This window comes from Solanum dulcamara, chromosome 9 (assembly GCF_947179165.1).
Source record: "Solanum dulcamara chromosome 9, daSolDulc1.2, whole genome shotgun sequence".
NCBI classification, from domain to species: domain Eukaryota; kingdom Viridiplantae; phylum Streptophyta; class Magnoliopsida; order Solanales; family Solanaceae; genus Solanum; species Solanum dulcamara.
This window is the reverse complement of record NC_077245.1, coordinates 9,043,816-9,105,133: the sequence shown is the minus strand read 5'-3', so window position 1 is coordinate 9,105,133 and position 61,318 is coordinate 9,043,816. Positions and strand designations below refer to the sequence as shown.

The 61,318-nt window shown below is 30.8% G+C and overlaps 4 protein-coding genes across 6 annotated transcripts; 1 reads left to right on the top strand and 3 right to left on the bottom strand.

Annotated features, from left to right (window-relative positions):
• The first annotated feature begins 5,121 nt into the window (after positions 1 to 5,121).
• On the top strand, positions 5,122 to 9,788 carry LOC129902549 (uncharacterized). 2 transcript variants are annotated; one of them, XM_055977857.1, is made up of 4 exons: positions 5,122 to 5,980; positions 8,415 to 8,507; positions 9,158 to 9,225; positions 9,440 to 9,788. In XM_055977857.1, exons 1-4 carry the CDS (start codon positions 5,354 to 5,356, stop codon positions 9,582 to 9,584), a joined length of 933 nt encoding a protein of 310 aa, XP_055833832.1. In that variant the 5' UTR covers positions 5,122 to 5,353; the 3' UTR covers positions 9,585 to 9,788. The 2 variants fall into 2 exon arrangements, with proteins under 2 accessions (XP_055833832.1, XP_055833831.1); XM_055977856.1 differs by having other exon boundaries at positions 9,158 to 9,243.
• Positions 9,789 to 10,082: 294 nt separating this feature from the next.
• LOC129902552 (14-3-3 protein 7) lies at positions 10,083 to 14,462 on the bottom strand. The gene is made up of 7 exons (XM_055977858.1): positions 14,321 to 14,462; positions 12,468 to 12,771; positions 12,198 to 12,285; positions 11,920 to 12,029; positions 10,933 to 11,078; positions 10,597 to 10,631; positions 10,083 to 10,241 (listed from the first exon to the last, which is right to left on the bottom strand). The coding sequence occupies exons 1-7, from the start codon at positions 14,385 to 14,387 to the stop codon at positions 10,236 to 10,238; spliced, it is 756 nt and encodes a 251-aa protein (XP_055833833.1). The 5' UTR covers positions 14,388 to 14,462; the 3' UTR covers positions 10,083 to 10,235.
• A 17,004-nt stretch (positions 14,463 to 31,466) lies between these two features.
• LOC129902548 (5'-adenylylsulfate reductase-like 4) lies at positions 31,467 to 35,444 on the bottom strand. The gene is made up of 4 exons (XM_055977855.1): positions 34,972 to 35,444; positions 33,109 to 33,296; positions 32,909 to 33,033; positions 31,467 to 32,147 (listed from the first exon to the last, which is right to left on the bottom strand). Exons 1-4 carry the CDS (start codon positions 35,173 to 35,175, stop codon positions 31,693 to 31,695), a joined length of 972 nt encoding a protein of 323 aa, XP_055833830.1. The 5' UTR covers positions 35,176 to 35,444; the 3' UTR covers positions 31,467 to 31,692.
• Positions 35,445 to 40,755: 5,311 nt separating this feature from the next.
• On the bottom strand, positions 40,756 to 50,153 carry LOC129902545 (uncharacterized). 2 transcript variants are annotated; one of them, XM_055977851.1, is made up of 5 exons: positions 49,076 to 50,153; positions 44,358 to 44,499; positions 43,686 to 44,265; positions 41,989 to 43,553; positions 40,756 to 41,597 (listed from the first exon to the last, which is right to left on the bottom strand). In XM_055977851.1, the coding sequence occupies exons 1-5, from the start codon at positions 49,996 to 49,998 to the stop codon at positions 41,229 to 41,231; spliced, it is 3,579 nt and encodes a 1,192-aa protein (XP_055833826.1). In that variant the 5' UTR covers positions 49,999 to 50,153; the 3' UTR covers positions 40,756 to 41,228. The 2 variants fall into 2 exon arrangements, with proteins under 2 accessions (XP_055833826.1, XP_055833827.1); XM_055977852.1 differs by having other exon boundaries at positions 44,364 to 44,499.
• Between the last annotated feature and the right edge of the window lie 11,165 nt (positions 50,154 to 61,318).

Below are 61,318 nucleotides of genomic sequence, written 5' to 3'. Positions count from 1 at the left end.
TCTGGACACTTCTTTAGAAGTTATACATTTTATCATTTTGAATATAATAAATACGATATTAAATTATATCTTGATTTTATAAATTAAATAAATATTATTGGATATTTATTTTATTATAGTAGATAAATAAAAATAAATAGAGAATATTGTTTTTGGAGTTAATGAAATATTTATTATAAAAATTATGGAAGTACACGTGCTAATGTGTCTATTTTACTGCTTACTTGGGCTTTGATTTTTTTATCACATGAATATATAATGTTTTGAAACTAAATTAAAGAAAAAAGAAATATTTTTTTAAAATTAAAAATTGTAAAACTACACGTGTTAATGTGGAAAATTTTCCATAAAAATAAAGTTTCACTAAATTATAGCTCAAAAGATTGTAATGTGTGGAACTTTCATATTGATAAATATCTAAAATAATACAACTATTACAATGACAAATATCAATTAAACCTTAAATGAAAAACACCAATTACCCTAAGCAGCACAGCACTATACTAATTGATTTAACCCTTCTTACTGCTAAAGTACTAAGGTAGGGTTGTTAGTAAGAGCGGTTGTTAACGAAATATTTGCACAATATGCCTTTTTTGAAGCCCTATGTAAAATATTGTTCCCATTTAGTTTACAAAACAACATGTTAGATTAAATTTACTAGTTAAGTTTAAAAATCAAGTAAAATAAAATGGGTTTGAGTACTCAACAAATTAACAAACCATACATAAAAGGAATATTCTGGTATCGAGTTTTTGACTAATGTGGAACTATTTGTCTCGTGAATTGAAATATGCACATACCCTCCGTTCTTTTTTACCACCTTCGTCTCATTTTAGTCGTAGTGGTTTTCTTTTTAAGAATTAAATTATATAAATTTTGATTAATATTTTAAGATATTTATTTTTATTATATTGATATGAAAAAAATTGTAATTTATGTTGTACTTTTTGAATAGTTTTTGAATATCTAAATTTTTACTTTATAATATTAAATTAAAGTAATATAATTTAACTTTGAAAATCAATCAAATTGACTTTCAAAAAGCATATTATGATAATTAAAATGGAACAGATGGAATACTTGTTAAATTTTGATTTGGAATATTTAATGAGTTTAACATTTCACTCCTATTACCATTTTACCATTTTAGAGTAGAAGTCTAGTAGGGATAGAATGGTGTTTTGACTTGTGTCGGTGTAGAATTGGTCGTAGATCTAGACGTACCATTATAGTTGTGTTGTTATTGTTTTTGATTATCACATTACTTTACTTTAGTTATTGTTCTTGTCTTATAAAATTTGCATTGCTTGCTTTTTTTTATATATATTTTTTTTTCTTACTTGGGGCTGTGATTTTTGAGCCGAGGTTTTTTTGAAAACAGTCTCTCTATCTCTGTGAGGTAGTTGTAAGGTTTGTGTACGTCCTTCCTTCTCCTGTTGTTGTTATTGTTGTTATATTTTTCAAAGACATTAACTAAATATTAATAAATTGAGGGTATAATAAAAGAAAAAAAATTATTCTTTCTTCATCAGTCAAAATTAACAATTAAAAATAAAAATACAACAACAACAATGACCCAGTGAAATCTCATAACGTGGGTTTGGGGAGAGTAAAGTGTACGCAGACCTGACTTCTACCAAGGTAGGATGCCTTTTTCCGAAAAACTCTCGGCTCAGTAAAATCAGATAAGAAAGAAGTCAGATAAGAATTAAAAATAAAATTAAAAAATATTTGACAAGTAAATAGAGACGGAGAGAGTCGTTAATTACTCAATAAATTTTCAAAAGGAGAAAGCATGGAGCTCCACGAGGAGACGATTCACATTAAAGCAAGCATGGAGCCATCTTTAATGTTTATAAGAAATTAAGTGAAATACAATATATAGATCACGTACAATAAAACCTCGATAAAGTAATATTCGATAAAGTAATAATTTTGTTAAATAGATATTTTTCTTCAGATCCAATTTAGGTAAGTTATATTAAAGTAATATTCTCTTCCTTGTGGTCTGATTTATATTATTATCTATTACTTTCTGTACTTCGATTGCTTTATTTTATCTAAGTTGCTTTCGTTATTCGCTTTGTCATATCGCTTTGAACTTCTTATCCTTATTTGACTTTTTTTTATGATTTTACTAAGCCGAGGGTCTTTTGAAAACAGTCGTCCTACCTTGATAATAGTCTGCGTACACTTTATCCTCCCAGATCCACGTCGTGGGATTTCACTGGTTGTTGTTGTTGTTGTATATTAAAGCAATATTCTCAAATAATTAAAAATAAAGTATTAAAGGCCGAGAAAAAATATAAAGTAATAATTATTAGAATACATCAAGAATTTAAAACATAAAATCTCTTCATATTCTATATATATGAGTACAATTAGAAACATTAAACTTCACTAAATTCGTTTAGCTTTCCTAAATTTAAATAATAAATATGCAAAGACTACACATTTTCGTTTCGTATATTTAAACTTTTGACATTTTTAATTCAAATATTTTTTTTTCTTTCTTATGGCACATACTATAAAATACTCTCTAAAATAATAAATATTTATTTATCGATAAATAAATATTTTTTTTCGATCCCAAGCATATGCATTTATAGAGATTTTATTGTATTACTTGTCTTTGTTATTAAAAATATTTATTTCAAATTACTTGTCAATTTATGATTCAAGATAAAATTAATCAAATTTTTTTCTTTTCGATTTTAAAATTATTTTTTTGAATGTATAAATGTTATAAAGTTTTTACATTATTAATTTTGACATTGATAAATAAAATATATAAATAGAATTAAAAAGAGTCAAAAAGGTAAATTAATAAAAATATGTTTTTAAATTTTTTTGTATAGAATATATAAAAAGAAAAAATAGACAAATAATATGAAATCGAGGGAGTAAGTAATTGTAGTTTTGTTCAACAATTCTTCTTCTCCTTTAATGACAACCACTCACTGAACCCATCCAAATCCCTTGTCCTTTCTTTTTATTTTCTTCCGTTTTTTCTTGCAGAAAATTTTGTACAACAATTATGTTGACATGATGACATCAAACTATTCTTTTATTTCAAAGTTTGGCACAACTGATAAAGCTTTGTTGGAGTAATTAACCAAACATTCAAAGATGAAAATTATGCGGTTGTCGAACCGATGCTTTTAATGTTTGCGAAAATCATATCTGTTTCTATCCACACATTATTAGAATCAAATAATATTATGGCAAATTAATTGTTGTAAAAAATTAATTTTTTATATTATCATAATAAAAAGAACTTATAAGATTGTTCATCAACTTTAATGACCAAATTACTCCATGTCACTATTTGATTTGACATAACTATTCATAAAATAATTATTTATAGATATTTTACCATTTAATCTCTATTAATTGATGTGCATTATTATGTCTTCGAAAATGATTTGGAGAATAATATTTAATGCTAATGATAAAACATTAAAAAAATATGACTAAAATGACAAATAAAAATGGTAATTTATTTTAAAAATAAATGACAAATAAAAGTGAACAATCGGAGTAAATATCAAAAGGAAAATTCCAGATTGCTATCATAAATCATTTTGCAGGGAAAAACAAGAAATTTATTAGAGTTTTTTATATATTTCTCAATAGGATTAGTAAGGCCTAACCCCCTCTGTTTGTATTTTTTTTTCTTTTATTATATAAATTTTAAAAAAAAAACAAAAACTAGTTCTTGCCTAGTGATTTTTTTTTATAAAAAAAAATGGGAAAAGGAAGATATAAAAGAAGCCGACGAAAAGAATTGAAAACACAAGAATATTCTTGTGAAGACGTTAGATTACCATTGGAAATTGGAGAATTTTTTTTACGAAATGAGTCGTTCTTGTAATTTCCCCATTAAAGTTAGAGCATTAATCATTTTATATTTTTATTGACATGTCTGGTCTTCAAAAAGTTTCGGATGCTAAATGACTTTATCCTCATGCTTTTGGAAAGCCAAAATAGCTCAACAACGTTGAATTATATTATTTATATAGTAATAATCCAATAAGATATAAAACGTGTAAAAAATAACATTTTAAAATTTATTTTATGCCCAATAATCATTTCGAAGTCAATTGGATAGCTTTGGTCATTCTATTTCTATCTTTGAAAAGATCATCAAAGAATTGCTAATTAAGGATCTAGATTCCTCTCTCTCTTCTTTTTTTTTAAAAATCAAATATTATTATTTGAAATTTATGGAGTTGAAGTTGAAGTTGAAGATTGAAGTTGTTTGGTTATATTTTTTGCAAGAAAAATATTTAGAATATTTTGTGTACTTGAAAGTACTTAAATACATTTTGAAAAGTGAATTGAAAAACAAGTTATAAGTTATTTTTTAAATTTGAAATACAATTTCAAGTTTAATTTGATATATTTATGATATAACACAAATTTTCAAATAAAATAATTTTTTTTTTTTTTAAAATAAGTGAATGTTTTTTATGATCAAATTGGACAATAAGTATCACGTGAATTACACAAACCAATTTGCGTACTGTTTGTTTGGACGCTCTTATATAGAAATAGCTTTTCAATCTTCTTTTCTTATTACAATATTTTTAAAGTATATGTTAAAAAATTGAGTAAAAAGACAATTTCCTGAGATAACAACGTCGTACCAAATTATTTGTCATAAAAATTTGTAGAACACTTATTTAGAAATGTTTCCGAAAAGCTGTCTTAAGACTCTACGGTTTTACCAAATAAAAAAACATTAGCATGAAGAATCAATAGCTGAAATAAAGAAATTACTTCAAATATTATGTATACTAATTTGTTTGGTCAAACTGAAATGCCAAATGTTTTTATTTTAAAAAATAATTACTTATTTTACAGAATGAAGTGTTTGGTCAAGTTTATTTTAAAGAAAAAAAATGTTTTTTCAATTATAGCATAAATCGTTTTTCAACTTTTAAGCAAAAACTGAAAAAGAAATTTCAAAAAATAATTATTTTTATTATTTAGAACAAAATTATATAAAAAATATTCATACTGTATTTCAAATATAAATTGCTTCTTTATCCAAACACATTTTCAAAAAAATACTTTTGATAAAAATATTCATGCTTAAGACATGAAGAGGAGCCTACAACAATAGACATTTCCTAATTCAATATTCAAAAAAAAAAACACTCATCTATTATATTTTTTGACCATTCCTTTTGACCTCTGCAAAATAATTCATAAATATAGAAATTTCCACTTTCAACTTTACATTTTCTCCCTCTTTTCTTCACTACAATTCCCTCATAAACCTCTAATTTTCTTCTCAAACTCTGAAAACACACACACAAACTGTGTGTAATTTGCATTTTCAGTGATGCCAAAGTGCTTTAGCTTCACCGCAACAAAAAACCGGTGCCTCAAATCCAGTTTCAGCAGCCGAGGCCTCCGATCTACTTTCACTGACCTCAAAGATGGTACCGTAATGCATTGCTGGGTTCCCAAATCCAGAAAACCGACCCGACCTGATTTGGTCCTAATCCACGGATTCGGAGCCAATTCCATGTGGCAATGGAGCGAAACAGTCCGGATCCTTTCCCGACACTTCAACGTCTACGTCCCGGACTTAGTCTTCTTCGGCGACTCGTACACGACTCGGCCGGACCGGACCGAATCGTTCCAGGCTCAGTGTGTGAAACGAGTCATGGAAGCGAACTCGGTGACGAAGATGAACGTAGTAGGGCTGAGCTACGGCGGATTTGTGGCGTATAATATGGCGGTGCAATTCGGGGATTGTGTGGAGAAAGTGGTGATTTGCTGCGCCGGAGTTTGTTTGGAGGAGAAGGATTTGAAAGAAGGGTTGTTTGCGGTGAGTAGTGTGGAGGATGCGGCGAATATTTTGCTGCCGCAGACGGCGGAGCAAATGAGAGAGCTCATGGGTTATACCTTTGTTAAAGCTCCGGCCAAAGTATTGCCGTCTTGCTTGCTTACTGACTTCATTGATGTAAGTCTCATCTTTTATTCAATTTATTTACTTTCCGTGAATTAAGCCCTAACCCAGCTACTGATTGGTAAGCCTTATCTTCATCCGTCCATTTCAAAAAAATATACGAGATTAAAACATATTTTAATCAGATAAATAAATTAAAATGATAAAAATAATAATTGTTGATAGTGTATACAAGTTATTTTTACTTAGTTTGACGAATTTACTAACTAGTGTTAAGTATGATTTAGCACCACTTGGAACTTAAAATTTTAATTTTTATTTAAAGTCTATTTTTCAATTTACCTCATGGTTGAGATAAATGTTGTCTAAATTGATCGGTATCACTCCACCAATTAACGATTTTTTTTAATTAGACTATTTTATATAATTTTAAAATATATAAATTTTACGGTAATTTTTTTAAAAAAGTTTATGCTATAGTTTACGCAAAGAAATTGAATGCGTTTTGACGAGCAATTTGAAGAAATAGATATACCAATTTAATGATTCAATAATTATTTGATCTATTAAAATAAAAGAATTCTTAATCTACATAATAGATAACATCTTAGAATAAGAAAAGGATTATTCAACGTCCGGAATTATAAAGCATGTTATGCTAGCGTAATATAAAGTATGGAATAAAAACTTATTTTCCATGAGATAAACCGCATAAGGATCTTCTTCACTTATAACAATATATAATTGTGGAATCTAAAAAAATATCATTCTTTAAAGACATATTATTACTCTGGCCCATTTGAGAACATTAGTTAGTTGCATGTGAAGAAATTGAATATGAAAGATGATTTAGGGTTGTACCTTTTTGAAAATAAATAAATTAAAGTACTAAATGAAACAATCTCTAAGAATTGGATAGGACTACCAATTGAATAAATACACTGATATATGTAAATTATAGTTTAATAATACACAACATTAATTTATAACTTAATTATAGTAAATTAGAGTCTGCTTGAATTTGCTTATTTTAGGTGTTTTTAAGCATTTTAAAAATATTTGGGTAAGATAAAAAATAATTTTTAAACAATTATTTTTAAGATAAGATAACAAAAATAAATTAAAAACATTATAGTTATAAATCAATTCAAATAAATTTTTAATATAATTAATGTAAATATCGAGCTTAAGTAATTTTTTTATGGAACGGAACTAATTGTTTTAGTGGTTGTTTGAGTTGAACTTAGTGGTAGATAAAGAAAAATCCTAGATTCTTCTAGCATTTACCAAAAAGTATCTTGGAAATAAAAGTGAATCAGCCACTTGTGCAAAATGCCAAATCCCCACTTAATTAGGTTCTTTAATTTTATTTTTATGCCCTCAAGATCCTACCATGCGTCCATTGTTGAAATAATCTATTATGCCCACTAGTAATTTTAGACAATTCATCTGTCTTATATATTTTTCATGTGTTATTTACCATCTTTTATGAAATACGTCATATAACTAAAATAATATTTGATTTTTTAAATGATTACAAAATTAAATCTCTCACGTCAATTTATGGTCGCTACCCCCAACCCTCCTTTTTTTCTTGGCGCTGGCCGACTCGTTGCCCCCAATGGAACGTTTCATGTGTTGTTTACCTAAACCAATTTTTGTTAGATCATTGTTGAAATTTATTTATATAAAAAATGGTCATGAACAAGGTCTGAGTTAATTGAACGGGGAAACCAATTGAGGTTAAAGACTTTATCCTTTATTAAAAAAAAAATATCTATTAACCTCGAAGATGAAATTAATATATAATCTTAATCATAGAATATTTAGCTAAATAATATGTTAATTAATACTCCACTAATTCAAGCGGTAATAACAAACACTCAAACTTGGGTTCATCTGACAAGTAAATACTCTAATTTTGAGTATGCATATCAGACATTTTAACTTGTCTCCATTGTCTCATTTGAATATTCAAACTTACAAAAATGATCATTTAGGCACCTCCAAAAATTTATGTGTCACGTCAGGTGTCCACAAAACACAGTGAGGATGAGTTGGAGTGTTTAGTTGTTAGTTGAGATCAAGTTGAATTGTTTGAATGTGCGCTATCAAAATTGAAATGATTACTTGCCGGTTGAGATCAAGTTTAAATATTTTTTCATGCAAAAGATGTTAAAACAAATTCAGAGTGTCAAAACGATAAATATTTGTAACCGGAAGGAGTGCTACAACCTTCCTTCCCCCCCCCCCCCCCCCAAAAAAAAAGAAAAATAAAGCAAATTTTGATATATATATAAAAGAACTCTCTTGTTTGTTGGGGTGTGGAAAAATTGTACCGATCAATAAATCGAATCGAAAAAAATGTTATTGTGTTATTGCTATTGGGTTAACGGATTTTTAATGATTTTATAAAAATCATTAAAAATTCTACTCCCATATTGTAATGGAATAGTAAATGAGTATTTTGGGTATTGTATATGAGCAGGAAATGTTTACACAATATGTAGAGGAGAAGAAAGAATTGCTTCTTGCAATTGTCAAAGACAGAAAGCTTTCTGATCTACCTAAGATCACTCAGGTTATTTTTCCCTTTTCCTTCTCTTCATTTGCATTTTAGTCGGTATATTGTGCCAATCTTTAATTTTTGCCCTTCAAGACAAATAATTTATTCACGGGGCATAAATTTATATTATCGTTTTATAATAGGAAAAATTACTTGATTGAGTGCTTTTTAAAAATTAATTATTGATTTTAGCAATATTTTTTATTTATTACCATTTATAGCAATATTATGATAAATCTACACTTGTATTAAAAGTGAATTATGCATACAATATAAATGTATTATAAGTGTTTTAAAATATATATTATGTTTGTGTAGTAAGAAACTAACATAATGTATTATAAGTCTATTAAAATATGTGATAAATGTATTATCCATCTATAAAACTTGTATTATATATGTTTTATAAATAGTTCTCTGCAATATGTATTAAAACTGTATTATAAATGTATTATAAGTGTTTAGTGAAATTATTTTTTTATTACTATAAATGGTAAATATTTTCTTAATATTGTATATTTATATAAGTTTCCCTTTATAATATCTCCCAAGTTATAGCCCATACTCTTAAAAAAAACTTTCGATTTCAAAGGGCAAACCGTGCAACAATAATTTAGTACAACATTGATGAATAATTATTCCTAATATTGCTCTTTATTTTGCAGCCAACGTTAATAGTGTGGGGAGATCAAGACAAAATATTTCCTTTAGAACTAGGCCACAGATTGAAAAGGTTCATTTCCCCAACTGGGTTAGTTGAAAATTTTGATTCTTCACTACTTGCTTATTGAATTATTATTTTTTATCAACATATTAAAATAGGCCTTTCTACACATTTGGCCACTCGGAGAAAAATATTTAATTACAGCCCCTAGCCCGATAGACGTAAATTATATGCTAATTATACATGACGTAAATACAGTGACTTTGTGAATATTTTTGGGCAGGCATTTAGGGGAGAATGCTGAGATGGTAGTCATTAAGAATGCAGGCCATGCTTTTCTTTATGAGAAACCTAAAGATTTCCATAAGCCTTTGAAAGCATTTCTCTTGGGTTCCACAAAATCTCCTCCTCCTCAGGACCAAACATGATTCACTTGCTGCTTCCCATAATGTAAATTGGGATAATTATCTATTTATTATAATCTATCATCTCAATTTTTTGCTATTTAAAATTCTTGTATTGCTCATTGAGAGCCACCATCCTTAGAAAAGTTTTAGTAACTATCATAAAAGAAGTTTTAACTACAAGTAACTATCCCATTTAGTCACAATCTAGCTATGCTTTCACTTGAATCATCTTGACAAAGCACTATTGTGTGATGTATCCACGTTAAAATCACAAATCTAATGATATGTGTAGTTACTATCCCATTGTAACGTTCAATAATTTTTGTCTGAATATCAATCATTTCTGCAAATGAACTTTCAATTACCTGCTGGATTGCTCTGTTTCGACTTGATTAAATTTGGACTCAACTTGTCCATTTTCCACCTCTAAATTTAGCTATATTCCTAATAGTACATTCACATCATAGTACATTCACATCATGCAACAATAGCAGCAATTTATCACTGAAAATGGAAAAGTACTCTGGGAATGTTTCTGTATGGAGGAAGAAAATACAAGCCAATAGGCATGAATCCCTGAACATTATATGAAAAACAAAGACTTTCCACAAGCTAACATGTCTCCAAAGGAGCCAGCATCACAATGATTCGCTGCCTCCTCTTAAACTTCAACTAGTTCTGCAAACACACAAAAAGAAACGCGATTAACGTGACATGGAAGGCTTCAATTGTCCAAGCTATACTTAGTTGTATATGGAGGCATTTCAACAAGAATAGCAAAATATTTTCCAGAGACGCATAATCTATATATTCAAGACTACTGATTTGGTCGGTTGTGTCTTGTACTTTATGCCTAGAATACCTATACAAATATAGGCAATAAGATGAAAATACATTATACAGTTGCGAGTTATTTTCATGACCTGATAGTTAATCTATACACTAGAGTAGCAAACATCTCCGCAATGGAAAGCTTCAAAAAAAAACAAAATAAAACAGTGATATTAAGTGAACCAACGGTTCGAAATCATACCTCTCCCTGACGCTCATCACCCTTAGAATGCTCACCTGAGATAATGATCACATATCAACATCCTTTTAAATTGGTCATTTTGTCTTTATGTTTAATTTCTATAGATCCTACTCGTTGATAAATATTCTAAATCAACCCTTAGTCTTCTCTTGTCAACAGAAATTAATTTCATGGATCTATGCAGCATAAAAAAACCTAAATTTAATTGCAAAAGCAACAGCTTTTCCCCTATTTACCAAATGTAGCAGGCCTTTAAACCTAGCTCATAATCATTGGCGACCATAAGGAAGTGAGTCAACTTAGAAAATATTGAACCATCCCATAAGACATACATACCTCCCTCTTCGAGATCTGATGTCCACAAAGTGAGATTATCCCTTAGGAGCTGCATGATAAGGGTGCTGTCCTTGTAGGATTCTTCACTTAGGCTATCGAGTTCCGCGATTGCTTCATCAAATGCTTGCTTGGCCAGGTGGCATGCCCTGGTAAGATGTGGGTTAAACAAATGAGGGAAACGAAATAAGATACGGAAGTATCCACAATAAAAGCAGATCACAAGTAAAATTACCTTCCCAAGGCAGGATCACATGTGCAAAGATAAAGAAGAAATGTCAAATACTCATGCAACAACATACCCAGTGTAGTCCCACAAGTGGGGTGAATGTACGTAGACCTTACCCCTACTTTTGTGAGGTAGAGAGGCTATTTCTAATAAACCCTCGGATCAGCAGAAAAATTTCCGAAGGAGGAGGACAAAAATGTCAAATACTTATAGATTACCAAAAGTATACGTTGACACTCTTCACACTAGATTAATTCCTCACTGCTCTTAAACTCTTACTTATAGATAACCAAAAGTATCCGTTGACACTCTTCACACTAGATTAATTCCTCATTGCTCTTAAACTCTTACTTATAGATTACCAAAAGTATCCGTGACACTCTCCACACTAGATTAATTCCTCATTGCTCTTAAACTGTGTAATTTTATTTGAAAAGACAACAGCTCAATATCATCAAATGATTCACAGTTTCACAGTTCAATGAGAAAACCATTTTCAAAAGTTTCCCGGTTAATATCTCCAAGCTCATTTCATTATGAAACGGGGAACAAGAAACAAGGGGTATACTTGATGGACAATGGTAAGTAACACTTTTGTCTAGTCATGACATATTTAGCTTCTGTCATTTCATTATGAGCTTGGAGATATACTTGAAATGGGGAACATGAAACAAGGGGTATACTTGAAGGACATTGGTAAGTTAACAGCTTTTGTCTAGTCATAACATATTTAGCTTCTGTCCATACGGTTGTTATCTAACCTTTCAGGTGAATTCAGAATCTCATAGTAGAAAACTGAGAAGTTCAACGCAAGTCCAAGTCTGATTGGATGAGTAGGAGCAAGATCTGAACTAGCGGTGGCAGTAGCAGCCTACAAAAATAGAGCAATAATCTCAATTAAGAATAAGATAAAACCAAATAAAATATAAAAACAATGTGCAATCATGAACAACAAATATAAGAAACAAATGCTGCAGATCTTTTATATAGACATAGAAGAACATTTGAGCCAAATTTGAAAGTGTTGAACAAAAGAAACCTCATAAGCTTTAAGTGACTGATCAGACGCCTCTTTACGATCATCCCCTGCTTTGAACTCTGCTAAGTAGCGATAGTAATCTCCCTTCCTGGAGGTGATGTAAAAGGAGGTAAATTTGTAAGTTCATCAACCGATTTTGGGGGATGAAAGGAAGAAACGACAACTAACTTAAAATAAATTAAAACGGGGTCACACGGGAAGCAAATATGTATTCATCTCCATCACAAATAATGAACCACACCAAAACAGTAAAAAAATTCAGCAACTCACATCTTATAGTAGAAGACAGTAGATTCTCCAGTAGTAGACGATGGAACGAGGTGTTCATCTATCACTGACAAAATGTCGCTGCATATTTTTGTAAGCTCGTCTTCAACCCTCTGTCTGTAAGTCTTTATTCTCTTAACATTCTGCTCATGACCCTTACTCTCCTTTTGTTCAATTGAAGACAATATCCGCCATGAAGCCCTTCTTGCTCCAATTACATTTTTATACCCAACTGACACCAGATTCCTCTCCTCAACAGTCAGTTCGACATCCATCTTAGCAATTGCCTTCATTGCTTCAACCATTTCTGGGACAAAAAATAGAGAGTGCACAATCATATATTTATCAAAAAATTTAAACAAACCGAAAAGTAGTAGTAAATAAAAGATTGCACAGACTTATTAATTATGAAAAGGAAAGCTTCAAGTCTACTCTCATTTGTATTGCCTGCCTGTACACACAACATCACTTTTGTAATATGAATTTGAAAGTTCCAAGCTTTCTCTGATTCACATTTTTTCGCTCTACGCACAATAGTTCTTTCGCCTCTAAATGAAAGATTAGATGAGATAGACCAAGACCAAGAGGATCTAGCCAAATTACCGTTTTTATGCTCAAATGATGCTTCGTCCACACTTCACTTCACATTATAATGTTCATCCTAGAGCATAATAATAATGGCTTTCATCTTTTAACACGACATCACGTACCTTAAAACTTTACCTTCTGTTGCATTATTACCTACCATATATCAATCATACGATGTGTTTCTAAATCATGTAATATTACACCATTTTTAGGTAAAATGATGGTCCATTCGCATAGCTTCCACAGTATTTTCCACTGCAGTACTATATACAACCTAACAAATACATGTCCTGCTATGTAAATTATAAAGGAGAATATTTTTTCTCCAAGTTCATTTTAGTTGACATCTAATAAAGTTGGTAAAGTTGGAGTAACTGTTAAAGTTGCTGTCATGTGACCAGGAGGCCACGAGTTAAGCCTTGTAAACATCATCTGACAGAAATGTGACTGCCTACAATAGACCTTTAGACCCTTGTGGACCCTTGTGGTCAAACCCTTCCCAAGCCCTGGGGATAGCGGGAGCTTTAATGCACCGGACTGTCCTTTTTTTTTCATTTTAGTTGACATCTGCACGCATACATCATCTCAAATAAAATCCAAATCATTCATCACTAGTTTTCCTGTTCACTACACCTTGGTAAAAACTCCCTCAATTGATCTCAATTAAGTAACCACTACTCTTACAGAAAATCATTCTCGTCGAAAGGGCTTTTAAATTCAGTCATCAAGATAAAATCCATATCTAGTGTAGACAAAAACACTAGGTGATTTCTTCCTATATGTTCAAACTTTATGGATAGAATTACTCGGTATCAGTGCCGGTGGTAACATATAAAGTACCCCATTTAATTAGTCGAGAGCCCACAAACTGACTAGACACCAATCACCATGGATATTAAGAAAGAAATCATCTTTAATAGAACATCAAGAACTGTTCAAGACAATTTCCAGTCTAATTTATTAAAGAAGACAGTCTGGCATAACAATTGGCAAATGTATGCTAAAGGGGCACCCCAGAAGAGAGAAACAAAGCAAATGAACAGAAAAAGATCACAACTTAATGAAATCCCAAAAGAACAAAAATCTAGAAACAAAAACAAGAACTTCTCTGAAAATTTTTGCAACTAAAAATTTAAATAAACCCCAAAAGAACAAAATCAAGAGACAAAACCAAAGAACACCCAGTATTTCTCTCAAGAATTTGCAACCCCACTCCACCAAAAAAAAACACCCTTTTGAAATCAGAGAACAAAAATGAAAATGCATACCATCATATCTCTCAGCTTGCTCAGCCAGCCTAGCCAAGTAAACCTGTTTCTGTCTTTCCTTCTCCATTTCTGCTCTCTCTCTCTCTTCTCTCTTCTCTCTCTTTGGGTGTTCTCTTGTAGAATTATATAACTATGATTCTATATGTGAACACTTTTACACTTTTGTTTTTTTCTTTATTTGTCCAACAAGAAAAATGATTAAATTAAGGCATAATACATGATCAAGCTTGTCATTGTCATGATATTCATTTAAATACTTAAATTAAATTATATTCAAATTAAAATATTTCACTTTTACTAGAGTGTTTTAGTTAGATTTTTTATTTTTATTTTTTTAAAATTATTCATCTATTAAATAATTATATTATTCACATAAAATATATTATTTTATTTTATTTTCATGCATCAACCTCAACCTCAGATAAAAAATATCTGAAATTTATTACTTATTAAAATAAATGTGTATAATTATAAAACAATTACATAATATATAGATAATTAACTCAATTATAATTTGATGAATGACAATACACATGATATTTTGAAAATTAAGTGCGTAATTCAAACTTCTTTTGGATACATTTTCGATCCGTCATATAATATAACAAATGGTTTTAAACTTTTTTAGTAGCATAAGATTCTTAATAAAATGTTGAGTTACGTGTTAAAAATACTTTTAAACTTGGTTAGAATTTAGGAGCGAAATTACAAGTATAATTAAGCTTGATTAGTTAAGTTAAAAGAGTGTTTCTGAGACTAATAATTTACAAGTTTAAATGTGTTTTTAATAAACAGTATAAGTATATAATGGGAACCTTTTCCCTTTTTTATGTTTTTCTTTTACATTATTATGCGGCGGCATTTGGTAACTGCTTTGAAAGGGGATGTACTTGATACTGGTTTAGTGGGAACAGTGGGCGGTTAAAACTGCCTTGGATTTCCCGAATCGCCGTCGATGAAATATGGACCGTAGATCATGAGACTAGAGAGAATATTAGCCGTTGGATTGAGCGTGCAGAGGATGATGTTAACAGGAAGCTGTCGGTCACATGGGTGTCGGATTGTTGACTAAGATTTTACTGTAACTGCTTTGAACATTATCGGATGATATAATATAAAAAATTTAAAAACTTACTCCATATAAAATATTTTCACTTTTAAAAATTAAATTATAGTTTTATGAAATTTAACTAAAACATTTTATAAAAAGATTATAAATACAAGTAGTCTTTTATTGGAGTATAACTTTATAAGTAATGTAGTTTAACTCCTACAAAATTACAAAACTTTATTAATGGAAAGAATAAACACGAAAAAAAAATTGAACAGTTCTTTTGAACTTTGAACAATAATTTTTTTTTAAAAAATTCAGTTAATATAGAATAAAGAGAGCATTAATTAAATTAAAAATTAATATATTTAAAAATTGATAAATTAAATTATTAAATGCAAATATTTAATTGAACCACCTAACATGCACCCTAAGATATATTATTATCTTTTGCTTTTAAAATTACCTTTGATCAATAAAAAATAATAATTTAAATATACGTCTTGCATAAATGGTGAAAGTCACATCGGAAAATATTTAAACGTTACATTGGATATTTTCAATTGCTCAAGACGATATTATTACATTGTATTAACTTTGTCATACAACTTAAGTATTGGTAAAAATCAAAAGGTACTTGCTACAAATTTGATGCTAGCATGTCATATTTCTATAAAATAGAATCATCTCTAATAAAATTGAAGCGATAAGATTTAAAATGTATTCAAATATTTAGCATAAGAATACTTATATTTCAAATGAATACAAGCATTTATATAGCTAATGTATTATTATATCAAAGTATACATGTAGCCCTTAATATATTATTATATCAAAACAAGATAAAAGTATAGCATATTTCTCTATAAAAAATAAATGAAAAACAGGAGATAATGAAAGTGAATACTTTTTACTTGTAAAAAAATTGGGAATCGTGCATGGGTATCTTGGATAATGTCTAATAATTGATTAGTAGTGTATTTATTATTTTTGGATATTAAATATTTGTTTAATTGTGTATAAAATTAAAAAAATATATTTATGTATAACTAACTTTGCTATTCAATATTTAATTATATTTATATAATATAATAAAGATAACTGTAGCTATTTATATTAAATAAATATTGATGTTTGCTATATTAGGTAGATTTTCCTAAATCATATAGTATATGCATTTAATCTAGAATGACTTTTGTCCTAATTATATGCATATACGTCATAATTAATTTGACCTAAGCGTGATAAAAAAAAATAGTGAAGTGAGTGATATATAAGAACAGTATAATTAGGAAGATGGCAACGTCCAAATTTAGCTGAAATCTTGTGGAATGGTTCAATTTGCTTTTTGTTACTTGTTGGGTCAACTATAATATTGTTATTATAAAATTATTGGTGAATATATCATAAATTACAGTTGAAAAATAAAATAAATAAAAATATATTTAAGTTGAAAAGTGAATATCCCGTTCCCTTTAAGAAGATGATTCAATTGCGATATAATTTTCTCCGGTTCAATCCCCTTCCATTGCGACATAGTGTTTGGCCAAACAATTTGCTATTATATGGCAAATATCTTTGGCAAATAATTCAAATTTCCAAATACAAGAAGAAAAAAAACTAGTATTTGTTCCATATTCTATTATTTGAGTATTTTTAAAAATTTAAAAATTATTCCAAATTTTTATATTTTGTAAAAGGACTCATCATTTATTAATCTCAACTCTTGACGAGTTTGAATATGCAATTAATGTATTACTCTTGCCCCATGTTAGTATTTTTATTATTATTAATTGTCATCAACTATGTTATATGGAGATTTTTTAATGGATCATCCTCACTATATTTGTTTGATTGTTTCAATCGTCCATTGTTTAGTATTTTATATTTACATCTGATTAATTAGTTAAACATAAGCCCAAAGATGATCTTAGTGTAATTTACATAAATTTTATAGTCAAAATAATCAAATTAATAAGTAATGAATCCAAAATTTAAAATTCGTAAATTCTGTTATTTAAATATATTAACCTTTTTCTCCAAATATATATAATCCGAGATAAATGTAATTGATTTTTTGTCAAACCCTGTTGTACCAACTCTAAGGACCTGTTTGGCCATAAATACTGCCAAACAATTTTTTAGAAAGTTTTTTGGCAAAATCTATTTGGCCATAGAATTTGCTTAATTAGTTTTTGAAAATTCTTTTGGCAAGAAACCTAAAATCTACAATAAAAAGAAACTTATTTTTCGACCAAAATATTATTGTTGAATACTTTTAAAATTTTGAAATTTATCCCAAAATTTTATATATTATATTTTATTTTTTAAAAAAAAGCAGCTCATTTATTTATGACTTTAATTAGTTCTATCTATCATTTTCCCTCGTTAAACGCAATCCTAAAATTGATATTTACTTCGAGTCACTTATAACTACCTTGTTACAATTTGTCTTGAAAAAGGATTATTTAGCCAACAAAAGTTTTTCATCGATGATGGCTTATTTGCTTAATTAACCCCAACTTTCGTAAATTCGTTCATATGACTAAAAAGATAAATCAAGTTCAACAATTTATCGACTTACAGAAAGTTTGAGCTAATCGTTATTTTCATTTGGTTATGTTATACTCTAACGTGTGAAACATTGAAACTAATTATTTCAGTTTATGTACTTTAATGTGATTAGTCATAATTTTTAAAAGACATAAATATAAATGTGTCATTTAATTTAGCTTCAGCTTGCATTTAAGTTCTCAAACTTTGGATGTGCACGACATTAAAACTTGTATAAAGTTGAACAAGTAAGAACGTGTGTTTTATGTGATATAATGCGAATCAGTTCGAGTGTATCTTACGTAAATAGTCACATAGGATGCGTGTGTGTAGTTGTTCAATTCTATACAAATTTAAACGTTTATTTATGCACACCCAAAATTTGAGAATATAAATATTAGCTGAGACTAATTTAAAGATTACATTTATGTATTATGCCTTTTTTAAAACTACGATTACTAAACACATATTGAAGCTTTAATCCAACCCAAAAATATTTGGTAACTATAGTGAAAAATTAGCTATGATGTATCACTGCTTGTAGATTCCAAAAGCAAAAACAGGAAAACAAACAAGTTTGATAGCCAAAAATTGAATGATGAGGAACAAGTAGACTACCCTACATGAATTGTAATGTAGTGGTGAAACTGTTTCACCTTTAATCAGAGATTTTGAATTTGATTCATGAATATGACAAAAAAATTGATGGAAGCGTCATCACCGAATAAACCTTGCCATATATGATCAAAAATTAATTGAAATTTTATGGTCTCTAAACACCGAATAAAAAAAAAAAGGAACAAGTTGATTGAATTGAAGCATAAGCATGATGGTCCCAACTACCATTCAATGATGGACTTGACCATTTCTCTCAAATTAACTAAAACCAACGTGGGAGGTTGGCCCAGTCAAGTCATCGATTAGTATATGTATGGTTGCCACCCAATAAGTCTTTTTTGCCTCCACTACACCAATCTCTGCTTCGTCAACGTCAACTTTTCCTTATTAAGCATCTTTCAATTCTTCAATTAAGCACCCTGGACTTTAAGTCGTTTGGTACATGACACAAGAATAGTAATTTTGAGATAAAATTTAAAATTAATTATTTCATATAAAGTTATTAATCTCATGAAATATCTTATCATTGTATCTCAGTTCATCTCATTTTTCTTATTTTTTTAATAATAATTTGATGCAAATAGAGAAAAGTAAGTGTTGAATTACCTTTTATAATCGTTTCATTCAAAAATTTAAATTGCTAGAGATATGATATTCTTAATTTATATAAAGCTTGCAATGTTTCTCCTTACTCTTAAGGATTTTAGTCTGAGTAAAGTCAAATTTCTTTGTAACAGCATGATTTAATTTTTAATAGTTTTTGACTATTATTAGAAAATGTAATATATCAAATGTACCATAAAGATTGCTTCCAAAAAAATTTGAATATTAGTGAAATATTCTTATAAAGAGGTCTGATCAAATATTTTTTTAAAAAACTTGATAATCCATATGGGAATGCGGACTACCAAATCATGCCCTCTTGCCACACCTATAGATATATAATTATTGGAATACACCTTAATGATCTATAATTAACAATGGTTGTGATGAGTGATTTTGCTAGAATAGGTAACAATGAGATTACTGTTTTAGTAAATGCTACAGAGAAGTGTGTAGTGAATGATGCGGAGAGCTCAATAAATTTTTGAAATAGCAAAAGCTAATGTAAAAAAATTGAAGAAGACAAACAATTAAGGTAAATCTACATTTCGAATGAATTAAAACACAGTTTTGTGTTACATTAACTACTATAAGCGGTTAAAATTTTACTTATTGAGCTGATTAAATTTTCTTTAATGTTCGGTACACGTCCTAATCAAAACTATAGTAACTCTTATAATAATTGTTTTGAGTGGATAAATCTTCGTTTTTCTTAATTTTTGTACTAGTATATTTTTTTCCACAGATGGAAATTCATGTACTTCTGCCTCAATTCAAGAAATATAGGCCAAGTTTTGACAATTTTATTCATCTGATAGAGAAGTTTTTAAAATAGTAATTTGAAAGTTAAAGGAATTAGAATTGGTTAGATATCAAATCAAGAAGGTGATAATAATAATAATAATAATAATAATAATTAAAAAAAGTTAGAGAAGTTTTTAAAATAATAATTTGAAAGTTAAAGGAATTGGAAAAGGTTAGATATCAAATCAAGAAGGTGGCAATAATAATAATAATAACAACAATAACAATAACAGTAACACCAACAATAGTAATAATAATAATAGTAACAGTAATAATAATAATAATAATAATAATAATAATAATAATAATAATAACAACAACAATAATAATAAAAATATTAGTAGGTAGTACATAATAGACCAACAACAACAGAAACAACAATAATAACAATAATAATAAAATAAAAAAAACAAGAAGAAGAAGAAGAGGAGGAGGAGATAAGTATTGAAAACACTCCTGAACTTGATGTGAATTATCAGTTTCATCCATGAACTATTGACAGCCTTAAAAACACTCTTTTATTTGGTTAACTGAACTTAAATACACCCCGATCTTGCAACATGAGTGAAATACATCCCTAAATTCTCGCCAAGTTTGAGGATATTTCCAACACTTCTCTTGATTTTTTTATTAAAAGTCTCATGTTCCTTTAAGAGTTTGAGACTACTTGCTATTTCATATGACAAATTAAAGATGTATCTAATTTTAGTTAGTCAAATAAAAAGGTGCATTTAAAACTATCAATAATTCAAAAACAAAATTAATAATTTACGTCAAGTTTATAGATATTTTCAATAATAATACAAACTTGTGTCTTTTCATTAACTTGAATGCTGAAGGAGAATTTTCCACATAAGATAAAAGGTGAACCTTCTAGAAGACCAAAATGAGAAGTGGGTCAATTTTACTAACTGATGAAGAGAGTTCTTATTCTAACAGACTAAGACTTTCTTTTTCCACTGATAAATCTAATTTAATATTATGTAATTTTCAAGAATTAAAAACTACTATATTAGACTAATCAAATTAAAGCTGCGATCTAAATTTTTCAGCACACCAGTTTTCATACTATTATTTCATATCAGTTTTTCGTCACATGCATCGTACGTTTATATCGAAACATATAGTATAAATTATATAAAATAAAGTGTTAGTAATTAATATAAGTGTGAAGTAGAAATTTCTATGAATGATTAATTTTGGATCACCGTATCACGTATGATTAGGAGTCAAGCTACTTGAAAGAAATAAACAATGACATACCCCACATGCAATATCAGATAAAGTTAATAAAACCTATACATGACATGCCAAATATAACTATTGTTATATAGATCAAATAATTTTTTTGCATTTGCATAACCAACAATCCCTTGACAATATTGATTAGAAATAATAATTGCATATCAATATTTGATTTCACTAAAATATTTCAACATAAAAATAAAATTATATCCTTACTGCACATGAACAAAAAATATTATCTCATGTATAATAATAACAAAATTTGTAAGTGCAACAATTGTACTAATACATGATATTTTCTAATTATTTTCATGACAACATGCTTTATTATTGTTATTAGTATTATGATTGAATCTACCTAAGAAGAAAATGAGCAGGTTCACTTCGTATTGTATAACAAATAAAAATTTACAGATAATGTACTTTTGTATGCCCCTTAGTTTAGTTTTTCCATCCGTGCCTTTTGGTGTTGGTAAATTACAAGTTAGAAAAATTACTTACTATCATCATAATATGTATAGTTAGTAAACTAATAAAAATTGATCATATCCTTTTGAGTATTGTTTGTTCAATTCACCAGATTTATTTGTATTGTCTAATACCATAAAGTGTGCATTGAGATATAAAAATTACAAAATAGTGATAAAGGATGATGAGAATTTTAGTATGGCTAAATTCGATCAAACAAAATAAAAATAGCTCAATCTGTAAAGATTGAGTACAAAGTAAGAGAATTCAATACTCTCTACAATCTAAAATATCAAAATCTTATACTAATATTTTAATGTCATTGAGTAGCCATGAGATTATGAAAAATATTCACAAAAAAAACATATGCAATTAAAACTGACATATTAAGATGCAGTATGTTGAGCATTGTTCTTTGAGGTCAAATATTTAATACGCCATAAAATCTAGCGAAACATGGCTACAAGAATATAATAAAACATTATTTAGTTACATAAAAAAATCATGTACTTATTGTCATACTATAAACCAAGCTAGCACTTTGATCAAACACGTTCATCAAAAATCACATTATAAAGAACTTATTTCATCAGAAATATTTTGACCTTGAAAGCAAGCAAGTAGAATAACCATAAATATATAAGTTCTGTCCATTGGAAAAAGTCACTGGCAAAGTCATTTAGAGCCCGTTTGGATTGACTTTAAGTTGGTCAAAACCAACTTGACCAACTTAAAGCCCCTTTTCAGCTTTTGGACGTGTTTGCCTAATGCTAACTTTAAGCCAGAAAGTTCTTAAAGTCAGTCAAAAATGAGAAGTTAGAATTCCTAACTTTTTTTTTAAGTGCTTAAAGTCATTTTCTTTGACCATGAAAATTACTTTTATATCCCTTATATTTTAACTAAATTCCCAAACTACCTTTTTTATTCTTTTAACCCTAAAATTCACATAATTTTTCTCATTTAAACACTTTTATCCAAACACTCAACTGCTTATTTATAAAAATAACTTTCAGCACTTTAAAGTTCTAAAAACACTTTATACATAAAAGTTACTTTTTTAAGCTCATCCAAACGGGCTCTTAATCTTATTTTATTAAAATTTTAAAACAACTATTAAAATCAGCATAACAAAAATTATAAAATCTACAACTAATATTTTAAATGATAATTCCACTTTAAACTTCAGTGGCACTCAGAAATGAATTCAAGGCTAGTAAATCCACAAATTATATTTAGTTTTTTTTTTTTTCATTTAAGAGTCATCTTTGTTGGAATTAGACTAATTGAATACTTGTCCATGAAGCAAGACACTTAAAAAGACATACATAATTAAATCTAAAATATTGACATATCACTTATATATGTATATCATTTTCTCATTCATCTATAGTTCTATACCACTACTTAAATAGTATACTTGTTCAAGTTTTTCAAGGTGATGCATAGAATAAAATAGTCACATAATACTTAAAATGGAAAAGAGTTTTCTTACTTTTTAAACAACCTCAACTGAAAAAGGATATTGAAACTTCTAAAAACTCCTAATATGCATTTGCTTGTCCATTCTAAGTCTCTCTATTATATAACAAAGCTACATACCCCTTTGCCATACTGTTGGAAGTATTGTTTCTTCTTTTTTAATCCTTTTTTCCCCTTTTTGGTAATAGTGTGTATCAACATTTTGCAGTAAAATATTTTTCTACACACTTTAATTTCAGTTCTTGTAATAAGTGTTGCATATTAATATATCCCATTACAATTTAGTACTTTTTTTAATAGTTGCAAGAAAAATAGTTACTTCATACTCACTCCATTCCATATTAAGTGAATTTGTGAGGCAATGCACACGTATTAAGAAAAGCATTCAAGAACATAATTTGAACCATACGTTTCACTATTGTACTTTGAAAAATCATAAATATAACTTTGCAAATAGTGTAATTTATCTCCTAGAAAATATAAAACTTCAATAAATGAAAGGGCAAATATGAAAAAAGTTTCAAACAATATGTATCTTGAACTTTGAATAATTCAATTATTTTGAACAATGAAAAATCCCTCAAAAATTCACTTAATATGGAATGGAGGGAGTATTTTATTCTGGTAAAGACTCTTCTTCACCGACAAAATCTTTACAATTTGGCCCTAGATAGAATATCAGAGTTAGTGGCGGATCTAGAATTTTCACTAGGGGTTTTCAAAATATGAAGTAAACACATGAAGAAGTCAAATGAAGTTCAACATCTACTATGTATTTATAAAAAATAATTTTAATCATATACAAACGATGTAATTTTCTACCGAAAGAGTTCATTCGAACCCCTCAGTGTTACTTGGCTCAGCCCCTATTGAGAGTTTAAAGCGATTGATGCCAAAATAAATTCATAGGTAAATATATCTTACTGGATATCTAATGCAGATTTTCTTTGTTTACAATTCAATGAATGAAAGCTTTGAACATACAAAAGTATCCTCAATCAGGAGGTCTAAAACATCAAAAATATATCAACCTACATAGTAACTTAAAAATTGAAACTAAAGAAATATAGAGAGGCCTATCAAACACTAACTTTTTTCTTAGAGGCAAATTCCTTCGATGAATATGCTAATCTGCAATGAAACTACTGTTAGATACACTAAAAAAATGAATAAAAGAAAATGATTGCTTAAATGGTTAAGAGGAAGATACTATCTTGAAAATATGAAAGAGTGATCGGTCAATTGAGAAACGCCAAAAAAAATTATTTGTTGTAATATGTCTTGGTCAACACCATTAATCAAGTGAAAAGGTGCTTTGATTTTGTTGCCAAGGTTCAATATTCTATCCGTAGTTGCAATAGTTGTTGGAAAAAAAGGGAAAAACTCAAAAACTATCAAAGGTAACTTCAGTTATGATGATATATATGACTTGGAATCAATAGAGTGATTGTGAAGTATATGTGAAGCGTTGGCTTAGTTGGATTTGTTAGTGTGGCATTTTAACATTTTATTAAATTGCAATTTTAGCAATTGTCCATTGATGACATTAACAATCCCCCACTCATTTTAATATTATATAAGAGAGTCTATCAGCTGAAGGAAGACTACTATACATAATGAAGGTGTGCTCTGCATTGAACCTCCACTTAGTGAAACAATAACATTTACTCCGGAGTCGTAGTCATCTCAGACTTGAACTATGACTGCTTAAGGGACATAAAATATTACTGCTCACACATAGTGATCAAGGTGTTGTCACGAGCTTTATAAGACAACACATTTCGGCCTTGTGTTATCCCGGTTTTATGAGTGCTTTTGAGAATAAGCCCAATTCTCATAGAAAGCGGCCTACTTCCACACTAACATAGGTGAAATCTGTCGAGAGTGTTCCTATAAGTTTAACACTCCACCCATACGGGCTACAGATTTTCATTAAGAGTTTTATAAACTCAACCTCCACAATTCACTAGAGGAAACAATGCACTCACATCATAGGAAGGGAATAAAAAATAGTGCATTTTTTCACAACAAGTCATCATAATTCGTTTTTCCCATTGAACCTGGTTATAGGATCTCTAGTCTGTAGGTTGGGTTTCATATATGACTCATGAATTTATAGGCTTCAATCTCATCCCCCTCGATGTGTTCCAGACCTTTTCTCTTGTTAAGGCCTTAGTAAGAGGATCTGCAAGATTTTCTCAAGATGTGACATAATCAACATTAATGGTACCACTTGTCAAATACGATCTTACATTACTGTGTTTCCTCCTTATAGGTCTGGATTTACCGTTGTAATAACAATTTTGAACTCTATCAATTATTGCGGTGCTATCACAATGAATTAAAATTAGAGGAATTGATTTTTCAAAATAAGGTATTTGAAATAATAATTTTTTTAACCAATTCGTTTCCTCACTAGCTGAAGTCAAAACAATTAGTTCAGCCTCCATGGTAGAGTTGGCAATTATAGTTTGCTTTTTTGATTTCCAACAAATAGCACCACCACCCAGTGTAAAAATATAACCAGTGGTAGAACATGAATCACCTGTTAGAGTGTTCCAATCTACATCAGAAAAGCTTTCAAGTACAGCGGGATATTTTTTATAGATCAAACCACAAGTTTTTGTTCCAATTAAATATCTCATTACTCTTGTTATAGCATGTCAATGTTCATTACCTGGCTTGCTTGTAAACCTGCTAAGTACTCCTACTGCATATGCAATATCAGGCCTAATGCAATCAGTCACATATCTCAAACTTCCAATTAAGCTAGCATACTCCTTTTGATTTATCATATCATTTTCACTTTGAACATGAAACAAGTGTACACTTGAATCAAAAGGAGTTAAAATATGTTTGCAATCAAGAAAGTTATATTTTTTCAAAATTTTCTCAACATAATATGACTAATCAAGGAAAATTCCATCATATGTTCTAGTAATATTTATTCCAAAAATAAAATTTGTCTCACCAAGATTTTTCATATCAAAATGGCTTCTAAAAATGTTCTTAGTATCATCAATAACATTCATATTTGAGCCAAAGATCAATAAATCATCAACATATAGGCAAATAATAACATATGTATTATTCCAAGACTTATGATATATACACTTATCACACTCATTTGTTTTAAAATCATTTTCAATCATGCAGGAATCAAACTTTTCATGTCATTGCTTTGGTGCCCGTTTTAAGCCATATAGGAATTTAGTAAGTTTACATACTTTGCTTTTTTGGCCTGCTTTAACAAAATTCTCAGGTTGTTCCATATAAATTTCTTCATTAAGGTCTCCATTTAAAAAAACAGTTTTTACATCCATTTGATGAATGTGCAAATCAAAAATTGCAGCCATAGCAATTAAAAGTCTAATGGATGTAATTCTAGTAACCGGAGAAAAAATATCAAAAAACTCTAGGCCTTCGAGTTGCTTAAATCCTTTAACAACTAGTCTAGCCTTATATTTATCGATTGATCCATCTGGCTTTAACTTTTTTCGTAAGACCCATTTGCAATCAATTGTTTTACAACCTCGTGGTAAATCAACTAACTTCCAAGTTTTATTAGAAATTAGTGATTCTATTTCATCATTTACAGCCTCTTTTCAAAAAATAGAATTATGCGAAGATAAAGCTTCTGGTAAAGTGAAAGGGTCATCTCCAACATTAAAAACATAAAAATCAGGACCAAAATCTTTTTTTACTCTAGCTCTTTTAATTCTTCTTAACTCAAAATCATCAATTTCTTTATTTTTTAAAATGAAAGAAGAAGAACTAGGTAGTGATAAAATATTTTGTTCAATCCTTTGACCCCCACTATTTTTAGAATCAAAAGAAAATTTATTTTCATGAAAAATAGCATCACCTGATTCTATTATAATATTATCTTCAAGATTAAAAAATCTATAGGCTGTACTATTTGAAGCATAACCAAGAAAAGCGCAAGTAGTAACTTTCTTACCCAATTTTATAATCTTGGAATCCATTAGCCTCATAAAGGCTAGACAACCCCAAACTCTTAAATATCCAAACTTGACTTGTGACCTTTCCACAACTCTAAAGGTGTTAGTTTAGTCTTTTTATGAGTCACTCGATTTAACACATAACACGCAGTCAAAATAGCTTCACCCCAAAAATTTAAAGGCGCATTTGACTCAATAAGCATGATATTAGTCAATTCAACCAAAGTTCTATTTTTTCTTTCCGCTACATCATTAGATGAAGGAGAATAAGGAGGAGGAGTTTCATGAATTATTCCCAATGATCTAACAAAAGAATTAAACTCATATTCACAGCCTCTATCACTTCTAATTCTTTTTATTTTCTTTCCAAACTGATTTTCAACCTCATGGAGAAAAAATTTAAAATTTTCAAAAGCATCACTTTTATTTTTCATTAAGTAAACATATGTAAACTTAGAAAAACCATCAATGAAAGTGATAAAATATTTATTTCCTCCACGAGTTAAAATTCCTCCAAGTTCACAAAAATCAGTGTGAACTAATTCTAATAAATCAGTTTTCTTTCAACTTGAAAATGAGGCCTTTTGTGATTTTGACTTTACTACAAGTTTCACACTTTTCAAAATTCTTTTTAATTACTGAGATTAATCCTAAACTACTCATGATTCCAACATAATGATCATTAATATGACACAAACGAGCATGCCAAAAATTAGTAGAAGAAAGCATGTAAAGAGAAGTAGAAACTTTATTCATTTCAACATTCAGTTTAAACATCCCATCACAAGCATACCCCTTTCCCACAAAAATACCCTTTTTCACAATTACATATTGATCAGATTCAATAATCTGTTTAAAGCCTGCTTTATGAAGAAGAAAACTAGACATCACGTTTTTTCTCATGGAAGGAGTATAAAGTACATCTTTCAAAGTTAATATTCTTCCAGAGGTAAAACACAATTCGACATCTCCCGTTTCAAGACTTGTGTAGTATGAGAATCACCGAGCATGATGGTTTTGGGCTCTCCAAAAGGAGTATATTTTTTAAATCAATCTTTGTCATAACAGACATGACGGTTTGCACCAGAATCAGCCCACCATCCATCAACATTCTCAACCATGTTTATGTCTATGATCATTGCCACAAAAGGCTCTTCAGTAACGTTTGCCTGAGGTGTAGGGCCACATTTCCGATATCTGCAAAATTGAGCAATATGCTCATTCTTGTCACAGACAAAGCACGACCCTTTATCATAAACTTATTGATTTTGTGCTTGGCTATTTTCACCATTATTTTTCTTGGAAAGTCTACCATAATTTTTCTTAAACTTTTTCTTCTTAGGCTTCAAAGAAGTATTTTTGTTAGACTCAGGAGTAGCATTTTTTGAAGTAACTAAATTACCTTCGTTGTGATGTTGCTCACTTCATTTTGTAAAAGTGCATCTTGGCCCCTTGCCTCCTCTTCCATGCGGATTTTCATTATCAAAGTCTCAAGAGAGGTTTTCTTTTATTTGTAGCGCATAGTTTTTTGAAACTCCTTCCATGAAGGTGGAAGTTTCTCTATTATGCCACAAACAATAAGGTTGTCTCCAATTTTGACTTCCTCGGACCTCAGCTCTCAAACGATCATTATAAAATCTTGAGTTTGGTCTATCACTGATTTGTCATCCACCATTTGGAAACGAAAAAATCGGCTAGCAGCATATTTTTTCGCTCCAGCTTCTTCGGTATCATATTTACTCTGCAATGCTTTCCATATTTTCTTTGCACTAGAGTAAGTTCTATCATAATAATCATAAAAATTATCAGATAGACAATTAAGAATATAATACCGACGCTTGTAGGAATCATTATTATACTTTTCCACTTTCTCTTGATGAGAAATAAGTTCATCATTATCCATGGAGAGGATGTCAACTTTATTAGGATTTTTCTGAGTTAACACATATGAAACATTGAGAAGACTTAAGTAGAAAAATATTTTACCCTTCCACCTCTTGAAATGATTATCATTGAACCAAAATGGATTGTTTAGATCTACAGCCTTATCACAAGTCAAGAGGACTACTACTGGACCGGTGAAAAGATTTGTTGCAGTGGATTTGAATCTCCTTAAAGAGAGCGAGATATCCGCGCCTCAGCCAAGAAGAGAATTCATTTTCTTCATTTTATTTTTCAATTGTAATTTGTAATCTTGTAATTTCACCTACAAGATTTGTTGATACTATAGAGGTTTCCAAATCCACTGATCGCGAATCGGTTGATTTATGAATTTGAAACGGTATAGTATTTTGAAATTTGTTTATTTATGAATTTGTTTGGGATAGATAGATTATTTTATTAAATCCTCCATCTTCAAAGCCAATAGTGAAAAGGGCACATGGTTCTTACTTTATATGGATTATTTTAGGATTTTGATTATTATTGGATTAGGATTCATATTTTTTATTATTTTATAGGCACATATTAATTATTTTATATATGGATTAGTTTAGGATTTGATTATTATTGATTAATAGTTATTATCATTAAAAGAAAAGAAAATTAGTGAAAAGACGATTTTATTTAAAGGAGAGTCTTTTAATGAAAGGCAAAAAGTTCAATATGGTCTTCATGCTTTTAATATAGTAAAGATTAGTGTATCTAACCAAGAAAATGATATTTAGTACCCTTAGTTATATACCATCTAGTTAAAATGGTAGTTAATGTAAGGAGAAAATAATCACTTAGTCCTTCATATATAACACATAATCTTTTTAATGTATAGAAAAAATAATTATCTTAGTCTTTCATATAATACCACGTAACGTAATAATCCTTAATGTATGGGGAAAAAATTGGTCCTAAATCTTAAAACTAACCGTGCAAGTAAAACAAATCTGTTAAATTTACCCAGTAATTCATGTGAGCCATATAAAACATATATAAAGCGGGAGTGAAAGGATAGTTTACTTCCCTTTCATGAGTGGCTAGTTAAACTTAACAAAAAAAATTACTTGAATCGTTACTTTTAAGATTTAGGACTAAAATAATTACGATAATTTTTTTCCATACATTTGGACCATGTGATATGCACCCAACAACAAATAGTGTACATTAAAGGATCATTTTCTCGTATCTAACCTTTGGAACTAACATTTTATCAATTCGATAGTATTTAATTCTGTCCTTGCAAGTGCTTAATAGAACCTTAAAAGTTTATTTGAAACGTTATTTTAAAAGGATTAATCAACATTCAAAGTCAAATTCGAATACCTAAATAGAAGAATTAAACTTATATTTTGAATACGTGATCAACCAATTAAACTATAGGAGAGGATTTTGTTCAACTGTTTACTGGCAAACAACATGCCTTGTCATTCAATATCTTATTCGTTTGACCAACGAAGTTTGCCTACCCAAGACAATGTAACTTATTAAGATGATGCATAAGTTACAAAGAAAACTGAAATATTTCATATTTCAAAACGTAATCATATAACAAAATGAAAATGAAAATATTTGAGACTCGACTAGCAAAAAGTGAGAATTTGGGATGTAAAGAACTATTAATATGAACTTCATCTCTAAACAACCTACATGCATTTAATTTCTTTTTGCCTCAACTATTCATCCGAGTTCATGATAACGAGGGGTTGGACTGCCCAGAAAAGTGAACAAGGATTTTGCTTCAAACTTTCCAGGCTTTGTTTATATTAATCAGTTGTTTAATGGGGAATCAAAGAGTCATGATTTAGATGCATACACTTTTTGTTAATATTTTCTTTGATAAGGACCTCATTTTCTTCTAATACTATGGGTGCAAAGTCAAAAGTGTGTAGTTATAAAGTGTGTCAATAATTCAATAGTGACACAGTATAAAAACAACCAAATGACAGTTACCTTGTGACCAAAAAAAGCACTACTTGTCAGTTGCCAACTACTTTAAAATCCTTAAATAGGAAAAGGGGGACGGTCTAGATATGTTTTATGCTATGGTGCAATAGATGAGACTGGTCCTCGCGGGTTCAAACCCTGGATATGAAAAAATCTTGGTAGGAAGGCCAATTGCCGAGACTTAACCATATCACACACAAGAGCTTCAACACTCAGGTATAATAGGAATTGAGAATCCTTGTATTGCGTAGGGACCAAACGAACTCTGCGTATTGTTTCCAGCAAATTCTTCAAAATAGAATTAATCACTTGTGCACTTTTTCTCATTCGTGCCTCTGCATGCAGTGTGTTTAGAAATAGAAAGCAAAAACAAGTGTTGAGTTTCGATGAGTTACCTGAATTTTGTTCACAAAGGATCTAATTCAAGTTACATTAGCATACAAAAGGAACTAGACAGTGTCTTGATTTAATTAAATAAACACAGATCTGAAAAGCTCTGCCTATTAGTTAAAGCTATATACAATGTTGGGTACATTATTTCTCTGACGGTGAGAAAAAAAATTCTAATCTACATCACATCGAATTGAAGCAGATAGTTTCAAAAGCTTGATATTGCATAGCGCTGCGCCAATCAGATAATACCAACACCAATTATGGTGGCTAAGAAAATTATAAAAGAGCACTATGATTTTCGATATTGCCCATCTAAGCAATTAGTGAGTTGAACTTACTGGTTCCACACGGCTAGCGCTAGACTCTCCAAATGAAACAGACGCTAAAGACTTAGAAGCCCATGCCTTGGCGTTCATAGCTCCTTCCTGCAAGTTGCTTCTCTTGCATGGCTCCTTCAGTGAATTACATAATTGTACAGCTTGGTTCAGATATAGTAGAGGAAGCTCCCACAAGCTTCTTATTCTTATATGCAAAATGCAACCTCCCAAGCCAATTTGAGCAATCTTACGTAAAGCTGGAAATATCATATAAAGCACTTTCATTATCACAAATGCAGTGGCCAAGGCCAAATATGTTTCCTGCTGAAGAAGGTTTTCAGGAGATCTGGCCCAGGAGAATGGACAATTTTCCTGGTCACTTCCATGCAGTTTCAAAAGATTTGAGGAGCATCCCATTTTGCCAAGAGAAGTGGTATCCACTGAAGCACTTAGAAAACCTGTTTCATATTTAAAAGAGGCTTAAGATAAATAGGACAACTTAAGCAAGTGTCTTCCAATATTAGTGGATGTCACACAATAAACAATTCTGGAATACTATGATAGCAGTAGAAAAGTCGACAACAGATAGAAGAAGGTCTGGATGATGGCTGCACATAATAAGCTGCATTCCTAAAAGAATAAATAGAAACCATACTATGCAATTCTGATGTAACATGCATTAGCTCGAAACCTACTTGCAGCTAGAAAATATAGTTAATCGCATACATGCATGTATATCAAATAGATTAGATAGGCAATTCATGACTCTTCAACAATTTGAAGTGTAGTACCTAAAGAAGGAAATGGAAGTTCTAAAAAGAAAAGGTGAGGCATAGAAAATGTAAAAATGCATGTGCATTATGCAAAACCACCTTAGCAAAGCGAAAAAGTTACCAACAATGTCAATAAATTCTTACTTTCAACACTCAGGATCCATCCAGCAATTTTCTCTTTTTGGAGTTGGGTAAGGTTACTTAATTGATACAGATTTTGTTTTAGGGGCACTGAGTTCAAACCCCATAATAATGCAAAACCACCTTAGCAATGCGAAAAAGTTACCAACAATGTCAATACATTCTTACTTTCAAAACTCTCAGGATCCATCCAGCAATTTTCTCTTTTTGGAGTTGGGTAAGGTTACTTAATCGATACAGATTTTGTTTTAGGGGCACTGACTCTGAGTTCAAACACCATAATACAATCTAACAGACACGCTTACCAGTAGTGCCACCGTAGAATTCAATCACTGAATCAAGGGAGCGAGAGCCATGATACCGCATGCGCATTGTTGAGTTTAGAAGGAAGAGAGTAGGAAACCCGTGAACTCCATACTTTGAGAGAGTGCTGAAAAAGACATGCTTAGTTGTCAGCACAATATAGAGAAAGCAATATGATGTATAATATTAGTTTCACACTAACCTTGGCTTAACAGCTGACTCTTCAATTGCGAAATGGGGAATTGAAGGAAACAAAGAAGACATGATAGAAAATTTGGGCCTAAAACTTCTAGAGAAAGGACACCAGGATGCATAGAAAAGCAAAGCAACATAATCATGTGTATTCCGGTGAATCATATTTAGCGCCCTCTGCAATGACAGCTCATCTCCCTTCAAAATAAAATGCAGAACCATTAGAATTCCTCAAGAAAATAAATATAAAAAGAAGAATCAATTTCTGTGGGTGAGGGCAGGGGCGTGTGTTTGAACAAACTTATGTATGTTGCCCCCACACATCATAAGAAGATAGAGAAAAAGTTAAATAGAGATGGAGGAGACAGCAATTACAAAAAGAATTCAAATAATTCAACATATGACACATGGTGTACCCACCGGTAATGCACATTCAACAGCCAAAGTGATTCAACTTGGTGTGCTCTAACTTTCCCTACATGTAGAATGTGATAATTGCAAGCCACTCGAACTTGTAATGCCTTGACACAATACTTATGTACTCTTACATCTGAAAAGGTCCATATTGTAAACCTAAAGTCATGGGGAGCGGCACATAGATAAAGAACTGTACTATTAGAATAATTGCAAGGTAAGGGCATGAGCAACTTTGCTCTTCATTTTTTTTTTCCTTTTCTTGTTTCACCAGTACAAATTGTGTTTATTGCTTCTCCTTGGAGCACCCTAGGGAAAATGCATGATGATCCAATTGTGTGGGATCCTCCGGCAGTGAATGAATGAAGACCTAAGCCCCACAATATGTCATGTATCTATCACTTAATACAAATACTGTGGGAAATATTAATGACATAGACTAGCTCTTATGTATCGCTGGTTCTCATCTCTAAGCAAGCGCCCATGACACATTCACATTGCAGATGCTCGGTTGAGCAGAACCTTAAACAAAAAGAGCATACAAATCTACAAATATATGAAGCATACCAACCACATTAACCACCAATATTCGATAAAACCAACTTAAAATCAGGTGAAGTGCAAGGCTGACGCCAACATGACTGTACAAAATAATCTTCAACGCATTTTCATTTGGCTAGCTCAAGGTGCCACGAAACTGAATCATATCCACAGACTCTGTATTCCAAATATCTAGTTTCTCAAAGCAGTATGGTCATTTAATAAAACTAGTACATTCATTCTACACCAAATAAGATATAGCTACACAAACCAACACATTTGAACTAGCAACAACTATTGATTAATTGAAAAGCATTTGAAGCTCAGAGACACAATGCAGCTTTCACTGTTTCTTTGAGATCGACAAATAAACATAACATAAGCTCAGAAAACAGCTACTCTTCAGTTTGTTACATATATGACTTGAATACTCAAACATGAAACCAGGAGGATTCACTGTGTCTCATCTAAGGCTCAAACTCATCAAAACAAGTCCGGTATAGGCCTTTTATCCTACTCTTGCTTCTTCATATGCTGACCTCCAGACGGTCCAATCAGTCAAAATTCCTTGCTCTAAACAGAACTAAAAAAGTATGCAACAAAGTTACAAATATTTCAAAATTGTGGACTAGTTATCTCCAAGACAATTTTCACTCTCTTAAAGCAGGCAAACCATCCAAAAATAATTTCACAAAAAATCTTATTACTTTGCCATAATTCAACTCAAAAATCACCAGCTCTTCACTTTACATCCAAATAACAAAAACATAACTGCATCTGCCAATTTGTACCCCCACTAGTTAATTAATTTTACCTTTCACTTTGTTAACAAGGTAAAGCACCCAAAATTAAACAGATTCATACAAAAAAAAACTGAAAATATCGCACAACATACAATACAAAGAAAAATTGTATATACCTGAATAACTTCAGCCACATAAGAAGATTGGATCCCATCTAATGGGTAAGTCAAATCTTGAAACCCCATAAAAATCGAATCTTTAACGGATTTCAAGGGGCAAACTGAACGAAACGACACATTAACAGTCTCCGGCGACGCCATCCCTTCAAAGATCATCAATGAAACCACAAACCCAGCTGCGAAAGCACTTAAAAGACCCATTTTTCAAGAACTAAAAAGATTTCTTTGTTCTTATAAAATTGGATTAGAATATTTTCGAAACCCACCAATAGAAACCCTAGATCGACAAATCGGCGGTGGTGGCGGCGGTGACGGTTGAAAAGAGAGCCCAGCGCATGTTAGCGTTCAGGCTCCAGATTTTTGCTTGAGAGGAGAATATAGTACTAGTAGAGATAGAATTTCTCTTCTTTTTTTTTTTAATTAAACGTTAAAAACAGTGTTTTTTTTGGATTTGTTGGAACATCAAAATCCACTCTGTATAATGGACAAGTGTATTTGTACTTTTTGCTGATTTTCTTATACTTTATCAGATTTTTTTTTCATCTTATTATTCGAGATAATGATGATATGTGAGCTTTGAGCTGGGGCGGAGCCAACTTGAATTCAGGAAAGTCAATCAAATTATTTTTGACAAGAAAATTATATTATTTATATATAATTAAAATATATTTTTTTATATATATAATAAATATTGAACTCTCTTTGATTAATTTGTATATCTATTTTTTAAAATTTTAAATTTTTTAATTAAAATTATTGCTCCGCCACTATTTGTGAGTCGTATTAGAATTTGGGGAACTGTTTTACCAGAGTTAGCACGTGTTTTATCAAATGTAGAGTCCATACTCTAAGAAAATGATCAAAATGGTTCTTAATGTATAGAAATTTGGTCATATTTGATCCTTAATTTAATATAGGAAAAATATTTAAATATGTCCTCAAATTTTAAAAAAAGACTTATTTATACCATTCGTTAAAAGTTTGGTTTATTTATGTCATTTTCATTTGAGAAAAGCCTCATTCATGTCATTATTTGTTAACTTAAAATAGCATAGATGAGCCAAACTTTTAAGGTGGCATAAATAAATCTTTTCTCAAAGTCCAATGGCACATTTGAACCTTTTTCATTTTAAATAATAAGTTAGTTAATGATGTGACTGAATCATAATTGACCTTTTCTTAGACAGAAATGGCATAAATGAGCCAAACTTTTAACAGATGACATAGATAAGTTTTTTTTCAAAATTCAATGACATATTTGAGTCTTTTTCCTTTAATATAATATAAGATGAATGAAAATAATTCTTACTGTATTTCAAAAAGTGATCAATTTGATTCCAAGTTATACAAGTAAAATAAATGAAGACTCTCGTCATGTGGTACCTTGTAGTCTTGTACGTGAGCTATCAAAGTACAGTATTTTCATGTGTTGTTCGATCAAATTACATAATTAAAATTAAAATCATGATCCTAACTTAAAAAAAGTCATGAGAACTCTTTAATTTCGAGGTACAGATAAATTTTAAAGAAGACTGCAATTCTATGTTGAATATATTCTATATGAATTAAGCCTAAATATCATCGATTGCGCTAAGTACGTTGTGCATGAAAAATATTGAAGCTCTCAATTTTCTTTGAAAACCAAAAATATAGTAATTAAGATTTAACAAATATTTATTTTAAGAAATCCTAAATATTTATAACGATAACATATTTGGTGAAATTCATAAACGGGGTGTGAAAACCCTCGACACAAATAAAGTATAACAAAATAAAAAAAATATAATAAAAAATATTAAGTAATACCAACAAATAATATAATAATCGAAGAAAAGAAAATAACAAGTAACAAAAAAAAGTAGGAGAAAAAATTGATACACCATTGATAAGGAAAATTGTAGGCACGGCTACCTACTAACCTTCTACCCTAATTCTCGAACTTCATATCTCCAATCTAGAATCATGTCCTCAGTATGTTGCATATGTTTCAAGTCTTGTCTAATCACCTCTCCCAATACTTTTATTCTCCTACCTCTACCTCGCATAAGACTCACCAAAGTCAACCTCCCACATCCAGTGGCGGATCCAGAATTTTTAATAAGGGGGTTCAAAATCTGAAAAAGTAGACACACGAACTAGCCGAAGGGGGTTCGACATCTACTATTTATACATAAAAAAATATTTTAACCATGTATAAATAGTATAATTTTTCGCCGAAGGGGGTTCGGATGAACCCCCTAATTACATGCTAGATCCGCCCCTGCCCACATCTCCTCATCGGGACATTGATGTATCTCTTTCTCATATGTCCAAACAATCTCAACCTCATTTTCCCATCTTGTCCACCACGGAGGATACACCCACCTTATCCCAAATATTATTGTGTTAGTCCGATCTCTCCCAATATGCTCACACATTCATCTCAACATTCTCATTTTCGCTACTTTCATTTACCGGACGTACGAGTTCTTGATCTACAAACCCTCTCATCGATAGTTGGTCTAACAACCACTTCCTGAAATTTACCTGTGACATATTCTTATTACACGAGACATCGAATACGAGCTTCTATTTTCAGACTTTGTCATATGTCTTTCTAGGTCAATGAACATCATATGTAAATTTTTCGTTCTCTCTCTATGCAACTTCGCTAATTTTCTCACGAGATGAATGACTTATGTAATTGAACGCTCCGACTTAAATCCAAATTGATTTTCAGTAATAGACATATCCCTCCTCACCCTCATTTCCTTCACCCTCCCCCATCATATCATAAAATGACTTAGTAGCGGATACTCTATAGTCATTACAATTTTGAATATCACCCTTGTTCTTCTATAATGAGATCATTGTAATCTATCTCCATTCTTCAAGCATCTTTGACTAACTTATAATAATATATTTTAGACTCTGAAGTCATCACTAATATTTTTGCTCCATTTACGTTCGTTTGAACATGATTTGAAGTTGAAATTTTCTTTATACATGCAATTCAGATTTCTTAATTTTTTTTTCTAATAAACATGAAAATTTTCATAATTTGTGAAAACTAACAAAATTTCTTCAACTCTTATACAATCCTACCAATGAGAAAATCATAGTTCATAAACAAGGTATCGAAACATCCTAAGCCACCGCATTAACAAATCATATATATCCAAATTACTTTTATAAATAAATATTTGTGATCACATGTTAGTCCAAATTTTCAATACACACATACGTTTACAAAGATCTATTAGCCTAGAAAATCAACAATAGTAATAATTAGTTATTTTTTAATTATAATTATTTTCCACATGATCCAAATAATTTATTTACATTGAGGATTTTTTTTTATATAAAATTTAAAATGATGAACTTTTTTTGTAAAATATAAATTTGTGGGTCAAATTAAGAATTTACATTTCTTAAAAAATGAACCCATAACTTGAAATTTAAAAATGTACATTATGGAGAATTGAACATTTTAAATCATAAATTAAACAGAAATTAAAATTTTGTTCACATTCCGTAAACAAATAATGATTTCAAATCAAAATTTCAAATTTGAGAACTAAAACAATATCACCTTACTTGATACTTGAGCATAAGGGGTGAATACCCTTTATTTTAAAAGAACAATCTTATAACAAGTAAACTCCATTGGCTTTCACCCTTCCCTAGCATTTCCATTTCCCAAGACATTATATGCAATTAACTTTAATATGAAAATTACATATAATGATGTAAAAAATTTCACCATTAAATATATTTCACAATTTCTTAAATTGATTGTGTATATATACTCAAACTCAAAATTTATTCAATAAACAAAAAGAAAGAACAATAATATCATATACCTAATAATTCTAACACCAACCACATTCTAAATTCCATGAATCTTTTGCAAAAAAACAAAACAAAAAAGGAAGCGTATATATTACCTGCTCAATCATTAGATCATAGAGTTGAAAACAGAATGAAGAAACAATTTAAAACTCAAATTCTAAAATTAAGAAATGTTACACAGCTAATTTATTGGCCTACGAGACTATGATTGATAGTTGACATCAATGATGAGCACAAGTAGTTGCTTGACTTATATTATTCCGGCCGTTTTTATTTATTTGTCAAATATTTATTAATTTAATTTTTATTTATTTGTCAATTTTGATAAATCAAGAAATAATAAATTTTTTTCTATTATATCCTCAATTTATTAATATTGAGTTAATGTCTTTGAAAAATATAGTGAATAAATATGTTTAAAACTCTATCAATTAATAGAAATAAAATGATAAATTCACTATACCAATCATTATTTTCTTAATAGGTATGTCAAGTCAAAATTTGACAAGTAAAAATAAACGGAAAAAGTATTATTAATTTGTTGAATCCTTGGCGATCAAAAACACAAACAAGATTTAAAATTAATGGAAGTAAGATACCGTTTTCGTCATCTACTTATTTACTTATTTACTCTAATATTCTTGTCTGACCTTTTTCTATGTTTTTATTGAGCCGAGGGTCTCTCGGAAACAGCCGTCCTACATTGGTAGGAGTCAGGTCTGCGTACACTCTACCCTCCCCAGACCCCACGATGTGGGATTTCACTGGGTTGTTGTTGTTGTTTTTGTTCCATATGTATATAAAATTTAAATTAAAAGTAATGAATTTAACTAGTTGAACCTGCAGAATTCATTAGTTATCTCCAAATCGAAGCTTAAAGTTTCAGTGGGAAATAATAGTCGCATTCCAAATCAAAAGTTTGGTCCCAAATCTATGTCAACTTGGAGGCCACCTTTAATTTATGTATGCTATACAAATTAGATATGCCAAACATAATCACGTGCAAAATATAAATATTTTTTTTAATGAACTTTATATTTATTTTTTTCATACATTAACTAATTAAAAGAAGTTGATTTAGGTATTGAAATTGGATAAATAGTTACGTAGTTAGATAGGAAGTGAAACTCATATTAGGCCATTATTCCATTACTGTGTTTGGTAAAAAAAAAAGTGTTGGTAAACACATTCATGTTAAAACGACTAAAATATTCTTAGAATTATTTATCAAAAAAATAAAAATAGAAAAATTATTTTATTTATATCGCCATGCATACCATACATTGTCAATCAAACTTTTTTCCTTTTTTACTCTCTAACTTACATGAAGCCTATAGTTCTTGTTTAATTGAGAGATTAGCGCAATCGAACAGAAAGTTCCTTAATTAACTAAATTTATCCTTAAATGTTAATCCTTGAACTTGTCAAGCCCTATTAGGCATATTTTATGGTCATTTTGAGTTGAAACTCAAAAGCTCCACAAAACTTAATGTATTTTTGAATTGATTAAACCTTTCTAAACCAAAGTGGAACTTTCAAAACCTAATAATATCAGAGTTTGTCAGTCAAGGTAGCATTATAATTTGAGGATATCCTATAGTTTCATGAATATCAATGCTTAGAGCTTAGTTTAGAAAACTTTTAAAAAATAACTATCATCTTGTCCAAAACGTGCAAGAGAATTAAATCCCCAACATTGTTTCTCTTTTCCTTTTCCCTTAATTAAAATTGCTCTGTATGTACTTGCCTTTCAAGTTTTTTTTTTTTTTTTTTGGGTGGGAGTACTCCTTTGGTGGATAGGTTAGATCTTATTTTAGATTTAATCCACACTGTTAGAATCACATTATTTGCTAAGCTGCGTCACTTCATCACCAAGCAACTAGCGTGCTTGTCTGTCTAATAAGTCACATCAGTAAACAGAAGGCCAAAAAAGAAAACATAGCACACAGCTGCAAAATCAACTTGTACCAGAAAACTTAAAAATGTCATAATGGTAAGAGTAACAGAATCATTTGAAAGAAGAATCTCAATGAGATAAAGGTGTCATCTCTGCAAACTGATCTCAAAATAGCTTCTTCATCCATCCTCCATCATGCTGCTTCTAACCGATCAAAGTTGTTTCTTCTTTCTGCCATCCACGACTCAAATCGGAGACAGATTCATCAACTACCTAATTATCTAATAATCACGAAATATTCTGGTCCTACTGATGGATCCTCATCCTACCATATCCTGTATAACAGATAGTTGGGACTACATTAATTAAAAAAAAAAAAAAGGCTAAAGAAGATAAAAAAATCTCATTATCTTCTCTAAAACACAGTTGGTGGTTTGACTTATTTCAGTCAAAAGAATAGGGAAGGTTACCTGCTAAGTTAACTAACATCAATCTAGAGTCTCTAATTATTTTTCAATGACAAGTTCTACATAAAGCTAAACTGCCCTGAGATCCTCCCACTGCAGGTTGGACACATGGCACCAATTGAACCTGCTTCCGCTCCTAACTGGTTAGGCTCTTGACAAAACACATTTCTGCACCAAACGCATACCATAGTCACCTGATTCCTGCCAGCTAAATTTGGCATTAAATCGTCTTTTCCAAGCCAAAATGACGAATCAAATCCTTGTTCTATATCCACATCATAAGGTAAAACTCGAGGCTCTTCTTGAAGAGAATTTGAACTTTGTGTGCCCATGAAACTATATTCCACCGGTCCACTTCTGTCTGATCTCAAGCCATCAAAGCCAGTGTTACCGTCATACTTCTCATTCTCTGCAAAGAGACTGGGAACCTGTCCAAAATAGCATGTTGAGAAATATATCATAAGTTTGTCGAATATAACCAAATTTAAACTATCGTCAGCCTCCAGTCAAAATCAAAGTCAGAATGGTGTATAGCAAAATTTAAGTGTCAACAGATCAATAAAAAGCTTTGAACTAATAAATTCACAACAATCTTCATAACTTAAAAAAATATCTGCTAGTCTTTCCTGATTGTTTCTAATAGGAAAATGGGTTAATTAAGAGTATCTGCAAATAGAACTGCAATTACTACTTAACCAATATGCTATAGCATTTTTCTTCAAATGCATGGCAGAATGGTATATTTTTAATACTTAAATAGTCACACACATATAATATATAGAGAGAAAGAAAAGTAGTCCAATATATTATAATTCATACCTTATCTGACAAAACATCATAGGTCTGGAAACAATTAGATGATTGCGCTACTGAGGTTGAATTGTCTGCTGAGCCACCTTGCATGACATTTTCTACACCCGCTCTCCAAATGCTTCCAGACATGACATCCTCATTAGGTTTGGCTTCTCCACAACCAAAACTAGCAATTATATTCTTTCCAGAGTTATCAACTTCATCTAATTTCTGTTCATTCCACAACTGACTATGAAAAACTGTGTTTAAGTTGCTTCCAAAATCCACTGTTTTTCCCTTGAAAGACGGATCACCAATCCCAACTTCTCTGTGTTTATCGGTCTCCAATCTTTTCTGGAGATTATTCTGAACTCCATATGTTTCCTCCATGCCAAGTTGGAAAGTTGTACAGTTTAAATTTGCACCTAGATCCACATGAGGATTGCCGAAAACAACATTTAGATCATGATGTCTAGAGTTTTCAAGACCATCAAATTTAGATTCATTCAAAGAGTTGTTATAGCTCCTGTGCATGGTATATTCCTTGGTAGAAGCTTCTGGTACATTGGTCGAAGAAATCAAACCACTTGCAGACCTTTGCAAATCACTAATTTCCAGTGTACTTTGGTAAACTTTGGTATCGTTATTTTCTGCACAAGATGGCGTTGCATTCCTGGTCGGAAAAAGCGAGCAGAATGCAAGACTTTTTTCCTTCTCTATGTCACGGGCAGCAACTTTTTGCACAGCATGATTGTTACTAGAAGTAAGTCCCACTATATTACTACTACCACTTTGCAGCTCACTAATCTTGGGATCATCTGCACTTGTTTTCAAATCAATCTGAGACTTAACCTCACTGTTCTTGTCACATGCCGGAGAAAGCAGACTACTCTCGTCACCTTTCTGCTGTCCAAGCTCTTCTAGAACGCAAGCAGGAACATCTGTCACATCTCTTTCAGCTGTATTTACATGTTTATCTGGATGTGGAACAAATGAATAACTGTCCTCCTTCATAATCATCTTATTGTCATTTGAATCAACAAGACTGCCACACACCTCATTTTCTATATTAGACATCATGCTACAAGGTTTATGCTCACCTATGCAACCAGAAAGAACTCCTATGTAATCTACCGTGGATCCTTCCTTGTCACAAGATGGGGTAACTGTGCTGCTCTTTAAATCATTGTTTCCCTTAGATGTTTCTGCCAGAAAGGATACACCATTCAGATCATCAATGTTCTTCCCTGAGTGATCTTCAGTGCGTGGAACTTGTCTGGCACTTATCAAACTATTCCCAGTCGGCAGACTGGCATTACTGCATAAAGCAGTTGTTGACTCAGTATCCACAGACCTTTCACTCTCTACTTTGCTCTCATCTACTGTAGGGAAAAACTTGCCATCTACCATACTAACACCACACGAATCAATAATGCCATTTGAAGAAAGTAAACCTTCCTGTTTAGGTTCTTCTATGTTGGAGCAGACAATTACTTTGCTTATATCCACACATGTTTTTTCATTTGATGAAATAGGGCAACGGCTCATAGAACTCCCTTCCAGGTTATGACAACCCTTATTGGTTCCTTCAGCTGCAATATCAGCAAACAGTGAGTCACATGGTGTTCCGCAACAATTATTATCATTGTTATTAAATGTAACCGCTTCAAAACTTAAACACAAAATAGTTTTATTAGGGGCAGTATCCATAGCCTCACCCAGACCTTCTAGTTTATCGTCAGTCTCCATGTGATCCTCCTCCTGGATTTTACTAGGAGGCGCAGGATTGTCACCAGCATCCGCAATTACACCAGCATTTTCTGTCAAATTCCTCGATGAAACAACTGAATCCTGCATAATGGGCTCCCTTAGCATGGCTCCGCTAGACACCACAGATTCAACGCGCCCTCCCAATTTGATTGGAAGTGATCCATCCACAGTCTTTACCTGCTTCTTAACATGGTTCCCAACATGACCATTGTACCGATGCTTTTCTTCAAATGTCTTGTGGCAGAACTGACATTCAAATTTTCCATCTTTAATTATTACCCCATCAGTAATGGATTGACCACCATTTTTAGATCTCCTTCTCTGATGAGAAAATAACTGGTGCTGCAATAAATCATCCTTATTATTAAAGGTCACGTTGCATTTGTCACAGTGCAAAAGATCTCCTACTTGGACCTCTGATAGTTCTCCAAAATTCACTAGAACTTGCAACTCCCCATGGCCAACAGCAGGGGATGAGTTATGAAAAAAAGAGCTTTCCTTCTTGCCGCCATCTTGAATTCTGAGGTCTGAAGTCTGAAACATATTTGATGAATCACAGCTCCATGTAAGGGAAAAATAAAGCAGGATGAGAAAAATTGTATTTTTTTAAAAAAAGTTTAACTTACACTAACCAAAGCACATGCATTGGCGATCTCAACAGTTTCACTACCCTTAGCATATGTTGGAAGATTTTCATTACGTTCACCACGAAGAAAGAGCAAATATGAAGAGACTTCCTTGCATGTGCCAAATTGTCGTCCATTAGGGCTGAAAATTCAAATATCTTACGTCATCTAAATTGAATGCATATAAGAGAAAGAGGAGTAAACAAATATCACACTACTAATTCAAAATCATGTGTAGAACTTTTGGGTAAGCTTGGGTTTTGTTCAAACTACAAATATTTCACTAAAAATATATGTACATATTCAACACAAAATGAGAAAAATATAAAAATAAACAAATTAAGAGCGGAGGGTTAGATGGGGTAGGTATAATTTTATTTTCTTAAAAAATAAAAATAATAGCTTGTTTAGGAAGGAGTGGGGTAGGGGGGGAAGTATGAATTTTTTTAAAATATTTTATAAAAGAAATTGTAAAAATTTTAAAAAATAAAAGTACGGGGAATGTGCGGGGTGGGGGAGGGAGAAGTGGTGGAGTGCGTGAACAAAATATTTTAAAGTAATTTTTTTTTAGGGATAGAAATACTTTAATCTTTAACTTTTAACTATATTAATAGTTTATTTAATTTCTGTCAACGTGAAATATTTTATTCATGTGGCAAGGTTTTTTCAAAAAATAGAGAGAGTATATTACACACATCACTGAGGTGTGTTTCTCAAACTAATAAGTGATAGTTTAGGTATGAAACTCACACTTTCAATAGTTTAGGTATGAAACTCAAAAAAAGGGATAGTTTAGGCGTGTTTTTGATACTTATCTCAATTCTAAATATAGAAAAAAGTTTATATATTTATTAGAGTTAATAGTTAAAAGCCCCTTAAACTTGACAAACTTTATTAAATACACACCTAAAATATGAGAAGTCGTAATTACCCCCTCAAACATGGATTCTTGGAACTATTTACCCCATAAACTATGAGAAGTCTTAATTACCTCTCAAACATGAATTTTTGAAATTATTTGCCCCCTAATTTGCCACATGATTAAAAAAAACTTACTTTGTTTCAATTTATATGATTCACTTTCTTTTTTAGTAAATCCCAAAAGGAATGACACACTTTTATATTATCTTCACTTTTGGATTATTAATTATTTCCACTTCTTATAACAAGCCTGCATTTATCATTTGCCAATAAGCTCACATAACTTTCTTTTCTACTAAGGCATGCCTCTTTGTTGGTGGTCTAAGTGGTGTTGTTTATATTCTGTTTAGTTTTGTTTAGATCTCAATTTATACAAGAACTACATCCATATTGGCTGTGTGTGTGAGACTTTGCTTTTTTCCTTTTCCACAATAACCTTGTTCAGTTTATTCTTTTTGATGTCCTCAAGGACATTTGTAACCTGTTTGACCAAGCTTTTGACAAGTTGAAAACAATTTTTTCACTCCGAAAGATAACACTCTTTTTGGAGATTAGAGATGTCTAGCTTAAAAACAAGAAGTGCTATTGAGCAGCAGAAATAGTTTTTTGGTGTTGTGGAGAAGTTACAAATTTCAGCTTCTTGCAAGAAGTAGAAGCATAAAATTTAGTTATTCGAGATAAAAGCATCCTTACCAAAAATTTATATTTACCAAACTATCTCTCATTAATTTAACATATATATCTTTCACATATAGAAACATACCTCTTATTCTTTTTCCTTTTTTGGTTCACCTATATTTATATTGATTAAAAATCTTTATCTGTAATTTTACATTATGTCTTAAATTCTAACTAAATAACAAGCTTAATTAAGCCTCTCGTAACAAATAGAGTTAATAGTTACCTTTAAACTTGGTATATTTTGTGAAATGCACACCTAAACTATGAGAAGTCTTAATTACCCCCTCAAACATGGATATTTGGAACTATGTACCCCCTAAACTATGAGGAATCTTTACATCCTCAAACATGAATTGTTGAAACTATTTACCTCTAATATGTCACAAGGCACAAAAAAATTACTATGTCCAATTTATATGACTCACTTTCCGTTTTAGACAATTCCAAAAGAAGACACATTACTATACAACAACAACAACAACCCAGTGAAATCCCACAACGTGGGGTCTGGGGAGGATAAATGTACGCAGACCTTACTCCTACCAAGGTAGGACGGCTGTTTCCGAAAGACACTCGACTCAATAAAAACATAAAAAGAGATTAGATAGGACTAAGAAGTTCAGAGCGATATGAAAAAGCAAATAACGAGAGCAACACAGATAAAATAGAGTAATCAAAGTACAGAAAGTAATTGATAATAACATAAGTCAGAGCACAAGAAATTATAGTGCGCTAATGCGCCTACTAATAAGGAAGAATAACGAGACTATGCACTAGCCTTCTACCCTAATGTAGGTCCTCCACACCCTCCTATCTAAGGTCATGTCCTCGGTAAGCTGTAGCTGCGTCATATCCTGTCTAATCACCTCTCCCCAATATTTCTTCGGCCTACCCCTACCTATTCTGAAACCATCCATGGCCAAAATGACACATTACTATATTTAGTAAAAAATTAATTTTTCATTCCTATTTATATAATGTAGTTTGACTTGAAATAAAGTTTAAGAAAGATGTGGTCTAAAATAAGTCATAAATATTTGTGTGACAATAATTATTTCATAAGGGTAAAAATGAAAATCTTAAAGTTAAATATTTACTAACAATGATCTACCTGCTGGTAAGACAAATATTTTCACTTATTTGCAGTGCATGAATTTACGTTTTGTCTTTCCTTTCATACTAAAAGAAGGAAAAATTTATGTGTTTCAGAATCACTAATACAGAAGACCCACACAAGTTCCTTCAACTATGTTATGACAAACTCCGAATGCACATTCTATACAAATATATTTGTAAGGACAAATTCTACCAATAATTTCAGCTGTAATTATCTCCCTTTAGTAAATAAAATTCTTGCCAAAAGAATTCGATACATAATTTCATTTTTATTTATCTGTATACAAAATAGTACCATGAACCTTTTTCAAAGCAAATATTCCCTCTGTTACATTTTACGTGTCTTACTTTACTTGTAGTTTGCTTCGTGAAGTACGTCAACTTTCTAGATTAGTAATTTTCGAATTCCAACATAATCACTTTACCCTTAATGGCACTTCCTTATATGAATAATAGCGCATGTTTAAAACATAAGATTCAAAGGGCACTTTTCGTATGTTATACACACCTTTAATTTATGACCACAAGATTCAAAAATCTTCTCTACATCTTTTAAACTTCGAGCCCTAGGCAAACCGAGACACAAAATGAAATGAGGGAGTAACTTCTATAAAGTTGCAATAGACACAAGTGGAGGAGTCTTAGGCATACACAAACTAATGAATTGTATCACCAAGAAAAATATTATCCCAATAAATATGAAAAATAATGACCTTGGCAATTGATATGGAAGAATAAAGTAGCTTCTTTGGATGGCTTGCTACCCTGAGGCTGCAGAAGAGAGGATTTATTCTTTGCAGCAGGCACTTTTAAGTGAGAATGCTAGTGAATGGGTGGATTATTTGCTATTTCATTGTAGCTTTTCATGGCAGATTTGGTCTATATTTTTATGCATTTTTGGAGTTCATTGGGTAATCCCACCAAATTTTAGAGAGCTACTCATATTTGGCAAACACAGAGAATTGACAGGAGCCAGAAGAAGCTTTGGAGGACAGTCCCCTTAAGCATAGCATGTACTGTATGGCTAGAAATGAATAAAAGATGCTTTGGTGGGAAGAAGGAATTCGTAGCTGTCATAAAATTTAAATGTATTCAGAATTTATTGTTTTGGAATAGTGGGTCTTTTGCGACTGATGTGTTGGATTTTCTGGACTTGCTTGAGTCTTTTGTCATGTAATTTAGACAAGTCCAGTTTGTGTGATCTTTTCAGACCATCTTGTTACTAATGACATGACCCTAAATAGAAGGATGTGGAGGTTGAGGATTAGGGTAAAAGATTAGTAGGTAGTCGAGTGTTATCTAGTTTCCCTTATCAATTTTGCTATTATTGCCCATTTACTATCTTTTCCTTCAATTCTATTATTACTTATTGTTTTCTCTGCTTCGATTATCATATTATGTGTTGTACTGTTCTCTTCTCCATTATGTTTCACCATGACTGCTTCACTACTATATTTTCCTTTCCATACTTGTTTTTATTATGCTTTAATTGAGCCGAGGGTCTATCGGAAACAACCTCTCTACCTTCACAAGGTAGGGGTGAGGTTCCGTGCACACCACCTTCCCCAGACCCCACTAGGTATGTTGTTGTTGTTATCAAAAATTCAAAATAATAAATAATTATGATAGGAAACTAAACGTCAGTTGTATAGCTCGAAACCCCCAATGAAAAAGTCATTGCCAAATCACTTCATTTATTTCATCATCATCTATGTTAGGCTTCGGTGAGAATCATGTCCCTATAGAAATCAAGATCCAGTTGCCTACCATAAATGATCAAAAGTCAACTATGTATCAATCCTAATGTAGTTAGATTCAGCTCTATGAATCCTCTGTATTCATTGCCTTTTGTTCAAGTGCATTCACACAACACCAAAGATTATGGTTAAACTTTAAAGCCAAATTAGAGTTCTCTAATACCCTAACCATAAAACATTCTTGACAAGAAAATCAATAAGGTAACAATAAGCAATAAGAGAAACAATAGCATTACTAAAAACCTTATGTAGCGTCGACAATGCAACCATGCACGGCCTTCTTTCCTCTTAATGGAAAGCAAAAGCTTCCAACTTTTGGGCAGCATACTCCCGAACTCATCTGCATCCACAATCCTCCTCTTCTTCCGCGTACTCCCCCATTGCCCATTCAATCTCCCCAGAAACCCTAACAACTCCTCTGCACTCCCCAACCCCTCCGTCCTCCGCCTCAGTTCTAGGCCAAACGGATCCACCAATGCTCCTAGAACCGTCAAATCCACTGGTATACCATCCTTATTCATGATCTCCTTATCGCTACCATCTACATTTTGATAAACTACAATGTCCTTCACTGCCTCGTCCACCTTAATCTCAGCCACCCTGCCATTCTCATTCTTCCTAGGCCGACCTCGTTTTCTTTTCTGCCCAATTGAGCCCACATTGACCAATTCAGGCACGGGCACGAGCACATGCGAGGGAACAGATAAGGAATCGGAATAATCAACCCGAATAGGTATCAAATCGGTAGGGTTCCTTTGGGTACCCGAACCGAATAGCTGTTTGAGAAGGGTAACGATTTGGGAACTCTCCGAATTTGCTGGGCCATTGTTAGGAGATGGATTCTGAAGAGAGTGGGGAGTATTACGGAGGTGAGGTGTACGGCTACGGATGGTAGAGGAGGAAGCGGCGGCGGGGGCAAGGCGAAGACGGGAATAGGTTTGTTTGCGGGACCCAGCGGATTCATTGAAAACGGAACGGTCGATTTTAGGGATAATGACATCTTCGTCCCGGCAAGAGTCGAAAGCGGCGGTAGAACAGAGGGAGAGGGAGTAAAGTTCAGATTGAGAAAGGAGGCGGAGATCAACGGTTGGGATTGATTCTGCTTGAAGTGGGCCGTCAGTGACGGCGACGGTGGCGGAGGAAGAATCGACGGTAACAGAAGCCATGAAAAAAGAAGGAATTGGCTCAAGGAAAAAATATAAGTTTGGGAGGGAAGGGGGATTTGTTTTTACTTCTCCAGGAATTTTTAACTGTTGCTTGGTTTTGTGAACTTCTTTCTATTGGAAGAAGAAGAAGAGTGAGGTAATAGGTTATTATAGCCTGTGTTTCTGTGGTTTTGATTAGTCATAACATTATTATTCACTAAATAAATAGTATTCACATTGTTTTTTTAATATAAAATTTTAACCTAAAATCTCAAAACTATTAATTTACTTTATTAACCATACAGAAATTAATTTAACAGATAAATCACACTTATTAATTTATTAATATCGAGTTATTGGGTTAACGATTTAAAAATAATTTTATAAGTTTTTTTTACCGAGTCATTGATTCAGTTTCCAATTTTAAAGTTTTAATTCATGGTTAAACTAATAACATAATAAGATTAGGTGAAAATCATTTTCACTTTTTAAAATCAACCCCCCCTCAATTTTGAACAATAATCAAACTCCCTCATTTATCCTATGCATTGTCAATTTTACCCTTGTTATATCACATCCAGGGTTTATCAAAATAGTATGAAAAAACGATCGAACCTTACCGTACCAAATTGATTTATATTATTTTTTCAATAAAATCGTAGACTTTTATTTAGTGTCTTACCGTTTCGAATAATTGGGATGGTCTTTTAAATTTATTAAAAAAATCAAAGAATTCCCAAATCAAACTGAACCGAATAACTTTACATGTATGTAAATATATTTATATATATTAACAATATGTTAAATTTAATATATAAATATATTTTATAACATTTTTTAAATACAAATATAACCTATGTCCTAGCCCTTTTTGTGAATGGACGACTTTGGATATTTACTCTTTAACAATCCTTTAATTTATTAGATTTAAAATTAAAAGATTAGTACTATAATAGATACTCCATCAAACAATACGGCAAAATCTATTAAATGTTTAATATCAAATAATACGGTAAGATTTTACATTCTTGACTTCTCAATGAAAAATTGAAGTGCTTCAAACATACTTGCGAAAGAAATATTTTAATAATAGTATATTTTGAGGTGATATTTTAAAAGTAAAAAAAAATGAAAATTAACCGAACCGTACCGATACCGAAGAGAAACGGATAAGATTGGAATGGTTTTAAAAAATCTAATTTTGGTTATATATTATAAAATATCGGAAAAAATAAGACGGTATAATTTTTTTAAAATAACCGACCGAACAATCCCATTGACACCCCTAATCACATCTATTTATATCTCTTTATATTATATATAATTTATTTTTAACATAGATATTTCTAACTTTTTCTTTAAGTTCTTTAACACTACAAGCAGAATAATATTTTTAAGAATTTATCACAAAATTTAATATTAGTCTTATGACCGTTATTTCAATATATTATGCATTAAGTGTGTGTATATGTATGTATACGTATATTTTTTCTTTTCTCCACTATTTTACTCCATGCGTTTGATATTATTTGACTCTTCTTAATATATATGATACCCCTTAAAAAAATAATTAGAAGTGTATTTTACTAAAACAACATTGTTAATAATATTTTGAAACCTTAAATTTAACTATTACTACTTTATGCAGTTATTGAATACGAAGGGTAGAGATAAAAATATAATAAAATTTTCTTAAATTTCATAAATTGGACAAGTAAATTAAAATAATTATTTTTAGAATGAGAGTCAAGTAATATAAATGGCGGTGGGTATTCTCTTCTATATAAATAAACAAGTTTTGATTGACATTGATGGAGTATTACATAAATTATAATCTAAAATAATTTAAACTCTAAATAATATAATCTTTAAAAAATTGTCCTTAATTAAATTAATTATTTGTATTTCCTACATTGAAATATATTTTATAGTTATTATTCTCTGCTTTTTTCACTTGTATAAATAAATATTAGAGTTTTGATTAATATTAATAAAATTAATTTTCTCATTATGCTAATTTACTTCATTATACAACATTATTAACTTATATATTTAATTAGTATTTTTCACTTTTTTGTCCAAAATAATATTTATGCTTTTATGAAAAAATTTGTTACGGTAAATAAAAAATGAAAACATCATGATTTCTAAATAAGTTTAAAAAAAAATTAACAATGAAAGAGTATAATAGGCATTTTAAAAAATTTAATTAGGATAAAGAGGAGAGTTTGATTATTGTTCAAAGTTGAGGATGAAGTTTGATTTTAAAAGTAAAGTTGGAAGGTGAAAATGATTTTCACCCTAATAAGATTATACTAAAAGTTGTCTTTTTATTTCTAATTATATAATAGTGGTTTTAATTTTAAAAATAAATCATATTTTCTTTCTTATTTTACGCTTGTTATCTTGGTAATGCTATTTTCTTTTTTTGGTGATATTCTATCGACCAATGTGAATTGTGAATCGATTTTGTTTTTCTTTTGAGAAATTGTTGTTGTGCTAATGCATTCAAGTTGACTACTAAAATAGAAAGAAATTAAATTTTTTAAGCAATAGCTTATTTTAATTTACTTAAGCTTGTAATTCGTGTAGACTTTTATGCATGAAGGTAGTGTATATGTGAATAAATGAGAACAAGAGAAAGCAGAATAAAAAAATTAGAGAGGAATTCCTCTCTTTCCGCACTTTCACCTAATTCACTAATGTTAATGACCGAAATACCTTCTGGACCCTTGGGAAAAAAAAGTTTTATTGATTAAATTGAAAATTAAATTATCAAGGATCAAAAATCGATAACGGATATCTTATTTATTTAATTATTGATTTAGCATATTTACGACATCGAAAAATCAAATTGATAATACATAAGATCGACTTAACCAACCTATAAGCGCACACAACCACAAGTCACAACCTTTGAATTCAAACTCATTTTAACTGTCATTTTACAAAATAATATTCGAAAATAATTTTTCTATCTCTTCGAGGTAGTGATAAAGTCTGTGTACACTCTACTTTCTCCAAATTAAACTTGTGAGATTTTACTGAATATGTTATCGTTGTTGTGTTAAAAAATTAATAAATACAAGGTATAGATACTAAGTTACCGCTATTTAACAAAGGCGAGTCGATTTTTCTTCTTAAATGTTGTGTATACTTTTTTAATGTCAATGATATAGTTGGAAATAATTGTTCATTTTATCTTGAATTTCTAAATCGATAATTACTTTGAGAATAAGTTTTTGAATTAAATCAATAATTAAAATTAGATGAAAGGAGTGTTAACTGTATATATATAGAGAGAGAAAAGTTAAAAAATGAAATTTAATTGAACTTGTGCGTAGAATTTCACCTTTGAGGTGTAGTTAGTAAATTCTCTAACAAAGGAGGGTATTTAATTTATAATGGAATCATTTATTAAGTTCATTTGGATAATATTTGACTAAGAACCCGTTTCGATTGGCCTATGAGCTTCTGATAACTTGTTTTTAGTTTTTTTTTGAGTGTTTGACTGACTAACTTAAAATTATTTTGTGCTTAAATAAGCTTTAAAATTAATTGGGTTTGTATGAATTAGTTTATCTAAATCAACTTATAAGCTGAAAACAACTTATAAGGTGCTTTAAATAAGGTCAGCCAAACAGACACTAAATTAAAAAATATATATTTTTAAAAATTGTAAGTTGCGCGTGAATATGAATTTCACCTGGTTTAATTGGTTTATAAATATTTTTGTATTTATCTACATGTTTAGACATTAAAAGTACTTATAAATCAAGTGTCTGTGAGCCAAAATTAGTTATAAATTGGTCATATCCAACTTATGATTTTATTGAGGACTTTTGATTTGATCAAATATTTTATAATTTTATCCTTAATGTCTTTTATAATCTCTAAAATACTCTTCATAAGTTTTAATTATTTTTCTATTCTATTTTCTTCATTCATATTTTTTTTTGTGAAATTACCTTTAAATTAATAATTTTTTTAGAAATAGCTTTAAGGCCATTTTAGTAAAAGAGAAAATTTGTTTATCAACATATTTTTTATCAAATATATTAACTGTTTAACAGTTATAACACTTTCATTCAAATACATAATTATTTCTTTATAAGTAAAAATTATTTGGGAAAATTTTCAAAATAGCAACATTTTAGCATTTAATAGGACTCACTTTCAATATTTATTAAAAATAGCTATATTTAGTTTTCTATTAGATACATTTATGTATTTTTTTTAAAGTTTCAATTAATAAAATACAAAAAACAATTAACCAACTAGAGAAAATCAGGGAATACAATCTTCTAAAATAGATAAAAGTGCTTAAATTTCTCAATCTGTATGTTACAAAGATTAGGAGTCTCAAAATAGGAGATTCTCCTCCTTCTTCCTGAAACACAATAATCGACCGAAAATTTATATTGGATTGAATGCTTCATTGAAAATCATCCTTCGTCCTCAAATTCAATTTAGGTAATCAAATATTGTTGCTAGAATAATAAAGATCTTCATTGATCTGTAACGAATCGTTAGGTCATTTTCAATGTACTAGACCTACTTCTTTCATAAAAAAATTGCCGTCGTATTTCAAGTTTGATCTTCTAGCTTTCCTCTAAAATGTATTATTTCAAAAGTTTTGTTGAATTAACCTATGAGGAATAACGAATAAGTTTAGTGAAAGAAATCGTTGATTTTAAAATGACTACAAATTTCATGAAAAAAAGGCCAATTTAGTATGCAAGATACAACATGTAAAATTGAATTGAATACAAATACAAATCATCTATAAACTTGAATGAATACGGTTTCAGAAAGGATACTAAATTTTGAAAAATACAAATAGATTGTGACAAGAATGCATGAATACAAACATAAATAAATACAAAATCAAATGGCATACATACGGTAAATAATACAATTTAAGAAATGATACAATATTCTGAAAACATACAAATAGATTGTGAAAAATAGGATACATATCTGCTTAAAAATTCTAACCCAATTTGCATACCTATTGACTATTGTAATGAATACAATCTACAAATAAATACAAGTTTCATCTAAAAAATTCGATGTAGTATGCAAGGTACAACATGGAAATTATAATTAATATAAATACAAAATAGTATAAATACTGTAAAGAATACAACTTGATAAAGGATACAATATGTTGAAAAGTGCAAATAGATTGTGAAAAAAATCCTAAACCTATTGTAATGAATACATACTAAATATTTTGAATAAATTACAAATGTTATGCGAAGAAAAAAAATGCTATGTTTTTCCTCAATTTGGTCTTCAACAAGTTCTTCGACTTCTTATTCAAATGTTGTGTTCTTCCTCAAATCTCTAAAAATTCGATAAAATCGTGAAAGATATATGCTGAAAATTTGCTTACCTGAATCAATGAGATTGTGATGTATATCTTTTAGAAGAATTTAACAATTTTTGGCAAAAAAATTCTTGCACTTTTGATGAGAGCGAAGTGGGAGTTGAAACTATAAGAATAGAACCTGGAGGGAATGGAATGAGGAAATAGAATGAGAGTGAACGTGGGTAATTATTAGGTGCCAAATATGTGAGTTTCAGTTGAGATAATTTAGGAATTAAATTAGGATACATTTAATTTGATATATATATATATATATATATATATATATATATATATATATAATATTGTTCTTTTAAATAATATTTTTCAAAGTGTAGCTATTTTCAATAAATAAGTTAGAAATTTTGACTAGTTATATAATTTTTCCAAATTATTTTCAACATTTAAAAATATTTTTCAACACTTAATGCATAATTGACTAACCTAAATGGTTCTTACACTATAACTGTATTCTTTTTTTAATTGATTTATCATCCTGTACTCATTATATTTATTGGAATACGATTAAATGTGGATTAACTCGAAAAATTTCATATTGAGAGATAAAATTCTCTTAACAAAATAATTTTGTATTCAGGAGACTCAAACTCGAGATCGTTAAATAAAAATAAAGAAATACTTATTGCTCCACCATTATTCTTATTGGTACACAGTTAACATATCACTTGTAACTTGTAAGGTTAGTTAAGTTATTCATAAACCAAAGAGAAACATTTAAAGTTCGCCACATCCATTATTGTGGTCTTTTTTCTTTTTAACCTTCAAAATCAGAAGTCAAAAGTGTTGTGCATGAGACAAAACTTGTTAAACTTAAAATTTTATCCAAAAAAAATGAATTCAAAAATTTAAGATTACTCATTTTTAAGATCAACCATTCTTGTAAATCTAGTTGAAGGGGGAATGTCATTTGTCCCAATTGTAGAGCACAAACATATGGGCCGCCCTCTTCAAAACTTTTTCTTTCCAAAGACACAATTCTAAAGTCCATTGACCTGTTAAATTCGAGGGAAAACTACACTAATTGGACACAAAATATAAATTAATCACTATTTCATAGCCCACCCTTAGTAACTCCCTAAATGTCCATTGAGCGTACCTCCTTTTCAGCCCAGGCCTAATTTTTTCTTTAGTTAATTTGATGCTATCACAGTATATATATAATATGATGATATCATTCAATATTTATGATATTATCATAGTATATATACTATGATAGTATCATTCAATCTTTGTGCAATTTTTCATGGTGATGGATCAATTGACTAGACAAATACAAGGTGAGGTGCCTTGGTGTATGTTGTCCGCGGATGACATAGTCCTGATTGACGAGACTCACAACGGAGTTAACGACAAGCTGGAGGGCTGGAGACAGACGTTGGAGTCTAAAGGATTTAAATTGAGTAGGACCAAGACAGAATACTTGGAGTGCAGTTTCAGTGGCCTGCCGCGTGAGGCTGACGGGGAAGTGAGGCTTGGTACCCAGGCCATTCAAAAGAAAAGAAGCTTCAAATACCTTGGGTCTATTATACAGGAAGATGGGGATATCGACGACGATGTTTCACACCGCATCAGTGCAGGGTGGATGAAATGGAGGCTCGCCTCCGGAGTGCTGTGTGACAAGAAAGTGCCACCAAAACTCAAAGGCAAGTTCTACAAAGTGGTGGTTAGACCGACCCTATTGTACGGGGTGGAGTGTTGGCCAATCAAGAAACTTCATGTCCAGAAGATGAGAGTCGCGGAAATGCGAATGCTGCGGTGGATGTGTGGGCACACTAGGATGGATAGAATTAGGAATGAAGATATCCGAGACAAGGTGGGAGTGGCATCGGTGGAGGACAAGATGCGGGAAGCGAGACTGAGATGGTTTGGGCATGTGAAGAGGAGAGACACAGATGCTCCAGTGCGGAGGTGCGAGAGGTTGGCTATGGACGGTTTCAGGAGGGGCAAAGGGAGGCCGAAGAAATATTGGGAAGAGGTCATTAGACATGATATGGCACAGTTGCAGCTCTCCGAGGACATGACCTTAGATAGGAGGCTATGGAGGACTCGGACTAAGATAGTGGGCTAGGTGGCCGATCGGTTCTCCATAGTTGTCGTAGTCGCGCTCATCTGTCTTAACATATGATTTTGCATGGGATTACTGCTTATATTAGTTGGCCCAGTCTACTTTGGGTATCCTATTTTATCTATAGTAGTTAATGCTCCTTTATCCCCGATCTTTCCTACCCTGACTTTATCGCTTTATCGCTCTCATTATTCATATCTTTATATTGTCTGTTATATGCCTGGCTTTACTGACCTATGTCTTGTTTTTCCTTGTTTCTCCTCCCTTGTTTCTTCTCTCCTAAGCCGAGGGTCTTTCGGAAACAGCCGCCCTACCTTTTAAGGTGGGGGTTAGGTCTGCGTACACTCTACCCTCCCCAGACCCCACATGGTGGGATCACACTGGGTTCGTTGTTGTTGTTGTTGTTGTTGCCTGTTATAATATCGTTGAGGATTTTAGAAGTGTTTTATTAAGGATTAATGATTGACTTGGTGAAATAGTGATTGTTCCTCAATTATACAATTTCAATATCATAAATATACCGTGGTGGTATCATTCATGTATCATCGAATGACCTAGGAAAATCTTTGTGATACCATAACAATATATAAATATGATGGTATCATTTAATATTTGTGTAATTTTATATTATGCAATATACTGTTATGGTATCATTGAAGATTTTAGAAATCCCTCATTAAGGAATGATAATTGACTTTGTGAAATAGTGGTTGTTCCTTAATTATATCATTTTAATATCATGATAATATATGAATATATTATGATAGTACCATGTGTATATATATGTAAAAAAGTGAAATCTTTTGACTATATCAAATCGCACTTCAAAACAAGCTCTTGGAAATGGGAAAGGATACACTATTTCATTAATCAAATTTTAAGCTGTGTGTCATTTGACTCATTTCTATGATCAACACAGTTACACATATTATTTTGAGAAGGGCGAGTTTGGTATGGAGATTTTTTATTTTCTTATTTTTTCATGTTTGATTTGAAAAATATAAATTTCTTAAAAATGAAGAAAATGACTTTCTTGAAATTAGGGAGAACAAGTTCTATATATAAGTGACATTTTATGTTTATTGTATTCTTCCCACTTACCCAACCTCTACCCCTTGACCATCCTGCTCTCGTCACTCCTCACCAACCCTCTCCCATTTTATAGTATTTGGCTAGATTATAGATAAATATTTTTGAGATAATCATTTTTTATGTACTTATCAAATACCAGAGAATATGTAAACAAGAATCAGCTTGTTTTTCAAACAAAAATATTTCATGGAAAATATTCTCGTTCTTACCAAACACACCCTAAAAGAGAAAATAATTAAGCGAGAAAACAATTTTTTAAAAAGAGATTAAAGGTTCGATTAGAACACGGCATGATTGGCGCTGCAGAAATTTCCAATATATTTAAAGCCTTTTATTTGTTGTACTTTTTATAATTATTTGTCTTGTTATATATGGCATAAAGTTTTTTTTCATTTCGCGTATAAGAAAAATCAATAACAAAAATATATTCAATATAATTCCACAAGTTTGATCTCGGAATAATAGAGTAACACAAACTTTATTCCTATTTTGAGAAAAGGTAGAAACTAAAAAGACTATTTTTAATAAACTCTCAGCTCAAATAACACATAACACAAATTAAGTATGTAAAGCAAATACAGTAATATAACAAGGAAGTCATACTGAAAACAACGGAGGAGAGAAACATAATAACAAAAAATAATATGATAACTGAAGTTAATGATACAACATTACTCAATTTCACACACCAAAAAAAAGGTTTTAAATTTTATTTATTTAAAAGTTGAACATTATAGTGCATGCTCCATGTGTATATCAGTGTTAACAAGTTATTTCGTTCTAAAATAATATTTTGTATTTAATATTTGCATCAGAACTATTAAGTTCATCGAAATTGTAACTAACACTCTAACTCTACTCTGCGGTAGGATTTCCCCCTCATCCATGGTGGATTAATCAATATATGTATTAGGAAAACATGAAAGAATAGCCATATTAAACATAATCATCTAAGAAATCAGTACAGGAAAAGGCCTACAAATGAATAATTTTTTCATTAATAAAAGGAAAGTCTAAAATAAAATAAAAAAGAGGCACTCCTAATATATCTTTCCCGCAGTTAGAAGACACGTTTCCGGAACAACTAGTTCAAAGACATCGTTCAAACAATGGTTAGCTGTTGGTTGAACCATTATTATTTTTAGAAATATCGAACCTAAGATAAATTACTCAGAACTATATAATTTTCACGTTCATTTTCGAAGTCTTCGTACCAAAGTCAAATAATTACTTTTGGGTCGACAATTTTTGAATCACGTCGAAAAGTTTCTCTTTCAATAATAAAATGCTCCCTACTAAGAATGACTCCTTATACAAAAAAGGATCAAATATATTCTCTATACTATTAGAAATAATTTACATATACTTTTGATCTAAATATATACTTTCCGTTATACTTTGGATCCAAATATACCATTACTATTAATTATATTTTAACACAAATTTACATCTAATTTTAATGACGAAACACGTGTCAAGCTAGGATCAAATGACTCATTCCCAATTTCAATACTCGATTCATTACAAATCCACCCATTTGGTATCATATACGAATAATTGAATAAAAAAAATACATGACTTGCATATTCTAAAGATATACAATATGTATCTGCTACTCTAATGTATCATATTATGTTCTGTTTTCTGAAGCAAATTATGTAATGTATCAGGTAGTATTTTGATCTGATTTATTTGTTCTTTCAAGCTAATACAACAATCTTCAATGTATCAACCATAAATCTATCGAATGGTCATGTATCACTATGTATCTGGATTTGTCATGTACTTGATACATAAGTTCAATATGTATCTGCTACTCTAATGTATCATATTATGTTCTGTTTCCTGAAGAAAATTACGTAATGTATCAGGTAGTATTTTGATCTGATTCATTTGTTCTTTCAAGCTAATACAACAATCTTCAATGTATCAACCATAAATCTGTCGAATGGTCATGTATCAGTTATCAATGTATCAAACTCAAATATAAGATGAAAGTTTATGTATCAGATTCTCATGTATCAAGCTTTACTACTTCTGATATATCTACAACCTATATCAATACAAGATGTTATGTATCAACCATAATTCAGTTGAAAACTAAATTATTTTTTCATCAGTACACGCCCACTATAACCGGGTGAAATATAAAAGGCACAAGAAAGAGCCCCCAAAAAATTGAAAAAAGGAAAAAAGAAGAAAAGAAAATGAGATCCATTATCACAGTTTTCCTACAACAAGAATCAAGTAGGATGCCTCTTCTTCTTCTTCTTAGTCTTCAACCTATCACATAGGAAAGTTTTCTCTAATTGATACACCCTCTGCGCTAGCGAATTCAGCATCGGTGTTTGTATTTTATTTTTTTGGCACAGTTCATTCATCTTTCTCATCATATTCTCATTCTTTTCCACCATTTTCTCCAACAACTCTCTGTTTCTTCTACTCTCCTCTCCCCTGTCAAGCCTTTGTGATTTTGTATCGGGATATTCATCTCGATTCATTTGATGAAATTTGAATTTTGGATTGATGTTTTTTGTTCGATGTTATGCTATGTTTTTTGAGTTTTTCATGTCCCTCATAACTATTACGCTTTATATGGATTATTTCTCTTATTTAGCAAACTAATTGATTGAAACAAGGAATCCTAACTTAAATTACGTTACTATCCATAAATAACTCAACAATATTAATTATACTACACCCAAAATATGATGTATCAGAAGAACCAGTAATGTATCAAAAATCTGAGAAAAATCAGGAAAATCGGGTAATTTAAGAAAAAAGAGGGATAA

What these genes read in the sequence shown, in the direction of transcription:
- LOC129902548 (XM_055977855.1), bottom strand. Translation starts at nt 35,175, where the DNA reads ATGGGTCTTTTAAGTGCTTTCGCAGCTGGGTTTGTGGTTTCATTGATG. An exon ending in GAGTCAGCTGTTAAGCCAAG is followed by an intron (nt 33,034 to 33,108) that starts GTTAGTGTGAAA and finishes TGTCTTTTTCAG; the next exon opens with CACTCTCTCAAAGTATGGAG. An exon ending in ATTCTACGGTGGCACTACTG is followed by an intron (nt 32,148 to 32,908) that starts GTAAGCGTGTCT and finishes AATATGAAACAG; the next exon opens with GTTTTCTAAGTGCTTCAGTG.
- LOC129902545 (XM_055977851.1), bottom strand. Translation starts at nt 49,998, where the DNA reads ATGGCTTCTGTTACCGTCGATTCTTCCTCCGCCACCGTCGCCGTCACT. An exon ending in ATGCATGTGCTTTGGTTAGT is followed by an intron (nt 44,266 to 44,357) that starts GTAAGTTAAACT and finishes AATATGTTTCAG; the next exon opens with ACTTCAGACCTCAGAATTCA. An exon ending in ATGATGTTTTGTCAGATAAG is followed by an intron (nt 41,598 to 41,988) that starts GTATGAATTATA and finishes TATTTTGGACAG; the next exon opens with GTTCCCAGTCTCTTTGCAGA.
- LOC129902549 (XM_055977856.1), top strand. Translation starts at nt 5,354, where the DNA reads ATGCCAAAGTGCTTTAGCTTCACCGCAACAAAAAACCGGTGCCTCAAA. An exon ending in ATCTACCTAAGATCACTCAG is followed by an intron (nt 8,508 to 9,157) that starts GTTATTTTTCCC and finishes TTTATTTTGCAG; the next exon opens with CCAACGTTAATAGTGTGGGG. An exon ending in AGGTTCATTTCCCCAACTGG is followed by an intron (nt 9,244 to 9,439) that starts GTTAGTTGAAAA and finishes ATTTTTGGGCAG; the next exon opens with GCATTTAGGGGAGAATGCTG.
- LOC129902552 (XM_055977858.1), bottom strand. Translation starts at nt 14,387, where the DNA reads ATGGAGAAGGAAAGACAGAAACAGGTTTACTTGGCTAGGCTGGCTGAG. An exon ending in AGTCACTTAAAGCTTATGAG is followed by an intron (nt 12,030 to 12,197) that starts GTTTCTTTTGTT and finishes CTATTTTTGTAG; the next exon opens with GCTGCTACTGCCACCGCTAG. An exon ending in ATTCTGAATTCACCTGAAAG is followed by an intron (nt 11,079 to 11,919) that starts GTTAGATAACAA and finishes ACATCTTACCAG; the next exon opens with GGCATGCCACCTGGCCAAGC.